The sequence below is a fragment of the Vanacampus margaritifer genome, chromosome 11, assembly GCF_051991255.1.
Source record: "Vanacampus margaritifer isolate UIUO_Vmar chromosome 11, RoL_Vmar_1.0, whole genome shotgun sequence".
NCBI classification, from domain to species: domain Eukaryota; kingdom Metazoa; phylum Chordata; class Actinopteri; order Syngnathiformes; family Syngnathidae; genus Vanacampus; species Vanacampus margaritifer.
Window position 1 is genome coordinate 22,847,058 of NC_135442.1, and position 72,089 is coordinate 22,919,146.

The window sequence follows — 72,089 nt, forward strand, 5'->3', positions numbered from 1 at the left end:
GATGGGGTGGGTGTGGGAGGAAATCATTTTATATATATATATATATATATATATATATATATATATATATATATATATATATATATATATGTCTGTGTATACATTGCTGCTCAAAGGTTTGTGAAAAAAATATTAAAATAACCTTATTAAATGTTATTTGCTGCATTGGGGACACATGTGCATGCTTCAACAATCAGAAGAAAAGTCAGTTGACAAGGCTTCATGGAAGGCTTGCTAGGTAGAAGCCTCTGCTCACAAAAAAGATCAAAGCTGCCCTTCTCAACTTTGCAAGAGAGTACCTGGACAAACGTGAAGCTTTTTGGAAGTCCCTTTTGTGGACAGATGAGTCCAAAATTGAACTTTGTTTGGTCACAACTAAAACAGTCATTTTTGGTGAAAAGTAGACACTGCATACCAGCAAAATAACCTTCACCCTACAATGAAGCGTGGCAAAAATCTCCCAAAGTAGATGTAAAAGACTGATAAAGTCACTAAAGAAAGTGTTTGGATGAAGTTCTCATTGCAAAAGATGGTGCAATGTCCGATTAAGTGAGAGGTTCACATACCAGGAAATCTGAGTTTTTCTTAAATCAACAACTTTTGCTCAAAAATGAATGACAATATTATCATTCTTTTTGTTCAAGTCCATTATTTTTAATGTCAACATTGTAGATTGGGGTATGACTAAACACTTATTAAGGTTATTTTAATATTTTCCACAAAAAATCCATGCCTGCAGGGTTCACAAACTTTTGAGCAGCACTGTATATAAAGTGATGTTCGATACCACTTTTTTTAGACCAATATTTTTAAATTAACGTCATCGATGCCGTTAACGTTGTCGGAGCTATGGTGCTAGATATAGAACAGTGCCCTCTCACCCGCTAATTATAGCACTTATACACACTACATTATATTTGTAATGTGGCTTTTTCATTTCCCTTTGTGTTTTATGTATACTAATTCCTATACGGAGCAGCCTTCCAAAATAAAAGCATGGATTTCAAAAATATATAATTAAACATCACACACTAAACAGCTTGAGGAATTCTTAACATGGTAGATATTACAAAATTACTTGAAGCCCTATTGTATTGAATTTAATTCTTTGCACACAAAAAAAAAGTTGTACAACCACGTATTTTGATTGGGACTTTTTTTTTCTGGCCACCAGATTATTTGTTTCATCTTATTTATAGATTTTTTTGGGAGATTATTCATTTTATTGTGTGCTCTATGCAAAATGACTTTTATGAGCAAATTGAAAAAATATAATTGCCATTAATTTCATTGAGTTTTGAGGAATTTTGCTGAATTCTGTAATATGGCATTTCAAAAATATATCTGTCATTGTTTTTGGGGACATTTTATGTATTACAATTACTAATGGTATTGGCACTTGGTATCGGTGAGTTCTGAAGATTTGAGTATCGGTCTAAAAAAATAAATCAAACATCCCTAACAGATACTGTAGTTGTGGATTTTTCTTTAGTTCACAGAATTCAAGAAAAACTTTGTGACTGTGACAGATACTGTTGTTGGTTTCTCTAAGTGTTAAGCTCCTGCAGTTGGCCACAGCCTTCAGAAACTTCCTCAGCTTTTTAAACATATTTGTGAGCAGAAGGGAACTATTAGGCCTGAGGTTTAGAGACATAGACATGAAAAGGTGGGAATGCATTCATTTAAACTTTGCAATCTTTATATCGTCTAGCTGTTGCGATGTACTGACCTTTTGTGGCCAATTTACACCTACCAGATAATGCATGCAATCAATGTAAATTGCAAAACATACTTAAATTAAACCCCATGGATCAGAAATCATCTTAAATTACACACATTACATAACTTACACGCATGCACGCACGCACACAAATTAATATCCGGCCTGAGGCTTGTCATGCTTTTGGCATGCTTCCCTGTGGTGGGCAATGTGAGGGTTTAGAGGGATTGTATGGTGTTGACTTTGCCGTGAACCAGCAAAATCTCGGCACTAACTACTAGTCTGCCTCATTTCCAATGGGCCTCCAATCACGGTGAAAATCTGGGCTGTAGATATATCACTTCTTGTCTCCTCCATTCCCTCTTCTAGTCTACCTCTTTTGCTGTTTTTGCTGCACCCTCTATCTGGAAAAGCGGTCCCTAAATATTTCGAATTTCAAACATCTTACAATCACACAACATTATATATATATATATATATATATATATATATATATACATACAGTATATAACAATTACATTGCTCATTTTTAAGAAGAAGGAGCAGAACAGAAGCACAAGAGAAAAAAATAATGGCTTGGCGGGAAGTTGTTTAGTTTAATCAGTTTATCACACCGCCAGCTCCTCATTAATTGGACAGCAAGACAAGCTAGTATGAGATCATGCCGCCACTGTCCAACAAAGCCTTTCCCTCCTATTAAAAATAAATCTCCTTTACATTCTTGAATACTAAATTTGTGGTAAACATGTAAAGACAGGAATGCCCAGTGAGGCTGTCATGTGGGATGTGAGTGGTTGAGAGAGGATGGACCCAAATGCATGGAAATAAGGCAGTGAGACAGGAATCAAGTGCAATATGTGGAACTTTAATAAAGCACAGAAAGGGTGAACAGACAACCATGACTTGATGGGTGTGGACAGAATGTAACTGGATTGGACGTTGCGACTGGACAGGACGTCGTGACTGGACAGGACATGACTGGACTGGCCGTTGCAACTGAACAGGACATGACTGGATTGGTCGCCATGATTGGACAGGATGTGGCTAGACTGGAACTAGAGTGACATGACAGGACCAGACTTGCCTTAACTCGGCTTGACTAGCTGTGGTGTGGCTATCCCAAAAGCTTGGTCTCAGTCGACCAAGTCTGCTTCAAGCTCACGGAAGAAGCGGGACCGCTTGACCCCCCGGGACACAAGCTTAAAAGCCAGCGCGCAAAGGAACTTCCCGCTCTTCTTTGCTCTTCTCCCTCTTTGCTCTTCTTGCACCATGAACTTATCCTGACCATCACGAGAGACGTGGTCGCTGAACATGCTGAGAGCAACCACGTGATTTCCTTCTTTAAGCCCAGGACTTGAGCCACGCCGCGCGCCCCAAAGCACGCATCACGCAAGGACTCGCAACCACACTGCGCGTCTGTTCCTGCCGAGAGCCGACCCACATACCTTCCGCTCTCTGAATCACGCAGCGCCCCGCCGACCCGGTTCCACAACGGCTGTTAGGCACCTAGCGGCTGCGCCAGCGACCCATTTCTGCTCCAGCCGTGCGCCCGAGACGCCCCGCAGCACCCAAACCAACTGACTGCGGCCTCTCAACTGCGCAAGCACATAATCACCAACCGGGAATTGTGCCAGCCAAGGACCTGCCGCGGCCTCCATGCCGCGCGCGCACCTCGTCACCAACCAGAGACATGCAGCGGCCTCTCAGTGCGTTATCACCATCAGCCAGAGACTCCAGAAAAGCATTCCAGCTGCACGTGCGCCGACCGCCCAGATCGCCTCTAATGGAGTTTTCTTCAACTGAGGAACGAAGTTCGCCGAGTCCCTCTCTCTCCTGTGCACCTGAACCAGTTTGTAAGTGCGCCTTCATTGCAATCTGACCATATATACCACTGACACAAAAGCTTTGATTCAAATAAAAAAGGATTGACAGGTCAAAACGCTTCCATCTCTATTCCCATCTACCTTTTTCATTACCTTTTTTATCTTAGTTAGTTAGGTTGCATGTTTTCATTTTATCTTTGATCCACATTTTTATTCCGTTTCATTAATAGGTTAGGCTGTGACTGATATATGTGTGTGTTTACTAAATAAATTTGTTGTCTAGGAATTTCATTTCTGCCTAATCATTTGTGTTTTCTGAGTGGATAAGTAATTCTCTTATTAAAGCAAAGAACTCCATGATTAATTAATGTAGCAACTGCAGATTAGGAATACTTGATAATAAGATTTTTAGCATTTATTTTGCTCCTACAAACAAGCAAAGTCATTTTGGTGCCCCCAAAGGTTGCTGAGGAAATTACAACTCCCCTCAGTACCGTCTAAATTTCTCGTTTGCCATTACGGCAACCCAAATAATCACTACAATGAATAATATTAGGAATTGCAAAAGACAAGGTTAGATGTTATTTTAAGACAAAATCACCCTAAAAGCAATACACATTATGCTCAAATAACTCTTAAAGTGAAAAGGACGTGTGACAAAATCACTCTAAATGCAAATTTAAGAATCGGTACAAGCAAAAATAATATGATTCAATGGTTGCTTTGGTAAAAACGTGATGAAACGGGCTTGTAAAAATGTGATATTTTCATGAATTTCACAAGTCTACTACGGGCGTGTGTGACGCATGCGATCAGATCAATAATTTGGATTTTATGGACATTAAGTGGCAAGCTTGAGTGCACACCCATGAAGAGCAAGAAATAAATAATAAAATCCAAAATACCGTGGTGATTGCTTTGATATTTTTGATATTTTTTGTTTCTACCTTATTCCATTTTTCAGTAATCAACAATATAAAATGGTTAGTTTCACCCAAATGCTCTGTTTTGAAAGAAAATACGGAGAAATCAAGCTTTTTGTGAAATGATATTATTTCATGCATTCTCGTGAATTTGACACCTTTTTTTTCCCATAAATGATGCCACAAACACCTAAACAGTGCTTTACTTCTGTAAAACACTACCACCATCAATGAAAAAGTGTTTTTTGATAGCAAAATACGTTTATTTACATTCAACAGTGTAACAATTTGATAAAACAATTTGGCAAACTATTTACAAATGTGTGGATGTTTCAAATACAGTTTTTCTTTTTGTAACACTCCCCTGCGTGCAAGTGGACGCAGCAGGATTTGCACAACAGATGAGTTTCACTGCGATGGCTCCTTCGCGTGCAGACGATACACTTTCTTGCCGGCCTTTTTTTCCGGGAAATAGCAAGTATATACTGCAGTGTGTGTTTGGCCATGTTGCCATCAAGTCTACTTTCAGGATCATGATACGGTGACGTTACGGTGGTGTTACGTCTGGCTTCCTCATGTCCTTCAGTTCTTATACCGGGTGGTTGATCCATCTTATCCGCTCCATTCATGGTGGCATCGTAGTCCATAACCAGATGTTTTCTCCATGATCAGACTGTACCCACTCCTCCGATGAATATGCATTGGACTCAGGGCACTCTTCGTCGTCCGATTGAACGTCCGCCTGAGCGTGCTCGGTTGTGCTCCACGTTTTCCGGCGTTAGCATCTCTAGCCAGTGAGGCTTTATGACGTGCTCATAGCCGCCGCTTCCAACTTCGGCGTCAACCTCGGAGTCACCATCATCATCATCGTCGTCATCAATGTGCTCTTTAGCATTGGTCAATGCTTTTCGTCTTTGAAAAAAATGCTCAAGCGTGAGCTGCTTGCAACCGGTCGCCATTTTCGCTTCCTCAGCCATTCTCCCCTCAACACTCTAGCTCTGCCTCACGTCTTCTACTGACGCCTACCCAATCTTGTCCAAAGAGAGTCATCGCTGCCATCTAGTGCCCAAAAATAGTCATTATACTAACTAGATCTGCTTGATACTTGCAGCACAGCTGGCCAAGGCTTTTCTCCACCTGTTTAAAAAAACAAAAACAAACAAAAAAACAAAAACAAAAAAAAAACAACAACCAAAAAAAAAACATAGTGAACGTCTTTTAACGTCTTTGGCAGTCCTCCGTAGGATTTTACTAAACGTTATTTAACGTTTTTGGCAGTCAAAGAGTTAATATGAATATATTGTATAATTTTAAGTGAGAATGTTTATTTATATAAACCTTTGCAAACATGTTATTAGTAAATGTGCACTTATCACTGTGAAATATCACCCCCCCAAAGTCAGTATTTATGTGTGCGTGTGTGGGATTGGGGGTGGGTGGATGCATGGGGAAATTGAATGAGTAATCGATGGAATAATTGAAAGGTTAATTGATTGCAAAAAGATTTGTTTGTGACAGTAACGTGTGATGTGTGTTTGTATTTGCATACGTGTCATCATCCCAGTAAGTCAGTTTTCTAGTCTAGTTTGTTTGTGGCATCGATCAAACAAACTAAAGTTGTTTCAACGGAAAAAGGCTTGGAACAGCCTCGGGTTTCAGGCATTGACACAGCACATAATCCTCAGAGGTTATTTTAGTTAGAGAAAAAAAAACAAAAAAAAACTCAACTAAAATTTAAAAAACAATTTCCTTAATGAAATAAAATTTAATAAAAACAAAAATGCTTTTAAAAAAACAAAAACTAACTGAAACTACATTTTATGTTTAAACAATTAACTAAAATTAAATATAATTATGGTGAAAATGTCCTTCGTTTTAGTCTTTAGTAATTAATTTAATACATGAGCCTTTGTGGATTATTTTAAATGTGATCTTAAGTATTTTAATTTCTATATCAACCGGAATAAATATGTTTGAAAGTGTGTCACAGAAGTGATGTCATCTAGCAGCAGTCAATAGAAAAGCACATTCAGATGACATCACTCCTAGCCGACAAATTTGCCTGCTTGACTTTTGGCTCTAATGGCTCGGCTCGCCTGCTTTTTCATTTAACTCAGCCAAAATGCAACGCTGGGTAAGAAATGTGTTACTTTTTTCATTTTACCATGGTGTTTATTAACTCTTTTACTGAATTAGATTTAATGTGACAAAGGCTTTGATCATTTACGTCATCCTTGAAAACGTTCTATTTTCTAAGATCCGCCATGTTTCACTGCAATTGCATACACCGGCAGAACATAGTAAGTGGCTGTTTTTTTTTATTTTTACACCCATTCACAAGACGTTGCACTGCCCATTGAGAAGCACCCCCCCCCCCCCCCCACACACACACACACACACACTCACACTCCACAATAAACGTCATTTAACGTTTTTGGCGCCATTCATTTGGAGTTTAGCAAACGTCATTTAACGGTTTTGGCGGTAAAAGAGGTAAATATTACGCATAAGTAATACGGATTTAAAAATAATGGAAACTAATACAAAATTAAAACAAGTTTTCATTAGTTTTAGTTTAAAAAAATGCTCACAGAACAACCTTGAAAACTAATTAAAACTAACTAAAGAAAATAAAAACTAACTAAAAGAAAAATTCAAAAACTATAATAACCCTGCCTGCAGACGAGTGTGATACATGTGTTATTTTCTGATAATAAATGTGGTCCTTCCTCCCACCGCTTGAATCCACTTCTGTTTTTGTTCCGTGTCGCTGGGAAATTAATGAAATGAAAGGTATGGCTACTTTAAAGTTCAAACCACAGGAAAAACAGCCCGGTACGATACAGTGGCTTTTATTTTAAACCTGCGCCATTTTTACAGTCGCCATGCACCACACCGGAAGTTGCGATCCACAGCGATGACGTATTTCCAGCCAAAAAAATGCAGAACTGTGAAAAAGGTCTTGTGTTATACTGTACTGTTTTGCTTAAGTTGAAATGTAGTGACACAAGCAGGGCTCTAAATTAACACCCACCAGCCCGCAAATGCGGGTTAAAATTCATTTTGGAGGGTTACCATAAAAATTTATAAGCCAATTTGGCTGGTAATTCATGAGGCATTCGCGTCAGTCACATGTACCACACTACGACATGTTTTGTTATTGGTCATCTGCACCCCAACAGTGACTCCTATATAACCAATGAATACTGTCGCAATGCTACATAATGGCGTTTAAAAGAACACACGACTAATAACTCATTTTCCAGTATTCGATTAGGCATTGTGTATAAAGAATAAAAGTGCATATATCTCTGGCATCTTATTCTATGAGCTTTGTTTTTTAACTGATTGAGTATCAAAATAAGAATATACCGTGGGAAATGCCATTATCCTGATTGTGTGATCGTGATGACTTATCCGGTGCGTAAACGACAGCCGCCTTCGTTCATTTTGAATGTTTCATGCCATTCCGTGTGGGGTGGTGGTGGTTGGCCTCTCCTAATGTGGACTAAACCGCATTTAGCACACGTACGGCAGAGTAAAAGTCACCCGGATGTTTACCGCCCATTTTAGGGACCATCCACAATTTACACTTCCAGAATGAACAATGTCAATGCTGACTTGACTGGTAATGGGCTCTTTGCACAAATCCACTACTTCCTGAACTCAATACCACTCCTTCATTTCCCGCCTTTCATGAGTAGACAAACTGATTAATCCAGGTGTGACTGATTTTAGTTACCATGATTACAATGGCAAGACACACCTGGATTCATCTTCTTTTCCTTTCGGCTTTTCCCTTCAGTGAATCAGTTGGCTCCCTCTAACCCTGTCCTCTGCATCCTCTGCTCTCACACCAACTTCCTTCATGTCCTCTTTAACTACATCCATAAACCTCCTCTTTGGTCTTCATCTAGAGTCTAGATTCTAGACCTTACCTGGCATTTGGAAACTCAGCATCCTTCTGCCAATATACTCACTATCTCTCTTCTGGACATGTCCAAACCATCTCAGTTTTGCCTCTCTGACTTTATCTCCAAAACCTCTAACATGTGCTGTCCCTCTGATGTACTCATTCCTGATTCTATCCATCCTGGTCACTCCCAAAGAGAACCTCAGCATCTTCATCTCTGCCACCTTCAGCTCTGCCTGGATTAATCAGTTTGTCCAATCATGAAAGACAGGAAACAAAGGAGTGGTGCTTAGTTCAGGAAGTAGTCGAGCTGTGCAAAGAGCCCTTTTGAGCCTCTGTAACACGCAACTTGCAGACAATCCCTAACTTCTATTCGCTACGGGCCGGCTGAATATGTCCCCCTTATAGAACCACACTTTTATCTTCACTTTCGGCTTGACACAAATCTTTGGCGAGTCCCCCGTGACTGTACTGCTTTTGAAGAAGTGCTTCTTTGCTTTCGGGCGTAATTCCACCTTTGATGTCTGCAGTGGGATGCAATAATTCCTTGTGAGTCTCTTCATAGTCATTGGCAGCCATGTTATTCTATGCGTGTTTATAGCACGTGATCGTCACGATGATCATGTGACTGCCCAAACATGGCCGATACCGTACTTAATGCAAAAGTATTCATAAAAAGAACTATAAATTCATAATCGCTTAACATCAATTGACATTTTTTTCAGGGAAGCGTTGAAATTAACCATTTCACAGAATATTTGGTTAGTTTTTAATAAATCTTAATAAATTAAGGCCGGGAGTGCGCAAACGCGTTTCTACCATTAGAGCCGGGAGAGCTCCAGCGCTCTTCTCCCTTTAAAGCCGGGAGAGTGGATAAGTCATTTTGTTTTGTTTTGACCAATTCTTGGTCTCTTAGAAGAAATGAAATGCATCAGAGAGGGTGACGTGGGCCTCTTTGCGGGGGTTATCAAATAAATTACGCGATTGACTTTGAATCAGTGTAACCAGTCGGCAGTGGCATGTTGTTAAGAAATATGTTGGGGGTTTTTTCACAAGAGCTTTATTTTTGAGAACCTACTGTAACCGTTTTAAAGTGTGAAACAAGCCAACCTCACAACAAACAGTTGCCTACGGTGAGAGGCGCAGGTCTGGTGCGGGCATACTTATTACCCCCCAGCTTGGCGCCTGTACGTTGGGGTTTACCCCAGTGGACGAGAGGGTAGCCTCCCCCGTCTTCTGACTGTTGTTTGCGCATATGCACCAAACAGCAGCTCAGAGTTTTCACCCTTTTTGGAGTCCCTGGAGTGTGTGCTGGAGAGCGCTTCCCCTGGGGACTCCCTCGTTCTGCTGGGAGACGCTCACGTGGACAGTGAGACCTGGAGGGATGTGATTGGTTGGAACGGCCCCCCCGATCAGAACCTGAGTGGTGTTCTCTTATTGAACTTCTGTGCTCGTCACGGATTGTCCATAATGAACACCATGTTCAAACATATGGGTGTCTGTATGTGCACTTGGCACCAGGACACCCTGTCAACTGATCACCACCAGGTGGTGTGTTGGCTCCAGCGGCGGGGGAAGAAGCCAGTCAGGCCTGGTAAACCCAAACGTATTGTGAGGGTTTGCTGGGAACGTCTGGCAGAATCACCTGTCAGAAAAAGTTTCAACAACCACCTTCGGCAGAACTCCCTTGTTCCGGGGGAGGTGGGCTACATTGAGTCTGAGTGGGCCTCCATTGTTGAGGCGGCTGATCAGAGCTGTGGCCGTAAGGTGGTCGGTGCCTGTCGTGGCGGCAATCCTCGAACCCGCTGGTGGACACCAGAGGTAAGGGATGCTGCAGAAGGAGTCCTATCGGGTCTTTTTGGCCTGTGGGACTCCAGAGGCAGCTGACACGTACCGGCTAGCCAAACGGAATGCAGCTTCGGTGGTCACTGAGGCAAAAACTCGGACATGGGAGGAGTTCTATGAGGCCATGGAAAACGACTTAGAGGAAATTCTGGTCCACCATACAGCGTCTCAGGAGGAAAGCAGTGCACCATTAACACTGTGTATTGTGGAGATGGGGTGCTGCTGACCTCAACTCGAGACGTGAATCGGTGGGGGGAAGACCTCCTCAATTCCACCGACACACCTTCCTTGGGGAAAGCAGAGTCTGGAGACTCTGAGGTGGGCTCTTCTATCTCTGGGGTCGAAGTCACTGGGGTAGTTCTAAAGCTCCTCGGTGGCAGGGCCCCAGGGGTAGATGAGATCCGCCCGGAGTTCCTAAAGGCTCTGAATGTTGTTGTCAGTAAGGTGGGGGCTTTAGGACCCAGATGCGGGAAGGCAGAGGTGCAGTCCAAAAAGAGGTTTTAATTTCCAATCAAAAAGCTAACTTCAAAGAACAAAATATGAAGCTAAACATGACAAAACAACTTAGGCAAAACTAACAACATGACATGGATCCTGATAAGGCAAAAAGGTCAGCGTGACGTGGCGAAAGACTTACAACAGTGGCAACAATGAACCGACACAGACAGGGGGAAGACAACCGACTAAATACACCAACACTAATGACATAACAAGACACACCTGGCTGAGGGCACTGATTGGATGACACATGAGGGTAATGGGGAAAGGTGGACACAATCAGGGATCAGGGTTGACAAAGACACCAAACAAGGAAGGGCAAGTGACCTGAAACGAGAGGAGTCAGACTTTTCACAATAAAACAGGAAATAACAAGACAAGGGGAAAACACAAGCTAAACATGACAGGGAGTAAACAAGACTGAAAATAAACATGACAGAACCCCTCCATCGAGGGACGGCTTCCAGACGTCCCTTAAAAAGTTCAAAAACAGGGCGGGCGGAGGGGGCGCGGAGGCGGGAACCTGACACATCCCTCAAGACTAGTCCGGGGACGTCCCGACGCCAGACGAGGGGAGGCCGGCGGCGCCGATCCGGAGGGCGCCCCGGACGCCACACCGGAACAGGACAGCCGTGAGGCGCAAGGACTTGAGGCTGCCGACGAGGCGCGAGGACCTGAGGCTGCCGGGGAGGCGGCCGACGAGGCGCGAGGACCTGAGGCTGCCGGGGAGGCGGCCGACGAGGCGCGAGGACCTGAGGCTGCCGGGGAGGCGGCCGACGAGGCGCGAGGACCTGAGGCTGCCGTGGAGGCGGCCGACGAGGCGCGAGGACCTGAGGCTGCCGTGGAGGCGGCCGACGAGGCGCGAGGACCTGGGGCTGCCGTGGAGGCGGCCGACGAGGCGCGAAGACCTGGGGCTGCCGTGGAGGCGGCCGACGAGGCACGAAGACTTGAGGCTGCCGCGGAGTCCGGGGCCTGTCGCAGAGCCGGCACGGAGTTCGGGGCCTGTCGCGGAGCCGGCACTGGGACCAGAAGCTGCTGTGGAGCTGATACGGGAACTTTGAGCTGACGCGGAGCCGGTACTGGGGCCGGAAGCTGCTGTGGAGCTGATCCGGAATCCTGGGGCTGCCGCAAAGCCGGGACGGAAACCTGGGGCTGCCGCAAAGCCGGGACGGAAACCTGGGGCTGCCGCAAAGCCGGGACGGAAACCTGGGCCTGACGCGGAGCTGATCCGGGATCTTGGGGCTGACGTGAAAACGGCACGGGAACCTGGAGCTGACGTGAAAACGGCACGGGAACCTGGAGCTGACGCGAAAACGGCACGGGAACCTGGAGCTGACGCGGAACTGGCACGGGAACCTGGAGCTGCCGCGGCCGACGTGGCTCGGGAACCTGAGGCTCCGACGGCCGACGTGGTTCGGGGACTTTGGACATCGGCTGACGTGGTTCGGGGACTTTGGACATCGGCTGACGTGGTTCGGGGACTTTGGACATCGGCTGACGTGGTTCGAGGACTTGGGGCTGCCGCGGAGCCGGCACGGAGTCCGGGAGCTGCCGCGGAGCCGGCACGGAGTCCGGGAGCTGCCGCGGAGCCGGCACGGAGTCCGGGAGCTGCCGCGGAGCCGGCACGGAGTCCGGGAGCTGCCGCGGAGCCGGCACGGAGTCCTGGGGCTGCCGCGGAGCCGGCACGGGAACCTGGGGCTGCGGCGGCCGACGTGGCTCAGGGATCTGAGGCTCTGGCGGCAGACGTGGTTCGGGGACTGAGAACAGCGGCAGACGTGGTTCGGGAACTGGGAACAGCGGTGGCAGACGTGGCACGATAGGGACTTGGGGCGGACGTGGCTGACGTGGCACGATAGGGACTTGAGGCTGCGACGGTAGACCTGGCAGGATAGGGACTTGAGGCTGCGACGGTAGACCTGGCAGGATAGGGACTTGAAGCTGCGGCGGCAGTCCTGGCAGGAAAAGGGACATGAGGCTGCGGCGGCAGACCTGGCAGAGAGGCTTGAAGCTGTGGCGGCAGACCTGGCAGAGAGGCTTGAAGCTGTGGCGGCAGACCTGGCAGAGGACTTGAGGCAGCGGCGGCAGGCGTGGTAGGACAGGGACTTGAGGCTGCGGCTGAGCCGACACGGGGACCTGGGGCTGCGGCGGAGCCGACACAGGGACCTGGGGCTGCGGCGGCAGACGTGGTAGGACAGGGACTTGAGGCTGCGGCTGAGCCGACACGGGGACCTGGAGCTGCGGCGGCAGACGTGGCTCGGGGAGTTGCGGCTGGCGACTCCGAGCGCCACCATCTGAAGCCCAACGACGACCAACTCCCTCAATCAAAGATGACAGCAGGTCCATTTGGGCGGCCATGGCGTGCTGGAGCTCCTCCTGGCGCGACAGGCGCGCCTCCTGATTCCCCATCATGGCTTTCAGCGTTCCCGCTGGGTCCTTCTCTGCTCGGTTCATTCTGTCAGAAAGATGGGGGCTTTAGGACCCAGATGCGGGAAGGCAGAGCAAGGAGGCAGAGGTGCAGTCCAAAAAGAGGTTGTAATTTCCAATCAAAAAGCTAACTTCAAAGAACAAAATAAACTGAACTAACAAAACACGAAGCTAAACATGACAAAACAACTTAGGCAAAACTAACAACATGACATGGATCCTGATAAGGCAAAAAGGTCAGCGTGACGTGGCGAAAGACTTACGACAGTGGCAACAATGAACCGACACAGACAGGGGGAAGACAACCGACTAAATACACCAACACTAATGACATAACAAGACACACCTGGCTGAGGGCACTGATTGGATGACACATGAGGGTAATGGGGAAAGGTGGACACAATCAGGGATCAGGGTTGACAAAGACACCAAACAAGGAAGGGCAAGTGACCTGAAACGAGAGGAGTCAGACTTTTCACAATAAAACAGGAAATAACAAGACAAGGGGAAAACACAAGGAAAACAGAAGCTAAACATGACAGGGAGTAAACAAGACTGAAAATAAACATGACAGTTGTGGGGCTGTCGTGGTTGACACGCCTCGACAACATTGTGTGGACAGTGCCCCTAGATTGACAGACCGGGGTGGTGATCCCCCTTTTTAAGAAGGGGGACCGGAGGGTGTGTTTCAACTATAAAGGGATCACACTCCTCAGCCTCCCTGGTAAGGTCTATTCAGGGGTGCTGGAGAGGAGGGTCCACCGGGAAGTCGAATCTCGTATTCAGGAGGAGCAGTGTGTTTTTTGTCTCTGCCGTGGAACAGTGGACTAGTTCTACACCTTTGGCAGGATCCTCGAGGGTGCATGGGAATTCGCTCAACCAGTCTACATGTGTTTTGTGGATTTGGAGAAGGCGTTTGACCGTGTCCCTCGGGGAGTCCTGTGGGGGGTGCTTCGGGAGTACGGGGTACCGAGCCCCCTGATACGGGCTGTTTTGTCCCAGTACTACCGTTGTCAGAGTTTGGGCCGCATTGCCGGCAGTAGTTTCCCAGTGGGGGTTGGACTCCGCAAAGGCTGCCCTTTGCCACCGATTCTGTTCACAACTTTTATGGACAGAATTTCTAGGCGCAGCTGAAGCGTTAAGGGGGTCCAGTTTGGAGGCCTCAGTATTGCATCTCTGCTTTTTGCAGATGATGTGGTGCTGTTGGCTTCATCAGGCCACAATCTCCAACTCTCACTGTAGCGGTTCGCAGCTGATTGTGAAGAGGTTGGGATGAGGATCAGCACCTCCAAATTCGAGACCATGGTCTTCAGTCAGAAAAGGGTGGCGTGCTCTCTCCGGGTTGGGGATGAGATCCTGCCCCAAGTGGAGTAGTTCAAGTATCTTGGGGTCTTGTTCACGATTGAGGGCAGGATGGAGCGGGAGATCGACAGGCGGATCGGTGCAACATCTGCAGTGATGCGCACTCTGTATCGGTCTGTTGTGGTGAAGAAGAAGCTGAGCCAAAAGGCAAAGCTTTCGATTTACCGGTCGATCTATCTTCCCACCCTCATCTATGGCCACGAGCTTTGGGTCTTGACCGAAAGAACAAGATCCCGGATACAAGCGGCCGAAATGAGTTTCCTCAACAGGGTGTTCGGGCTTTGTCTTACAGATAGGGTGAGAAGCGCGGTCATCCAGGAGGGACTCAGGGTCGAGCCACAACTCCGCGTTGAGAGGAGCCAGTTGAGGTGGCTCGAGCATCTGGTTCAGATGCGTCCTTGACGCCTCCCTTGAGAGGTGTTCTGGGCATATCCCACCGGCGGGAAGCCCCGGGGACGACCCAGGACATGCTGGAGAGACTATTTCTCCCAGCTGACCTGGGAACGCCTTTGGATCCCGTCAGAAAAGCTGGTCGAAGTGGCTGGAGAGAGGGAAGTCTGGTCCCTCCTAAAGCTGCTGCCCCCGCAACCCGACCCCAGATAAGCGGTAGCAAATGGATGGATGGACTTTGAAGTCACCCATAGGTTTTAGCGACATATTTTGCCAGGTGCTTTAGGCCTTAATGGGTTAATATGCCCACTGGCTGCATGAATGCAAATATTTCGCGCTATAGGCTGGAGTGCAACCTGCATGGTGGCAATGAGCCAATGAGCAGCAATCCATCAGTAAATGAAGAAGAAGATGCAACCAGCGCGGGAGACGAAGAGTAGTGTGAGGGAGGTTTGGGGAAAAACAGCAGGGCTAAAGTACAGTATAATGTAATATGTAAGTAAAACTAAAATAAATGTAGCGGTGATTGAATTTGTGACAGATGAGTTTAGGCAAGAAGAGAAAGAATGGGGAGATAATATCGGCGACAAAGCGTGCAAAAGAGGAAAAGAAAATGTTACGTTAAATGGCTGACATGTCATGAATGGCTTGTGTTTGATGACTAAAGTAACCCCATGATTTGTCACTATTGCCGCATGAACGCGTAAGAAAAAAACTTAATGAAGAGTATTGTGGTGGGGAGTAATAATTATAAAGTAGAAACATTAAAGGACCATGAGAGTACCCAAAGTCATCAGGAGAGCCAAAGGATTAAAAATGTCAAAACAGGTCGAATTGAGGAGAGAAGCCTCAAGATTATACACAAGACTTTTTTTTTTATAAAAAAATATCTATGTAAACAGTCAATCAGAGTGAGTACATAATAAAAGGAGCCAAGAGGAAAACAAAGAGGATAAATAAAAAAATTTAAAAAGTTTCACTTGTCTTTCTTTTTTTCTGGAGAGCTCAGTATTGTTCATTCGGTAATTTTACCGATTTGACATGTCATCATCATTGCGCTCCTTTTTTTAATTTTTTTTATTTTTATATATATATATATTTTTTGTATTTTTATTTTTTTTTGTATGTGGGTGAATATGTGTGAGTGCGTGCGTGCATTCATTAGTTCACCTAAAACCTATAAAAAAATATAAAAAAATTCCATACCGTTTCCCTAAACTGAACACTTCCAGCCAGAGTCGTGAGGCCATCAGGAAACCCGAGAAAGGACCAAAGAAAAGAAAGGAAAGTGAAATCCAGCACCGACCAGACGCCACCCACTAGGCCACCAACCAGAGTCCTTCAGCAACCCCAGAGACATCTAAATTTCAACAAATCAGGGAGACCTCAAGAGACCAAAGGAGAGACTGAGGAAAGGAAGGAAGGACAGACGAAGCGGAGTGAGATCCACAGACACCAGCCTCCACCGATTCAATGACCTGAGGAAGATTGTGTCTGAGTTTCGATAGATGCTGGTGTGGTGGATCTGGCATGCATGAAAATCTCCACCAAAGAGGGGAGCCGTCGACCCCCGCCAGGACAGAGCAAGCGCAACACCTCAGGGCCCCCCAGGCCGCGGCAGCGCCAAAGGACGACCCCCGGGCCCCGCAGGGGCCACCGGCCGGAGAGCAAACCCAGGAGCAGGAGCGCCCCCCCACCCCAACGCAGCCCGCGCCCCCGGCCCAACGCAGCAGGACGGGGCACTGCAGGCCCGCCAGGAACCCCACCGGCCCACAGCCCCGCTCCCCCCACCCCCCATCCACCCCCACCATCCATCCCAACCCAGCCCCGGCCGCCCCCAAACCCCCAGACACCCCTCCCCCAAACAATCCGCCCCGACCCCACCCCTACCAACCGGCAGACCCCCAGATCCCGGGATCCCCCGCACCCAGGCACCGGCGCCGTAGAGGGGCCAGGCAGCGGAGCGGAGAGGGCATCCGCGTCCACCCCCACCGCGTGGAAGCACGGAACACCGGGGGCAGAAGGGGAGATGGCGGCACCGGAGGACGGGTGGCACCCCCGAACCCCAGGCCCAGCGGGGAAAGGCCCCGGTCGTCACTCCAGCGTTCTTAGTGAGAGTTAACCCTGTTACTGAGTTCGCCAGCTCGCCGACTGGCGAACTCTACCCCTAAACCTTGAATGTGACCCCACCCAGTGTATATACAAGTGTGTGTGTGTGGTGCATTAAAATTGGGAGCAGGTGAACCGGAGCAGAGGGAAATGATATCCCCTCTGCTCCGATCCACCCGCCTCCCAGGCATGTCAGTGAGTGTATGTGGTGAAAAAAATAAAAATAAATGGTGGGGGAGGGGGGGACGGTTACGGACAGGGGACCGCACCACTGCTCTATACTGCGGTCTGCCCCAACCAATGACCGGCCCCGGTCGTCACTCCAGCGTTCTTAGTGAGAGTTAACCCTGTTACTGAGTTCGCCAGCTCGCCGACTGGCGAACTCTACCCCTAAACCTTGAATGTGACCCCACCCAGTGTATATACAAGTGTGTGTGTGTGGTGCATTAAAATTGGGAGCAGGTGAACCGGAGCAGAGGGAAATGATATCCCCCTCTGCTCCGATCCACCCGCCTCCCAGGCATGTCAGTGAGTGTATGTGGTGCCTAAAAAAAAAAAAAATCGGGGGGTGGGGGGGGTTACGGACAGGGGACCGCACCACTGCTCTATACTGCGGTCTGCTCCAACCAATGAGAAGACAAGTGTATTGTGCAAAACTAGTGCAGTGAGTTAAGAGGAGCGACCAGCGGGGCACCCCCCCCCCCCAACCGGGCGGGGGCGGGAGGCGCACTTGTCTTTCTTTTAACAACTTGAGGTATGTGTGTGAGTGACGTGTGTAGCGCAATGACATAAAACTCAGTTTATGATGGTCACACGCAAACGCGGATCCGGAGAAATCCGCAAATCTCTCCTTTGGCCGGAAACTCATTTGCTTCAAAAAATGTATAAATCTGTTCTATTTTAGAGATTACCATGCTCCCAAAGACATATTTATGCGTTCTTTATGGGTTATTTTTATGCAATAGCATACAGAAGGCTTTGATGCAGCCTCTGAACTGAAGAAAATGCATAAAGCAATGATAGTTGTTACAAAAACAGACAGCAGGTGGCAGCAGAGTATAAGAAATCAGCCAGGGCAAGCCAGGAAACAAGCTGTTTCCCCCACTGTTTGAAACAGATTTGTGAATAATGATGAAACTTGGCTATATTCTAATGCTAATTGCTGAAAAACGGAAACAGATAGAAATATACTTTTCTCTGATGAAAGAAGAAATTCTAATCTTTCTTTTGGTAGGTTCTATGTTTTTATAGCAATATAACTTAATACTCTGTGAGCCTTGCAAAATAATTAAAAATCCAGTAAAACAGCCAGGAGCGAAGGTGGTTGCTTCAGTGAAAATGGCTGGGAGAACCACATTTATTTTGAAAGGCTCAAATGATCTCATATCTGACTATAATATACAGGCCTAGCTCACTGACTATCCAGGCACGGCTCCAGGATTTTTTTTCTCTCGGGGGGATGTTTTATATATTTGATAAATAATATCAGATAAAATACTGGAGGGCTAAACTGGGCCTACACTACGCCCTAGTCTCGCTGTTGCACCATCCCGTGGATATGCTTTTTTTATTGCTGTATCTCACCTTAAATTCAGGTTGACACTTGAGAATTTTAAAGTACTCTGTCACCAAAGTGAACTGCAGCTTTTGTAAATCAAATCTCAAAGACAGGGCTGGCCGAAGCTCTCCTGTGCTTACTTACTAATCAGCCAGATGTTCCTAAAATAGAAATCAAACATATCGTTTTCCAAGGGATAATGACCCACTTCCTTAAATTTGCCAGTTCAAGTTATTTCATTTTATATTCACAATTTTATTGCAGTACTTATGAAATTCTCAAGTTGTCAACATCATCTACAGTAATTTTGGACTCATTTTGACACATTTACCTCTCAAAAAGTATTGGAATGGTCTGCCACATTTCTCTTTTTTACTGTTGACAGGAAACATTTGGGATTGACATGATATGATTAATATGATATAGGAGGATTTACAGGTATTCACATAGAGATCAGATAGACATTTGGAAAACAGCATTATATCGAAAAAACAAATAAAACAAAAAAAACGTGGATGTACTTTGTGGTGCTTGTGAGGCTTTCATCACGTTTAATTTGGCAGACTTCTGACTTAATTTTGTCACTTCCTCCATGATGTTCGTGTATGAGGATTAGTGAGCCTCTCCCAAAAGAAATAATGCAAGTTCAAGCCATGACATTACTTCCATTGAGTTTCATAGGCTTGTATGTTGGGGATCATGAGCACATTCTTCCTCAAGGTTTCAGCCTTTCCATTGCTTTGGTAAAGGTTAATCCTTGTTTTATCAGTCAGTAAATAAATAAATAAATGTTCTTTTCTATACTTTTTGTCATGGTTTGTGTTGGGTTTAGTTAGATTTTTGTTTGATTTTGTCTTCAAGTCTCTTTAGTTAGTCGTGATTTGTTGTTTTCCTTGTGCGTCTCCATTGTCTCGTCAAGCAATGCCATGTCTGTGTTTGCATGCCCTTTCTCGTGTGTCAACCAATCAGTGCCCTTAGCCACTTGTGTCTTGTTATGTCAATCAGTGCCCGTTTCTCAATATGCATTCTTGTCCGTACTTGCGCCCTGTGATCTCATTAAACGTCATCAGTCGTGGCCCTATTACTGCAAGTACGCAAAAAAAACATAAGGGTAGAGCAAAGAACGGACGGAATACCCGGTGTCTGTACCAGATGTGATTGGGCTGCCAGATAATATAGGGGTCGCCTTGAACGAACACATCACGCTACAGGATTGGCTGGAAATTACCCGGTTGACGTCAAACATTGGAAAGAAAATATTAAAGATGTCATTTAAATAACAAAATGTATGAACTGAAATTATAAAAAATGTAAACAAACCTAAGAATATTAAAGCAATATATATTGACTAAATAATAAAAGAGATTGAATAAATGATAAATACACAAATTAATTGCCTGAGATGAGACAAATATTGTCACTTGAGATTGCAGTCCATTGTCTGATGCACACAGTTGTCACGTCTTGTTGTTACCCCTCGTCTTGCCATCCTCTTGTTTAGTTTTGTTTTGTTTTGGATTATTGGACTTTGTTGTTTTCTTGTTTGCCGCCTGTTCCTGGTTCTCCTCCCCATTTTGATTTACTTAAACATTTTTGGACTCAATTTCTCTGCCTCCTCGCTCTGCCTCCCTGCACTTGGGTCCTCAACCACCACCACATTCCACCTTGGCCATTATACTGTATACTTATTGCTAATGAGTGGTTTGCTTATTCCAGTGAAGCATCTGTTCTTTAGTTCACGTCCAGATTCCAAAATTGTTTTGTTGTCAACGGCTGTTGTTTGTCATAGTCTGCCGTGCCGACATCTGGTACTAGTACACCAGTGATTTATTTATCTATTTATTCCTTCTGCAAGGCATCCACATGACATCAACTGATTTTCCATGTTTTCTTAGCTTTATAGGTAGCTCTCTGGTTTTTATGTGGGTTAAACCTTGAAGTTTTGAAGCTTTTAATGACATTTAGTGCAACTATTGGAATAAGCAATTTATTAGAAGTTAGAACACACCTGTGTCACAACACCAGTTTGGACCCAAATGCACCACTCAGCACAACAAAAAAGTAGAGCCTGACCGATTATAATCGGCCGAGTAGTGGCCTTCAAACATTGGCCACAACGAATGGCCCATTATTTTCCCCTTAAAACGTGATCATCGAAGGAAACTGAAGTTTCTGACGCTGGGAAAGTACCCTGAATGCACCATTTTGCTTGCATAGCATTAGCAACTAGCAAGTGTGTAGCATATGTTAAACTGGTTACTAACTGGGAGTGTTTTTCCTTCAAATAACGAATATCCACACACAAATGCTGTGGAGAACACATACCCACAGGTGAGATAACACTACGCAAAGGCACAAATTCTTCCCAATGTGTGTAAAACCAGTTATTTTAATAGAATTCAATCACAACTTTCTTCTGTACTCCTTGCAGTAGCAGGGGAGAACAGGTGGACTGGAGTCAAACCAGTAAGTGTACCATTTTGTTTCCTGAAATGTTAAGTGAGAGTATAAATCGTAATGCTGGTTATGGCGGTAATCGTGTGTTATCCACATCTTTTCAAAATGTATACAGCACTTCTCATACAAAAAAAATGCAACACAAAGTGCCTAACAGACAGAGAGCGGATACAGACTATTTTGCATGTCAAGATGTGTTGAAAAGGTGACAGTTATGTTCCTGATCTATTTAGCCAGCTATTCTCTTGCTTCCTGAGTCTTTCAATAATAATACCCCTCCTCTCAGAAGTCTTTGTATGGGCTCCACATCAATGCACACTTCTTGTCACACTTGCAGCAGTAGACACATTTACTGCTCATAAATTTGTGTTATCTCGTAACCTAGATGGATGTGCATATATGGTTTCACTCTCCAACTAACATCAAAGAAACAGCATGTCAAAACATTTGGAAAATTTTTAATTTAATTATCTATGTAATGCTGACCAAACAGGAAAGATGGTTGGTGGACATGTTAAGTATAATGAAAAATGAGGTGAGTCCTGTTAGTGGATTTAATCTTTATAATGACAAAAGTCTAATAGGATGTAACAACTACTTGATTTTTTGATTTTACAGAACAAAATAGGATATTTACTATTAGAGGGATTGTACAGTTCTCTGTTGTGCCTGCCCACTACACAGCCATCAAGTGTGGAATTAAAATAGCCAAGGGAATCTTTATTTATATACCTGTTTCTGAAAATATATATGTTAGTGAACCGTTCTGCACTTCCACCAGTGGCGGCTGGTGGAGTTTCATCCGGGGTGGGCATCCAAAACTGTTGCTCCTCTCTGTTAACGAAAGAAAAAGTGCTGCTCAAAAATGTGTCAGATGTTTTGTACAAAATATTTAAATAACCTTATTAAATGTTTTGTCATACCCAAATCTACAATGCTGACATTGAAAATAATGGACTTGAACAAAATAAATGATAATATTATCATTCATTCTTGAACAAAAGTTGTTGATTCAAGAAAAACTCAGATTTTATGGGTGCAAAAATATGTTAACCTCTCACTTACTTGGACATTGCACCTCCTTTTCATCCAAACACTTTATTTAGTGATTTTATCAGTCTTTCACATCTACTTTGGGGGATTTTTGCCACTATTCCTTGCAAAATGCAGTCAATTGAGAGAGGTTGGATGGGCGTCTAGCATAAACTGTCCGCTTAAGGTCCCGCCACAGTATTTTGAAATAATTTAAGTCAGGATTTTAACTGGGCAGATCCAGAACATGAATCTTGTTGTTCTTCAGACATTCCTTGGTTGTACTGCTGAAATGCTTTGGATTATTGTCATGTTGCATGATTCATCGTCTACCAGGCTGTAATTTCACAAAGGACGGATTCAGGTTATGATCCAGTATTTTACAATGTTCCTCTGAATTCATGATTCCCTGGACTATGTGGAGTTGTCCAGGTACTGAGGATGAAAAGTCAGCCCAGAACTTAACATTCTCACCACCCTGCTGTAGGGAGAAGGTTCTTTTGCTGGTATGTAGCGTTGACTTTTCACCAAACTTGACTGTTTTAGTTGTGACCAAACAATTTTCGACTCATCTGTCCACAGAAGGGACTTCCTTAGGTCTCCTGAGATTTTCCTTCCTCTCAGCATCACTGACCTGTATGGGTTTACCTGGGAAAGACTAAAGTGACGTGGTTTTGTCTCTGTTTCAGTCTTTGATGCACAATTTCTTTGCTAAACCTCTCATTTCATTGGTCCGTTTCAGCAGTTAGTTTAGCTACCAATTCGTCCTACCTGACCCTACTTACTGCTTGTTTTAAGCAATGCAGCTCAGGGTTCACTTACTTTTGCACCTACATGAATTGACCAAAAACTCTTTTTAATGAAGTTTTGATTACACAATTGATGAAAAGAAAAGAACAATGCATTGAATTGATAAACCTACACTGCTATTTCATATAAAATGTAATGGTTCTGTAACAATTATGGTCCAATGACCTTCATTTTTTTTCTCTTGGAAATGTGCGTTCAGTCAACCTTGGTTGGGTGAGCCTTGTCTGGTTCTCCCCCTTTTGGGCCTAAACCAGAGACAATCCAAAAGAGATTACCCTCTTTTGAAGTCAACCACAGGCCATCTCACCAGGATGTGAATGTTTGTTTGTCACCAGCCAGAACCACAAGTTTATGGCATCAAAGTATTTTATCGGCCCCGAGTCCAATGCATATTCATCGGAGGAGTGGGTACAGTCTGCTACTTGCTATTCCTCGGAAAAAAAGGCCGTCAAGAAAGTGTAACGTCTGCATGCGAAAGGAGCCATCGCAAGTGAAACTAATCTGTTGTGCAAATCCTGCTGCATCTCCTTGCACGCATGGGAGCGTTACGAAAAGAAAAACTGTATTTTAAACATCCACATAATTGTAAATAGTACCACAGTTGGACACATTTGTAAATAGTTTGCGAAATTGTTTTGTCAAATTGTTACACTGTTGAATGGAAATAAACGTATTTTGCAACCAAAAAACACTTTTTCATTGTTGGTGATGGCGTTTTACAGAAGTAAAGCACTATTTAGGTGTTTGTAACATCGTTTCACAAAAAGCTATTTTTCTCCGCTTTTTGTTTCAAAAAGCATTTCGGTGAAACTAACCATTTTCTATTGTTGATTACTGAAGAACGGAATAAGGTAGAAACAAACTTTTTTTTTCTGATGAAAGATGAGAGTTCAATCTTTCATTTGGTAGTATGTGTGTTTCCATAGTCCAAACACAACATTTTCTGTGGACCTTGAAAGATCAGTTAAAATGCTTAAATCGGCTGGCACTGGCGACATCCCGTTTCTGAAAACGTCTAGCAGTGAAAGATTTAAAAGTCTCTGACTTGGGTTTAGCCAAAAGAGGGACGGCGCCCGCACCCCCTTGTGACTTTAAAACAGCTGGCGCAAACCTTGTTCAGCGCTCTTCTGGCCCTCTTGTTCCTGCTTCACGTTTTTTCCCTTTTTGACCTCGTCTGGCACAGAACTGAAAAAAGGACTCTCCGGTGCCATGCCACGTTTTTAACCATGTGGACTCTCTGTTCCCTGAACAACTAAGTGTCTCAGACTTGATGATAGCACCAAACGCGCCGCCAGGCTCCAAACCCCGGCGCCCACCACCTACCAGAAGGACTTTCTGCTCTTCCTTTTTCACTTTTTTTTCTCTTTTTGTGTTCCGTCCCACCTCGGTGGCACAAAGTCGCCGGCACATTTTTCTGTGACCCTGTGTGTCACCCAGCGACCACAGTTTGGACTCTGGCAGCGCGCACTCCCCGTGCGTCAACCTGTACCTGCTCCATCCTCCAAGCGTCCTGTCGCAGCGTGAGCTCGTTCAATGGATGGTCTCCCTTGGGACGCAGGTAGGCAGCGGACCTCCTCACGTGCCGAGAGTACAACTCCGGCTTAAGCCCCCCTCGACCTCGCCTGAAAACGCCATCTACCTTGAGACGAGCTGCACCGCCCCTCATCTGCCGGGAGCCCCGAGCTACGTCGCATCTCATCTAACATATTTATTTTCTTATTTTCTTACCCTTTGGGAGCAACTTTTTTTTTTCATCAATCGACCTTCCCGCCGCTAGCTCGATTCAACTCACTCCAGTAAGTTGCACGCCTCATAGCCAATTTGGCATATCGCTGGTGCAACTTCCATTTCAAATATTTCACAGATTTGGCAAGTCAAACCTTTCCTTTCTTCTTCGTTAAATTGTTCCTTTCCGATTTTTATTCGCTTAATTTTTATTCCTTTTCTTTTCACCGTATGATAGCTAGGTAGCCAGTGTTTTGATTCTGTATTTGTCACCGTAGTAAATAAATGCATGTTTTTCTAAAAAAAATTTTTATTCAGTCCGAGTGGATTAGTAATTATTTTATTGATACAAAGAACAACAAAAATGTAATGTGGTGGCTTCAGATTATGAATAAATAAATGAGGATTTCGATTTTATTTGTTGTGTTTCTCCAAAGGTGAAAGTAAACAGAACGTGGTGTCCCAATAGGGGATTGAGGGATTTATGACCTCAAGCGCCGATCAAATTGCTAATTTGTCCAAAAAGACACCATGAATTATTGCTATATTTCAGATTGAACAACAAAATCAGGTTGAAACAATTGGAAAGTCCAAATTGCTCAAGAGGTTCACAAACCTTCGAGCAGCACTGTATATACAGTTAGGCCCAAAAACATTTGGGCAGTGACACAAGTTTTGTTATTTTAGCTGTTGATGAACACATATTCACGATACAATCATATAATCAATATAGTCTTAAAGTGCAGACTATAATTTGAGTATTCACATCCAAATTGGAGCAAGGATATGGAATTACAGCTTTCTAATAATAAAGCTGTCTCTTTTTCAAGGGACCAAAAGTAATTGGACAATTGACTCAGAAGGCTGAAGAAAAAAACAAGGTTGAATGGGCTTTTCCCTCATTAACCTATCACAGATTGTGCAGTTAAAAGGTCTGGAGTTGATTCCAGGTGTGTCGTTTGCATTTGGAAGCTGTTCCTGTGAACACACAACATGTGGCTAATGGAGCTCTCAAATAGGGGTGAAACAGACCATCCTGAGGCTGAAAAAAATAAGAAATCCATCAGAGATTTAGCAGAAATGTTAGGAGTGGCCAAATCAACAGTTTGGTACACTGTGAGAAAAAAGAGTGCACTGATGCGCTTGGGAACTCAAAGAGGTCTGGACGTCCACCAAAGACAACAGTGGTGGATGATTGCAGAATCCTTTCCTTGGTGAAGAAAAATCCCTTCACAACATCCAATCAAGTGAAGAACACTCTCCAGGAAGTAGGTGTATCAGTATCCAAGTCTATCATCAAGAGAATACTTAATTAGAGTAAATACAGAGGATTCACCACAAGTTGCAAACCATTAGACAGCCTCAAAAATAGAAAGGCCAGAATTTACTTTGCAAAAAAACACCTGACGAAGGCCAATCTAGTTCTGGAACGGCATTCTTTGGACAGATGAGACTAAGATCAACCTGTACCAGAATGATGGTAAGCAGAAAGTTTGGAGAAGAATTGGGACAGCTCATGATCCAGAGCACACCACACCTTCTGTAAAACATGGTGGTGGTAGTGTGATGGCATGGGCATGCATGGCTTTCAATGGCACTTGGAGTCTTGTTTTTATTAATGATGTGGCAAAAGACAGAAGCAGCCGGATGAATTCTGAAGTGTATAGGGATATACTGTTTGCTCAGATTCAGCCAAATGCAGCAAAGTTGATTAGATGGCACTTCGCAGTACAAACAAACAACAATCCCAAAATACTGCAAAACCAACCCAACCCAAAGTTTTTAAAGCAAAGAAGTGGAATATTCTGCAATGGCTGAGTCAATCACCAGATCTCAACCCAATTGAGCATGCCTTTCACTTGCTCAAGACAAAACTTAAGGCAGAAAGACCCTCAAACAAACAACAGCTGAAGACAGCTGCAGTCAAGGCCTGGCAAAGCATCACAAAGGAGGAAACCATTACTCAATATATGATGAAGAAAATGGGACTCTCAGACATTTGTCTCCAGTGTTTACAAAACATTACAGACACTTATTTTCATGCTTTATGGTTATGCACTCTGGTTATGTATTTCTGGACTAAAGTCTTAGAAAAACTTTCCGCTATCTTGGACTGTAGGATACCTTTATCTCCAAACTTGTGTTTGCTAAGTGACCTAACAACAACTTACTTACCACATAAACAATTTCAATCTACACTTGTAGCCCTTACTATCGGGAAAAAAAACAATTCTTGTTAACTGGAAAAATAAACAAACTCTGAATATCGACCAATGGTCTAACCTCCTCATAAATCACATTTTAATGGAAAAAATATCTGCCTCAAATAAAAACCAAATATCAAAAATTATAGAAACATGGTCTACGTATATAGAATATTTTAACCTAAATCTGGTTACTTAATTCTGCCTGTTAGCGAGAGCCACCACATTGCGATAACTTACATTGATGTTTCTGTATTTGGCAATTTGTAACTAATGGTTGTGTTTTTATAGTCAGGAACCCAGTTACTAACAACAAGATTGAGCAGACTACATCAAACGACACCTTAATCACCAACTCCTCAAGATTCACCTGCCTGCAATGGGCACTAAGGATTAATATTCGGATTGACTGCATGCCAGTGGGTTAATTCTATAGGTGCTGTCCCCCCCTGGCTGGGGGTGGGCGACTCTGCCCCTCTGTTGGCTGCTGGGTGGCGGCTGCGTCTTGGCTGTTCCCTGGGTCTCTTGGGGGGTGCTGCGTTGCGGTGCTCTGCCTGGTGTCCGGGTCGGTGCCGCTCCGGCGCGGTCCGTCGCTCCGGGCCTGGCGACGCGGTTCAGGGCCTGTGGGCCCCCGGGGGCCCCGTGGTTCCCTCTCCCCTCCCCCTTCCTCCCACTTGCTGCCTCTCCCTCCTCACCTCTCCGCGCCCGTCCTCCGCCTCCCTGTCCCTTCTCCCTTGTCACCCTTCCTCCTCCTCTCCCCCTCTCTCTGCGGCCCTGCCGCTGCCCTTTTCCTTCTTGTCATCCCCCCCAATTTTGCTCCCAATTTTAATGCACCACACACACACACACTTGTATATTACACTGGGTTGGGTCACATTCAAGGTGTAGGGGTAGAGCTTGCCAGTCGGTGAGCTGGCGAACTCAGTAACAGGGTTAGCTTTCACTAAGAACGCTGGAGTGACGACCAGGGCCTTTCCCCCCTGGGCCTGGGGTTCGGGGTGCCGCCCGTCCCCTGGTGCCCCCATCTCTCCTTCTGCCCCCAGTGTTCCGTCCCTCCACGAGGTGGGGTGGGCGCGGGTGCCCTTTCTGCTCCGCTGTCTGGCCCCTCTCCGATGCCTGGGTACGGGTGGTCCCCAGGGATTGGGGATCGGGCGGTTGGTGGGGGGGGGGGCTTGGTTGAGGTGGTGGCTGGGTGGTTGTCTGGGGGTATGGGGGCCTTGGTTGGGATGGATGGCGGGGGTTGATGGGGGGGGGGGGGGGGCTGCAGTGCCCCGTCCTGCTGCGTTGGGTTGGGGGCGCGGGCCGTGTTGGGGTGGGGGACGCTCCTGCTCCTGGGTTTGCTCCCCTGCGGGGCCCGGGGGTTGTCCTTTGGCGCTGCCGTGGCCTGGGGGGCCCTGAGGTGTTGCGCTTGCTCTGTCCTGGCAGGGGTCGACGGCTCCCCTCTTTGGTGGAGATTTTCATGCATGCCAGATCCACCACACCAGCATCTATCGAAACTCAGACACAATCTGCTTCTTCCTCAGGTTGTTGAATCGGTAGAGCCTGGTGCCTGTGGATCTCACTCTGCTTCGTCTGTCCTTCCTTCCTTTTCCTCAGTCTCTCCTTTGGTCCCCCTGATTTGTTGGAATTTAGATTTTTCTGGGGTTGGTGAAGGACTCTGGTTGGTGGCCCGGTGGGTGGTGTCTGGTCGGTGCTGGATTTCACTTTCCTTTCTTTTCTTTGGCCCTTCCTCGGGTCTACTGACGGCCTTACGACTCTGGCTGGAAGTGTTCAGTTTAGGTGAACGGTATGGGATTTTTTAATAGGTTTTAGGTGAACTAATAAATCACACTCACACGCACGCACACGCACGCACACACTCACCCACATACAATATATATATATTTTTTTTAAATAAAAAATTAAAATGAAAAAAAGAGAGCAATGATGATGACATGTCAAATCGGTAAAATTACCGAATGAACAATACTGAGCTCTCCAGGAAAAAAAAAATAACTAAAAAAAAACAGGAAACCCAGCGTTTAGTGATGTCGATGGGTTATAGACTTCAGGCAGTCATTGCCTGCAAAGGATTCTCAACAAAATATTGAAAAGTATCATTTTACTTTACGTTATGTTTTAATTCAATTACTTTTGAGCGTTTTTTTTTTTTCCTTCTGGAGCTCAGTATTGTTCATTCGGTAATTTTACCGATTTGACATGTCATCATCATTGCTCTCCTTTTTTTAATTAAAAAAAAAACAATTGTATTATTTTTTTTGTATGTGGGTTGATTATGTGTATGTGCGTGTGTGCGTGCTTGCGAGTGTGTGTGTATTCATTAGTTCAGCTAAAACCTATTTAAAAAATCCCATACCGTTCACCTAAGCCGAACACTTCCAGCCAGAGTCGTGAGGCCGTCAGGAGACCCGAGGAAAGACCAAAGAAAAGAAAGGAAAGTGAAATCCAGCACCGACCAGACACCACCCACCAGGCCACCAACCAGAGTCCTTCACCAACCCGAGACATCTAAATTTCAACAAATCAGGGAGACCTCAAGAGACCAAAGGAGAGACTGAGGAAAGGAAGGAAGGACAGACGAAGCAGAGTGAGATCCACAGACACCAGCCTCCACCGATTCAATGACCTGAGGAAGATTGTGTCTGAGTTTCGATAGATGCTGGTGTGGTGGATCTGGCATGCATGAAAATCTCCACCAAAGAGGGGAGCCGTCGACCCCCGCCAGGACAGCGCAAGCGCAACACCTCAGGGCCCCCCAGGCCGCGGCAGCAACAAAGGACAACCCCCGGGCCCCGCAGGGGCCACCGGCCGGAGAGCAAACCCAGGAGCAGGAGCGCCCCCCACCCCAACGTGGCCCGCGCCCCCAACCCAACGCAGCAGGACGGGGCACTGCAGGCCCGCCAGGAACCCCCCCGCCCCCCATCCACCCCAACCCAGCCCCAGCCGCCCCCAAACCCCCAGACGCACCCCACCCAGCCACCAACCAAGCCGCCCCGACCCCACCCACACCAACCGGCAGCCCCCGACCCCCAGATCCCGGGGATCCCCCGCACCCAGGCACCGGCGCCGAAGAGGGACCGGGCAGCGGAGTGGAGAGGGCATCCGCCCCCACGCCACCCCCCACCGCGTGGAGGGACGGAACACCAGAGGCAGAAGGGGAGATGGGGGCACCGGGGGACGGGCGGCCCTGTTTTTTTTTTTTATAACAAAAGTGCATGTTTTTGTTGTATTGAACATACTTTACTTATTTGTATAAAGTGTAAAAGCAGTTTTTTTTTTTTTAAATATCATGAACATAATGTATTTTAATAATCCACCAAATGTGTTCAAATTTCGGGTCTCTGTCATTTCATCTGCTGGAAATTTAGGAAGGTAAAATCGAACTAGCAGTTTAGCTGTGTCTCAATAAAACGTGTTGGCCATCGTTCAACCATACACTGCATACAAGATACTGAGGCATACTGTTTATACATATATACACACACACACACACACACACACACACACACACACGCTGCAAGTTTAGATTTTCTTTTCTACATTCCCCGTAGCCAGCAGTTTTATGCATGTCACGTGAATAATAAAAGGACTGTTGGCCGAACCATTTCTTCATTTCACCAATCATGCATTCTAAGATAGGAAGGAATGTGTTTATTCTAAAGGCATCTTTACTGTCAATTTGGGCTCTCTGTCAAAGGGTGGATGTGACGGACAGTATAATTTACTCTACTTGCTGTGTGTTTAGCTCTTCTCACTTTCATCACATTAGAAATGTTGCAATTATGACATGCTTCAATTACTGTATTCCACAGCTCATCTTTCCTTTTTACTATAATACTATGGTCTGTTTTAGGTGACTGGAGCATATCTGATCATTTGGGACCAAATCAGGAGCCTAAGCCTCCACAAAGTTTTATTTTGGGGCCCCATCATTGCAAATAATGGTGATTATTTCATATTTCATACTCCTATAAACTTATTTCATGTTCTACTCTTTCATTATGAATACTAACCTTGCCAGGAAGCTGAAATCTAGTGGTATTTGTGCACAAATACCAAGAGAATACATCCTGTACTGCTCCCGCCAATACGTTCGCAACCAACCTTTTTTTTAGGTTGGACCATTCAGGCATCGAAACCAAGAAGCTCCGACGCACTGCAATTAATTCAGTTTTTGTTTTTCCAAGACAAAACTAAACACGACATTGCAGTAATTGGTCAAAACGTGCACAGAATGCCACATCGTCCAATCAGCTCAAAGTATTGTACAGCAAGTCCCTCTTTCCCGAACGGATCTGTCGAGTGAAGTTCCAGATTGATAATGTGAATCTTGTGTGAATCACAATTATCAATCTGGCCATTGCCAGGTTCCTTGTAAAGTTATATGTGAGACAACTGCTAAGTAGACATCTGGTTTGCAAACTTGCAGGCAATTCTTTTAAGTACAGTGTTCCCTCGTTTTCCTCTGGTTAGTTTCCGAACAATACCCACAATAATATTAAATCCGCGAAGTAGTTAGCTTTATGTTTTACATTAGAGGTGAGACGATACGGGTAACTCACAATTCAATACTGTGACAATATGTGCCCCACAATAACGCTAATATCCTGATACACGAGATCTACGATATTCCATATATTGTCAAAAATTTCCTCAATGCTATATCGCGATATTCAGTATGTGAGTGACAGTGAAAACTTGCTGACTGTTCTTCTTCGCCAATAGTGTCTCGACACCAGTTCTTCACCACTGCTTCTGCCTACTTTACCGCCATTTAGGGGATTAGCGCCCACACAAACAGGACAGGAGAGATTAAGTACTGACAGTGTCAACAAAGAATCACAAAAGTCACGATTCGAATTGGATCACGGATTTGAGTCACATATCGAATCATTTTTTGGATCAGAAAACAAAACAAGATAAATCGTTTTATTTTTCATATAAAAAAATGTTTGCTCTCTAAATAATAATAAGATTTTCCCATTAAATAATAAGAATTTAAAAAATCAACTCAAAATGTCTAATTTGGTCGTTAAGGATTTAGGAAAACAACTTAAAGTGCAATAAGAGGCATTCTTATTTTATACCTGGTCCATGTATAAACTAAGGTATTAATGGGTTTAAGTTGTTTTCCTAAAATCTAAACATGAATATTTGACATTTTGAGTTGAATGTTTTTGTTTATTGGAAAATATGTTTTATGAAATAAATGAAGACAAAGTTCTATTATCTTTTTTTCGTTCTATTATCTTTGACAAAGTGCAATTTAAGGAACAATCCCTTTCTTTAAACATGGAGAGTGAATTACAAAGTAGCCTAGGCCCAGCATATTGGAAAAGCAAATAATAAGTAAAGAAAGCAAGCTGTCACTCATTACTGCCAGCCCTTTTTTTGCACTTCAGGGCCACCGTACCAGACAGGCACTAATGCTAACACTAGCTACTAGCCACTAACGTCGGAGACAAACAAATGTCATTCCTTGACATGCAGCACACCCGTCGCCATGGGCCAAATGGGTCCGTGCCCGCTCCCCAAGATGAGTGTGCCCCTCTATTTGAGGCATGGATCTCTAAAAATAAACTTTTTTATTATTATATTTTTTATAGAACCTAATTTTGTGTTTTAAAATACTAATGTTGAGTTGTTTATCACTAAGACATAAAATATGAAGAATCAGTGGTGTGATATTGTTTGATTGATGGCCAGTCTTATCTGCAACAGCCAACCATGGCCTTACTTTAAATAATGTTATATGTACGCTGGCTTATTATACGCGACAAATATGTCAATGTTGGCGTGCGAGAGTCATGTACATTTTTCAAAGTGAATTTTTTGGGTTTGGTATTGTGTACTGTGGCAAGACCCCAACCTACACTTCCTCCTTCTCGTCTCTTTGTTTTTGGGTCTGGTGGCCCTGTTATCCTCTTGATTGTACTGAGCTGACAGCAAGCCTCAATAAAGCCTGGGCTTCCAGGACCCCCAGGCAATAACATGGTGCATCGAGGCAGTGGTTAAGGCAAAGGGAATCCAACCAACTATGGAAGATTGACATATTGTTTTGAAAATACCATCCATCCATCTTTTTTCCCTCGCAAAACACTGGGAAGTATGCATGGTTACATTATCACACACATTATTCAAATTTTTTGACATACTATTGTCGTGGGTTTTATAAGCTGGAAGCCCAAATAATGTAAAAATAAACAAATAAATACTTGAAATTATATATATATATATATAAAATAGTGATTTTTATCTTATTTTTTTAGCCCATAATGCCCACCCCTAGTGCGTGGTGGAGTTTTGTTCTGGTGGGGCATTACTCGGCTCCCTGTTAGCACGCATGCAGACATAATAATAATAATTTTATTATTATTATTATTATAAGGCGGCACGTTGACTGACTGGTTAGCACATCCGCCTCCCAGTGCAAAGTCTAGGCTTTGGCCTTTCTGGTTGGAGTTTGAATGTTCTCCCCGTGCTTGCATGGGTTTTTTCCGGGTACTCCGGTTTTCTCCCACATTCCAAAGACATTTGTCGCAGGTTAATTGAACAGTCCAAATTGTCCATAGGTGTAATTGTGAGTGTGGATGGTTGTTCATCTATGTATGCCCTGCGATTGGCTGGCAACCAGTTCAGGGTGTACCCCGCCTACTGCCCGAAGCCAGCTGGGATAGGCTCCAGCGCCCCCCGCGACCCTTGTGAGGACTAGTGGTTATATATATATATATATATATATATATATATATATATATATATATATATATATATATATATATATATATATTAAAAATGTATTTGTACCCTTTTCATTTGCCCTTGATGACACATTTATAAAGTATTTAAAAGAATCACACAAGAGCAATTGTCTGATGGAGCCACTAGGCTAAAACATACAAAACGTAAACATACAAACGAGGAAAAACATTTCACTAAATCTCAATATCAGAGAGTGTACTTTAAAAAAGTTTTTTATGACCTTACTTAGGGCGTTATTCACACTGTGAGCCCTCTCTTTTATGAGTGGAGAATGGCGAACGCCCCCAGATGTATCAGGAATGAGGTAAGACGTTGCACACGGGGGAGTTGGAAGGTCAAAAAGGTTGGGCTTGTTTTCGAAGCAGTCATTGCCAGCTTCGACCTTCCACAAAGTGTGATGGTCTTGACTCACTGCCACTTCCTGCTCAAGAGTTCAATATCCCTGTTCTATTCCAGAAAATATTCAAGCTGAGCACTGTTACAGATGGTGCTGGTGAAATGTCGATATATAATGAAAGTGTTTGAAAGTAGCAGCACTCTAGGCACACCGTGGTATACTGTAACTTAGAGACATGAATCATACATCGAAATATCTGCAACGCTAGCCAGAACTGTATAATGTAATTATTTGTACCCACATCAGTAGTAAGCCAAGTTCATTCCTCGACCATATTCATTTGAATTAATGCTATAATTAAGTACAGACAGTTCTTCAACCATTTTTCCATACAGTTGAACCTTATTACGTCACTTTACTTCATCTCATGTTGAGTCATGGCCAGAACTCACACAATTACAGCAATATATTACAGAGTGCATTAACCTCCTTTCTGAGCAGAGATCATATTTCCTTTTTTTTGGGGGGGGGGCAGCTCAGTACCGTCCATCCATCCATCCATTTTCTTAACCGCAGGGCACACAGAGACAAACAACCATACCCGATTCAACGTCATCATCATTAATCTTTCTCTTTTTCTTTTTTGGGTATGTGCGTGAGTATGTGCAGGTGCGGGTGTGTGTGTGCGCGCGTGAGTGTGTACTCATTAATTCACCTAAAACCTATTAAAAATCCCATACCGTTTACCTATACCGAATACTTCAGAAACCAGCTAGAGTCGTGAGGTTGTCAGGAGACCCGAGGAAGGATCAAAGAAAAGAAATGAAAGTGAAATCCAGTACCGACTAGACATCACCTACTACCCACCGGGTTACCAACCAGAATCTTTCACTAACCCTAGAAACATCTGAATTCCAACAAATTAGGGAGACCTCAAGAGACCACAGGAAAGACAGGAAAGGAAGGAAGGATAGATGAAGTTGTGGGGTGAATTAAAATTGGAAGGGAGTTGTAGGGTGAAGACGGTGTCTCCACTCTATCCCACCCTCCCAAAGTACGTGTTATGTACCCTATTTGTCTATTAACAAAGTGTATTGTCCAAAACTAGTGCAGTGAGTTAAGAGGAGCAACCAGCGGGGCCTTTCCCTACCAGGCGACGACAAGAAGGGCAAAGGGCGGTGGCAGGGCAGCAGAGAGGGGGGGGGGGGGGCTGGAGGGACAAGGAGGCGGAGAATGGGTGGGGAGAAGCGAGGAGGGAGAAGCGGCAAGGGGGAGGAAGGGGGAGGGGAGAGGGAACCACGGGGCGACCCGGAGGCCCACCCGCCCGAACCGCGTCGCTGTGCACGGAGCGACGTACTTAACGCAGCACCCCCCAAGAGACTCAGGGAACGGCCAAGACACAGTCGCCACCCACCAGCCAACAGAGGGGCAGAGCAGCACCTATAGAGCACCTATAAAGTTAACCCACTGGCATGCAGTGATTCCGAATATTAACCCTTAATACCCACTGGAAGTGAATCTTGAGGAGTTGGTGACTGTAAGGTGTCATTTGATGTAGTCTGCTAGCTCCTGCTGGCAGCAACTGGGTTCCTGACTATAAAAACACAACCATTAGTTACAAATTGCCAAACACAGAAACAGCAATATAAGTTATCGCAATGTGGTGACTCTCGCTAATAGGCAGAATTAAGTAACCAAATTTAGATTAAAAGATTCTATATACGTGGACCATGTTTCTATAAATTTTGATATTTGGTTTTTATTCGAGGCAGATATTTTTTTCCATTAAAATGTGATTTATGAGGAGGTTAGGCCATTGGTCGATATTCAGAGTTTGTTTATTTTTCCAGTTAACAAGAATTGTTTTTTTTTTAGCGATAGTAACAGGTGTAGATTGAAATTGTTCACATGGTAAGTCAGTTGTTGTTAGGTCACCTAGCAAACACAAGCTTGGAGATAAAGCTCTCGTTTGAATATTTGCTACTACTACCAAGATCAGCACCCGCGGCGGCTCCACCAGGGCCCGCGCCCGAGGCTTACGTGCGCACCGCGGCGGCCTTCCTACTCGTCGCGGCGTAGCCCTCGTTCTACTCATTGCCGGATCCTACAGTCCAAGCTAGCGGAAAGTTTTTCTAAGACTTAAGTCTAGAAATACATAACCGGAGTGCATAACCATAAAGCATGAAAATAAGTGTCTGTAGTGTTTTGTAAACACTGGAGACAAATGTCGGAGTCTGAGAGTCCCATTTTCTTCATCATATATTAAGTAATGTATGTTCTATGAATAATTTTATATTGGATAAGTTTTAAATGTGTGTGTTATGTCATTTTAAATACGTTTTCACAAACTTGAATCCAAAAGTCAGATTCCGGAGCTATAGACAAGTCTGTCTCCAATTTCGAGATGGGTAAATACATTTTATCAGTATATGAAAGTAACTTCTATATTTTTGAGAGTTTTTTTGTTGTCGGAGAAAGCTTGGTAATATCTTTAGCTAAAACAGGCGGTTGGAGTGTACCCCGAAGTGTTGTAATTTGTTTGTTTATCATACTTTTAACTTGCAGATAATGTAAAAAAAATCATTTTTTTATTTTGTTTTTTTGGAGCAAGGATGTATATGATATAAACATATTATCTGAGAAAATATTGTGGACATGTGTAATTTCTTTCTGCTCCCACACACCTAAATAAAACGATTGGTTGTTAAGTTGAAAGTCGGGGTTATGCCATATAGGAGAAAGCCCGCAGGGCTCCAATTGGGCTTTTGTAATTTCTAGTGCCTTCCAACAGGCGGTCCGGGTGGCGGAAATCATTGGGTTTTTAAAACAATTGTGTCACTGAATTGATGTTGTAATAAAGAGTCAATCTAAAAGTCTGAGGTTGTTGCAATCCTTCTGTTCTAGTTCCAACCAACAGTTAGTATCTCTGTTAGGTTGTACCTATAGACTGATATATTGTAGCTGGTTAGCTATATAGTAGTGCATAAAATGTGGTGCCTCTTGACCTCCTTTGGATTTACTTTTCTGAAGACTAGATAGACTCATCTTTGCTTCTTTTTATTTCAGTAAAATTTTGTAACGACCGAGTCCAACAATTGGAACCAGTTAGACCAGAGGTGGGCAATCTCGGTCCTCGAGGGCCGTAGTCCTGCAGGTTTTGGAGGTTTCTCACTTCCAACGCAAGCTGATTCCAATCAACAGGCTCATTATCAGACTTATGCAGAGCTTGCTGATGAGCTGATCATATATCAGCTGTGTTGGAGAAAGGCAACCTGCAAAACCTGCAGGACTCTGGCCCTCGATGCCCACCTCTGAGTTAGACGTAGGTTTAAATAGAATCATTGGGGGGGGAAATTATTTATTTTGGGTAAAACCTTAATTTTAATGGTGGCTATTCGTCCTATTGGTGCTATCCAGAAGTGGAGTAAAGTTTAAATTAATTAAATCAGTTAATTTAGGTGATTTTTATGCCTAAGTATTTTAAATTGCCTATAGGAAATGAGTAGTGGGGGTCCTGGCTTGCAGGTTCCATGAATTTACTGTAATAGGTAGTAGTGTCGATTTTGTCCAGTTAATAGAATAATCTGATGAATGTGAAAATGTAGTTATTAAGTTAAATACTTCCCCTAACGAAATAGCAGGTTTTTCTAAATAAAGTAAAATATCATCGACATACAGATTAATTTTGTGTTGTGTACCCCTGAGTGAATTCCTTGAATCCTTCTTTCCTGGCGTATAGCTAATGCAAGCGGCTCAATATTGTAAATAATAAAGGGGACAGTGGGCATCCCTGTTTTGTGCCTCTCTGTAGAGTAAAACTCTGAGATATAATCCCATTAGTAATAACTGTACATTTAGGAGAATCATATAATGCTGACACCCAGTGAATAATTGACTTCCATCCATCCATTTTCTTGACCGCTTTTCCTCACAAGGGTCGCGGGGGTGCTGGAGCCTATCCCAGCTGGCTTCGGGCAGTAGGCAGGGTACACCCTTAACTGGTTGCCAGCCAATCACAGGGCACACAGAGACAAACAACCATACTCACAATCACACCTAGGGACAATTTGGAGTGTTCAATTAACCTGCCATGCATGTCTTTGGAATGTGGGAGGAAACCGGAGTACCCGGTGAAAACCCACGCAAGCACGGGGAGAACATGCAAACTCCACCCAGGAAGGCCGAAGCCCGGACTCGATCTCACGTCCTCAGCACTGGGAGGCGGACGTGCTAACCAGTCAGCCGACGTGCTAACAAGTCAGCCACCGTGCTGCCCATGAATAATTGACTTCCCAAAGCCAAATGTATTTAAAACAGCAAAGAGGAAGGACCAGTTAACTTTATCGAAGGCTTTCTCTGCATCCAACGATATAATAACTGCCTTTTTATCATGCCGCTGTGACATGCTAATAAGGTTAAAGAGCCTCCTAATATTATTAGTAGAGTGACGACCTTTAATAAAGTCTGTTTGGTCGCTATGAATGATTGTCGAGATTACTGTTTCTAGTGTAGATGTGAAAGCCTTAGCGATAATTTTAATATCAGTGTTAATTAGTGAAATCGGACTGTAACTTGATGGAAGGTTTTTTTTGGACGTATGTAACCGTTAGTTTTAATTTGTGTTACTACTCTTAAGAATAATGGAGCAAGCATTAACCAAAAGTGCTTAAAAAATATAGCCGGATAACCATCAGGTGCTCTTCCAACTAGGCATACTATCTAGAGCACTGTACAGCTCGTTTATAGTAAGTGGTGCATCTAACATATCCTTTTATTCAGTAGTTAACTGAGGTATATTTAAGCTACTGAGGAATGCTTCAGTATGCTCAGGGTTAGGCTTGTTAGTTTCTGAGTATAGGTTGCGATAATAGTTATAAAAAAATGTGATTAATTTCTTCTGGTGATTGTGTGCATTCACCGGCTGTCCCTTTAATAGCCGTTATAAGAGATTTTTCCCAATTGCGTTGAAGTTGAAGAGATCATATTTCCAATGTCTCCTGACAACTCTAGTTTTTTTCATTAAAACAAAATAAAGAGTTGTCGTGTAAACAACATGAACTGGATTCAATACGGCAGTCAAATTTTCCCTAATAGCTTGGGCTGGGTTAAAGTTCCAATTAATTTCACAGATCACACGTTGTACAACTCCCAATAGTTCTAAATGACAATAATTGATAACTAATATGGACCTTGGATGACCTTCTATAGAAGAAATGTGTTTGTTAGTCCCACAAACAAACATATTATTATTGTGGGAATACTTGAAGCATTCCCACATATGCTATTGTGATTTTTATTCTCCTCACTTTTTTGCCGAGAAACAACTCCCACATAATACTTCCGAGTTACACCGTTCAAATTTTAGCTTGCTTCAAAAATCCACGCCTTCCGGGGTCATCTATCGTCTGATTCTACTTAATTACATTATTCACACAATTTAACATTAAATATCTACTTTTCCCCATGAATTTTTAATGGGAGTGACATTGGACTTTTTTCTAAGTCCCACTTTCCACGCCCACTGCGATACACACAACTGATCATCATTACCAGCTCTCTAATACTGCTCAGTCGTGCACTTGGTAGAATACATTGTCCAGTAACCAAAAAGGTCACAGGTTCAAATCCACCTCTAAGTGTACATTGCAAAAGTGCATTTCTAGGTGGCACTATATATATATATATATTTGCATTTTTCGATTGCATATTATTAGTTCCAGTTTTCCGTCTAAATGAATGGAGGGTATTGCATACCTAGGTGAAATTCTGCGAGAACAGAATTAATTGCAGCTTCCATGCATTTGTCCATGTTAGGTTTGTTTCCTACGCCCTTGATGCTTCTTGTTTTCGTCACAGCCGCATATCCCGCCCCCCAAACATAATATTGCTTTATTATGATTGGTCCGAAGCACTGGTGAAAGATCGCTTTTACAAGATGGATTTTCGGGGGTTTGTGAACTTACAAATCCCACAAGAATTCATCTTGCAGACAAGGTTACCGAACTCCTCCTATGCCCGAATTTTTGCCTTAGCGACTGCAGAATCTGTGTTCCGCTTGCAGCCGGTGCTCATCAGCTGCCTTCAGAGTACCGAGGTAGGCCGATAGGACTCCTTCTTCAGCTTGACAGCGTCCCTGACCACTGCTGTCCACTAACGGGTTCAGGTGATTTCCGTCACGGCAGACACAGACCCATTGTCCCCCACATCTTTCGGGAAGTGGGTGCTGTTCTGCCAAAGGTGGGAGTTGAAACTCCTTTTGACAGAAGATTCTGCTAGACATTCCCAACAGACCCTCACAATGTGTTTGGGTCTGCCAGGTTGGACCAGCATCTTCCTCACCGATAAAGCCAAAACACCATCAGGTGACCACCAGGTAACAGCTCTGCCCCTCTCTTTGCCCGAGTATTGAAGACAAAGTCGATCATCGAACTGTGGCCTAGGGTGTCCTGCTGCCAAGTGCACGTATTGACATACTTACGTTTTAATAAAGGCTCAGGTAACAACCAATCATGGCTCACCTGTTTCTGGGTTTGATCATGTTATATTTGCAAGCTCAGCCCTTAGGCACTGTGAAATCATTTTCAGTCGACAGCAAGTGGTAAAATGGCGGCCACCTGAGATGGATACAAATAGGTGGATTTTATGCTGAATTCATATTCCACAAACATAAAATATTCCTTACAATACTGTGTAGACTAGTGGGGCCGCCTAGAACATGTTACTGTAAAGAATTTTTTTTACTTGACTTCCGCTTTAACATGTCTGTAAGCCACTGTTCACCTTGGCTCACTTGACAATAGGATTTGCCAATTATATGGCTTTGTGTTACCACAATGGGTTGTTTGTCTTGTGGTCAAGTATTAGCCACGAGTCTGAAGAAAGACAGCAGATACCTATAAACACATTAAAGGGAATAACTTCATTTTCACTCATGTCGGCAGAACTATATCTCCAGACTGCTGAATTTAGTAAATGCAGGGAACACGTGGCCAAACCCAAACACAATATCAATTCCTCCATTGCGAGAATGCAGGGTGTTAACTTAATCCTTTCAAGCAAAGTAGTACATTGTAAATTTTGACACTTATTGTAAAAATGTTAGCTATATAAAATACTATAGTAGTGTTAAAGTCCAATTATGTACAACATATTGATTAAATAATCAGTCATGATGCTGCAAAATGTGTGTGTGTGGTGTTTTTTGTCCCAGCAGCTCGTGTACAATAATTGATGTGCACATCATGCAATTATTTTGCTCAACTATATCAACAGTAACAGGTCCAGCTCTAATAACACTGCCCAGTCTGCACCCCCCCCCCCCCCCCCCCCACACACACACACACACACGCACACACATCCACTCCTCCTCTCTGAATGGGGGGGGGGGGTTGCTCTTGATGCTCTTGATTAGAAACATCAGCCAGGAATGTCCACACAACACAAATAACCATCTGCCACAGAAAAGAAATATCAAACAAAAATGCTGTGCATGTACAAGAAAAGATCAGAAGGAATGAAAATAAATAGCATAGCGGTTTGAAGCTCCCTATGGCCTCTTTTTCTCAACACAGCTCATGACCTTGCTTTGCCTACTGCTTCACATTCACACTTTCTATTCATCGATTGCTTGTAATTAGCCCAGTGAGACCCATTTTTGTTAAATGAGTGGCACTAATTGTGTCTCTGTATTATTTTTGTCCACCTATATGGAAAGGAGTATTTAGTCAAATAGAAAACAGCTGTTCCATTTTACTCCCCCAACCCACCCTTTTGACTGTCACAGCTAGTTCAGACTTGCTTCTGTTCCTCTCAGTTTGTGTATTTTTGCCTGGTGGTGTTGGCAGCTGTGGGTGGCATGATAATGAATATCACAGAGGAAAGAATGCACACATTATATCACAGTTGGTTGTTGTTATTACCCTGAACTTTTACACAACCATAAGTGATTATATAACATGCTTGTTTGCATTAGTGTTTTATTCAGAAATTAACCTATATGCACGTCTGTGTTTTTCCCCAATTGCAAAAGAACTGTTCCTTCTAGTACCATTACCATATAGTGTTAACTCAATCCAGCCGTAATCATTTAAAACAAGTATAATAGGAAGATTTTTACTGAGGGGCGGGCAGGTTCTTATGTTCCAGCTTTAGATTGTTTTTTTGTGACTACATTGTAAGCACGTTCATGTTCTCTGGAGAAGCCCAATATATCACATGATATAGCATATCTCATATCATTGAACTAATTTATGTGTTTAATGAAATCATATTAGTTTATTTTTGTCATTTTATTTTTACACATTTTCACTATTGTTTCTGTTGACTGCTATCTGTCATGTCTGGGAAGATTTGGCTTTGGTTGAGGGCCCTGTTGAGGGTTCCCGCCCTTATGCGGGTTGACCAATCCGGGCCCTCAGCCACTTGTGCCTGGCCCCAGGTGTGACTAGTTACCTAATTAGTGTGGGTGTATTTAATTCCCGGGTGGTGATCAGTCGGCGTGGGATCATTGCCGCTGGTCACGGTCACCGCCGGAGTTTTCTTTCTTTCTTTCTTTCTTTCTTTCTTTCTTTCTTTCTTTCTTTCTTTCTTTCTTTCTTTCTTTCTTTCTTTCTTTCTTTCTTTCTTTCTTTCTTTCTTTCTCTGTCTGTTTGTTTGTTTTCTTAGTTTTGTATCTTTCAGTTCTTTGTTTATTTAATACTAACCAGTACCCTGGTTAGTGCTTTTGTAAAATAAAGTAGGTCAGTTCAACCCGCACTCCTGCCGTGGTTCTCCTGCCTCCCTGCATTTTGGGTCCTTCACCTCACACGCCGACAGACACCACACCGCTCCGCGATAGCACCGTAACACTATCATCCCCTATTACCTTACTGAAGTCACCTTGGAATTAACATTTATATCTTCTTCCATATATCGCGAAGCAGCAAACTTGGCAGCAAGGCCGAGACTTGCCTTATAGGGTGGCATGGTAGTAGATTTTTTTGTTGCGGACCGTAGTAAAAAGAAATACATTTTAAAAATCCTGTCCTGTTCCGCTCCCGGTGAAAACGACTCCCTCATCCATCCTGCTCCCGTTCAGAATGAACCACCAATGCCTTGGGGGTCATATAGTTCTTTTGGCTAACGTTTGTGTGTAAATTTATGGAAAGAAAAATACAAATGTTTACTTATACTAAAAAATATTATTGTTAAATTAAATTAAATAATTAGCCACTGTTCACAGTGTCGGTGTCTGTTTGATTATTGACGTGAATGCTAACAAGAAACATCACACGGCGAGTTGCCTAGTTGCCTCTCTTTGGAATCACCTCCCACTAAATGTTAGGCAAGCCCCCCTCTGTCCATTTTTAGAACTCGTCTTGAAAAAACACATTTTTATTCTTTCTCTTTTGACTCTTGGCATTGTATTACTGTTAAGCCGTAGCATGTGCGTAACTTTCCCACCAATGTCAAAGTCAAGCCCTCGATAAACTCTCTTTTTCTTGCGCTCAACCACATTGTTAAAAGTTAGCGACGGTCCTTAGGTGTGTTAACTTTAACAGCAAGTTCACAGCTAGTTAAAGTTAACAGAGTATAAATCTATAAATCTACTTAACCAGTGGTTAAAGATATAACCGAGTTTTGAACAACTGGGACCAGAAAGCTAGGCGGTGAGGAAGATGGTGCGGAATCCAAAATCAAAACAGTCATGGTGCAAGTGAAAGTCTGTGCTTGCACTGTTTACACTCCTTTTTTATTAAGCAACACATTTTCTTTTTATGTTTCTTTATTCCTGCTAAAAACAAACCACGAAGTATTGTGACTGGTTGTCCATGTTTGTTTACTCTGTAGTCAAGTTTAATCTTGAGAGGTTTTTCGAGATTTCCCGTCTAATCAGGAAACATTCATGAATTAAATTGGTTTGTGTGTGATGTCATGATTGTGCCGTGTGGCTGCACACCACACAGGGTATGTTCAAAACTGTTACTCCCGTGATTTTTATTTTTTTTTTCTTATCACGTGTGAGGTCTCAATTGCAGGGCACACTCAGACGAACAACCATTCTCAATAAAAATTACAACTTGGCAGTGTTCAATTGCTAACATGCATGTTTTTGGAATGTGGGAAGAAACCGGAGTAACCAGAAAACAAAACATGTAGGCACGGGAAGAACATGCAAACTCCACCCAGGAAAGGCGGAGCCTGGATTTGAACTCACAACCTCTGCACTCAGAGGTAGATGTGATAACCAGTCAACCCTCTTGCTAAATGAAATACCTCATATTTAAATTCATGTCTGTCTTAGACACTAGTAATCTTTACGCTTTCTCCACCATTACTGTCTATCGTTCTGTTATGATTGGATCAGATGAGCAGGCGTTCAGTGTGACAAGCATGGTTTTTAGATGTAGGAGTTATCTGCTGTCATTTAAAGGATTCCATGCACTGGCCTCACGGTTTCCTTTTTGACATCCTGATACTGAGACAGAACTTCCTCAGTGAGTCTTATCAGTGACATACAACCACATCACTGGAACAGACCCGCTGACCGACACAGCAAAGCCTTTTGTTTTTTTGGCGCAGCTGGTCTCACCCTGGCATTTAGCATGATAGGTTAGTGGTAGTGATAGTGAATGAAATGGCTCTTAGTGCTGACTCTTTGAAGTGAAGGATGAGGGTCGGCTCCTGATTGGGAGCTGCTCTCGTCGCTCACTTAAAAGAACCCACGCGTGTGAGCTGCTCTATGGAGCAATTTGCCCCAAAACATCTATACAATAGCCTTTTTGTTTGACCATATATGAGTCAAACATCTTCTAATTATCACTTTAACGACTTAGCCGTTCACAATGGGTACTCCTGCAAGCCTCTGTCCATTTAAATTTGAATATCCCGTCATGTGTCTGCGAATGTGACATCATGCGTGCATTGTCTACATAAAGAAGGAAGTGTGCTGTTGTCATTTTTCAACCACACCTGTCAGTAGCGATTCAAAATGAAATTTCCTGTAATGGGCAGCTTTAATATATCGTAATTTTATATGAATAACACAAATTTTCTCGCTGAAATTGGCTCCACAATTGCATAATTTTGGAGCGTCCAAAATGGATTTGTCTCCGAACAGATGGGCAAGGTACAAGGAAACAGACGTAAATAAAAACAACCATGTCTTACTTGATGTGCTTTGTATAAAAGTGGGTTCCCCTGACAGGCAAAAGTGTTTTCCAAAGCAAGTCTTTTTCGCCACAATGCCACTTACACAGCGCTTTTGCCTCAGACATTAAATGTTCTCCCCACCGTCTCCCAGAGACAGTCCTCCAATAAATACGACCACATAGGTCGTTTTGATAAGGTGCCAGATTATGACCAAGTGTTACATCTTTTAGTTTAGCGACCTCTATCAGCCATGTTAAGTAGCGCAAAAATCCCAAACTGAGACTTGAACCCAGTCCCTCTAGTCTTAAGGCGAGTGTTTATCTGACTTAGTTATTTGTCCAGCAATTGTTTTCTTAGTGTTGACTACTGTTAGATATTATAACATTTTTAATACTTCATTTTATTTTATTAACCATTATTAACATTCCAATTCTGAAATATTAACCTTGTTGAATTGTTTTGTGTCCTGTGCAGAGCAGATGGTGTTGATTTCGGTATATTCTGACCTTAAACTGGGTCATACTATTTAGTCTAAAAAAGTTTCTTCTCAGCGCTTTGTACACGCACATTTCGGTCTTGAAAACAAAATTTGCTTTCTACTACTACTTTCTTCATCAGTCACGGCCACCGTAAATTTGGTTCAACTTGTTTGTGAGATTTTGTTATGGGGAAAAATAGAACCTTCAACTATATAACATATTCAGTCCCGAACACACACCCAAATCTGACCTTGTTTACGCCACTGCTCACGGAAAAGTACCAGAGAGTATGTTTAGTCTATAAATGAAAAGGAGGAGGTCTTTTAACTATAAGAAGCTATTGTACACGTAGAAGAGTACATTTGACGCTCTGAAATCCCACGTTGTTTAAGTGATGATTAGAGGCAGTTATTTGTCCAGAGATTCTCTGATCGATTAAAAATCATTTTTGCAAAGGTGTATTTTTCTTACATTAAATCTATCTTCATTTTTGGAACACGCAAAGAGGACAAAATTCAATTATTCCTCTTCACTACAGGTACATGTTTTCGGTCTACAATCTCACTGTGCCTTTTCCTAATCTCAACCATTAGTGTACCATGTAAAGACGTAACGTGTACTGTACAACCTTATTAAAAGCCTCATCCTAACCACAACCATTGGTCCGTGACGGCGAATTGACATACAGTTCAACACTAAAAATGAACAATAAAATCATTACTGGACTATTAGCTCAGTAAGATAGACGTTAGTTTTTTGACCAGATCCGGGTTCGAGTCTCAGTTTTGTATTTTTTCGTTATTTAACATGGCCGATAGAGGTCGCTAAATTACAATATGTAATACATGGTTGTATTTTGGTGCATGGTAAAACGAACAATATGGTCATTATTGTTGGAGGACTCGTTGGTCTCCCAACTTCCCAAATTGAGGTCAGCAGTGACTCCTCCCCACAGTACACAGTGTTGATGATGACATTTTAACGGCAGATGGTGGACCAGAATTTCCTCAAAAACTTCTGGGAGTTGTTCTTCATTGCCTCACCGAACTCCTCACATGGCACCTGCTTCCGAAAACCCACATGTCAAAAAGGCCTATCCTTCAACTTAATGTCCTTTTTCACTGCTTGTGTCCACCAATGGGTAAGGGGTTTGCCGCCACGATAGGTAACAGCAACCAATGAAGTGAGACTACATAGAAATCTTGCTAGCAGGTTGAACATTGCAAAATCCAACACCATTTTTGTGAGCAGACTTTGCAGTGGATATTAATAACACTTTCTTTTGGCACAAGAGTAGCAATAGTGAATTCACTATTTACAGAAAACTAATATTGTTAAACACTATTTGAGGAGCAGCGGCATCCATGGTAAACAGCAGGCCGGAATGTAACACACCTTTCAACCTCCAGGACTAAGCAGCCCTAGAAGAAGGAAGAAGAAAGTAAAAAAATTAACAAAGTTATCCTACGTGACATATTTAAGATCATTTAAAATAAATTAATGTGCTGTTGGACAGTTTAAACAATGTTCATATATTTGTAGTATCACTTGTTTCTCCTGTGTGTTGCAGCCAGCCTGTTTTTAGGCTTGTCATGATGCATTTTCCAGAATGGCCCAAAGTTATTTATTTTTTAAAGTTTTGTCTTAAGAAGTCATCCCGCAAAGAAATATTATTTCACTTAAAGCATTAAAAAATCATTTGGGGGGTTTTCACTAAGCAGGAAGGGTTTGAAATATGTAACTGGCTAAATAATGTACAGTAATCAGCGCAAAAGAGTACACCCCCTTAGAAAAGTAACATTTTAAACATTATCTCAATGAACATAAAAACAAATGGAAAAGTGTTTTCTTTAGGTAACATCCATTTATAGTCAACTGTCTGCTTGACGCCTGTGCAATGAATAATGAGACTCACCTGTAGATGCTTGTAATCTAAAATTTGGGCTTTTTGAGCTTTGCTCCAGAGACGTTCTTCACCCTTATTTGAGTCAAACTGAAAATGTTGTTCTGTAACTCATATTATTAACCTAACTTTCAAGTTTTTGTTGTTGTTTTTTTCTAGAGAGAGCTCAGTATTGTTCATTCGTTAATCTTTCCGATTCAACATGTCATCATCCTTGCTCTCTCTCTCTCGCTCTCTCTTTTTCTTTTTTTATATGTGTGTGTGTGTGCATATGTGCGTACTTTAATGTTATAAGTCAAACAGATGTTATATAAATTTAGTCTTGTCATCATTTTGGAAATTGTTTTTGTGTTCATTGACATATTGTTCAAAGTGTTATTTTTCAAAGGGGGTGTACTCACTTGCTGAGCACTGTACAATAAGTGGAGTAGAGAGTGCAGTATTTGCCTCAGATACACAGCGGAGCAGACAAAATTCTCAAATTTCATCTATTACCACTTGACAATACCACTGAATAAGAAGCCTTATACTGTGTTGTGCGTGTTTGTTTCAGAATGATGTGCTGTGAGCGTTACAAAATTATGTCATGCAATTTTAAGGAAAAGTACTGTATTAGGATTTATAAGTCTGCCTTTAAAATGATACTGGTATCAGTATCTGTGACTACTCAACAGTTGAGTATCGGTATCGGTCTAAAAAAAAAGCGGTATTGAACATCCCTACTTAAAATATATATATCTGTCTTTTCAAGGGCCCCATGCCTACCTTTTGATTTGGATTTCCAGGCTAAGTTGCAGTGACAAGACTTTGCACTGAAGCTTGGCAAAGGGCAGTTGTTCCAACGGTGGTGTTCTTGTCTGCCAGGAATTGTCAGATGAACAGGTGCATTGTCATGGTGAAGCAGCCATACGTTGTCCTGCCAGGACTCTTGCATTTTCTCTTGCACTGAAAGCTGCCAGTTCCGGTACTTTTCTGACACACCACGTACAGTGGTACGTGGTACGGTAATGGATCATTTATCATCACTGACAAGAATGTTCTAGGGGGATGAAGGATGTGTATAAAATAAATTATTCAGCTTCAAACTCCTAGCCATACATAACTTGGTGATTAAAAATAGTTAAGGGGGAATTATATAAAACAATAATGATGATGATAATAATAATACCAGAGGAGACAATAGATAAGTGTCATTGCTCATCAATTTTTGACTGAATTTTTTTGGGTGTAAAAGCTAAAATGGAGATTCTGTAATTTCATTATAAAGGTGTTGTTGCAACTTGCAGGAAGCAAAGGTAAAAAAAATAAAAATAAAACTACGACACCTCATCAAAGCAACCACTTAATTATAGAATATGCTTGTCACAGAGATCTGGGATCTTATTGACTTAGATAGTAGATTGGGTCCATTCATTATGACTAACACTCGGCTGTAATCCCCCTTCATTCACTGTATTAACTTGCTCAATTAATTGTTGCTTCTTTTTTATATTCACATCCCTACATTATTTATTGTACAGGAGAGACTTAATAATTTCTGAGGCAGCAGAAAGCAACATCCACTTTTGATTGAGTCTAAGATGCAATATAATCATCAGTTGTGGCTGAGACAACAATCTTTTCTCATATTTCGACTGCTGTGTCAGTTCTATTACCCACCTTGGTGCTGAAACTCACAAATGGACAACTGCAAAATCTGAGTAACTGAGAAGGGTACAGTCCGCCTTCATGAATCAATAATGTAAAGTGCAAGAAGAAAATAGTTGTATCAAATTAGATGAATGCGAAGAAAAGTATGGTAGTACTGTACACTATGTTCAGTTGCCATAACTGTAATATTGTATATTCCCCCCCCCCCCCTTAAAGGTCCATGTCCAACATAGAGTTTTTGCAGATTAGCGACCTCTCTGGCGAAAAGCTCACTTAGCGCTATTTTGCCGTGAACCGCGCGAAAACTATACAAGTTTCAATTCTGTGTCGGCAAAATAGCGCTAGCAGGAAAATGTCCACCCCCTTTTCTCTAACGTTTGTATTTATCTTTAGCCATCTGTTACTTAATTAATGAGCGAGCTTGAGCATTTTCACGTATTGACAATTTCGAGGTGACGTCATCTCCTCTCATTGAAAAGCATTGGACTTTGGATTGTTGTAGTTTGATTTGTGAGGATTGTTTTGATTTTAAAATATGAGATGTTTATATTATTGTTTATAACAATCATTTTAGAATCTTTACTTTTTCTTTGGGTACAGAGGCTCTTGATTTAAAAAAGAAAAACATGCCAAGGCGAAGGTGTTTGAATCCAAAAAAAGAAGCAATGCTTTATGTCGATACCGGAAGAGACAAACATGGACTTGATGTGAAATACATCAGTGAATTCAAAGGTAAGATACATCTCACAATAACAGTTAACTAAAAAGTGAATCTTCCACCTGACATCATTATTATTTTTGTCATTACTGGGGAGAGGGGTCTTTGTTTGTGCTTCTTTTGAAAAAGGACACTTCCTGCTAGAATATCGTGGTGCACTTATAAGCAAACAAGAATGTGAGAGCAGACAGAGATTGTACCATGACAAAATGAAGGCATTCATGTTTGAGTTTCGCTTTGACGGAAGAACTTGGTGGTGCGTATTAAGTCCATGCTCCGTTATCCATAATTTGTTTAGACTCATTAGCTTTGAGTCAAAACCCGAATGGGATCTTAAATCAGGAAAATCAACACTACCAAGTTCTAACTATATAATATTGATAATTGGTTTTCTATTTGATGTGTTGATGCAGCAACAGAGGATGGGTCACAAGGAAGACTGGTCAATGATGACCACATCAACCCAAATGCCACAATGAAGTATTTAAATGTGCAAGGAAAGCCCCATCTGTGTTTATTTGCGACACAGGACATTGACTCAGGAGAGGAGATTACATATAATTATGGTGACTCTGACTGGCCATGGAGAAGCAAGGTAATCATATCAGAATGTGATGAGTGGTTCGTGATCTGAAAATCAGTATTGACTGAATTAAACTCATGATGTTTGTCAATTTAAACCTCAGGAATCTGGCCAGCAAAACACATCCACATCCAAGCTCACCATGGAGGAAACTACATCTACAGCGCCCACAGATGCTCTGAAATCTTTTCAAGAGGTAAATCATGTACACTCTCTTCGTGCTCTTTTACATTCCATACACTATTTACAGGTTAGGGTTGTCACGATACTAAAATTTCAAACTCGATATCGATACCCAGGAAAATACTTAAGAAGATACTCAATACCATTCAATACCATACCAAAAGATATACTTTTAAAATGCATAGAAAAATACTTTATTAACATAACCGCAAATAAATAATCAGTTACAATATATAATACAATTATTAATAATCCTAAAATAACAAAAATAAATAAGACAATCACTTTTTCACATGCAAAAAAATAATTTAAACAAATGAAAGAATATGCCATATTAAAAAATGACACTTTATTCTATGAATGACTGTCTGAGCCTGTCGTATCACTGGTCTGAATTTTCTTTGCGGTTGGAAGTTGTTGTTTTTTAAAGACAAGCATGTCAATGTGCTCCTGTGCCCTTCTTGGCTTGCAAATGAGCCCTGAAGTTACTAAAAAATTAGGCACAACTTGAAGCAGCAATGCACGAGCACACTAAGCTAACCGTGAGGCCGCGGCTAATGGCTAATAATAAAACAACAGTCACTTACTGAACACAAGTCTAACCGTGGTAGCCAGCTAACGGCTAATAACAAAACAAAAAGGCATCTGTCTTTTTCTTGTCCACCAAAACTGGCACGTTTAGCCCTCCTGCCACCACACTGGCCATACTAAGCAGCTGTAAAACGTAGCTGAACAAGCAAGGTTGCAGTGTGGGCTCTCCTGGGTGCCGAAGCAGCGATGCTAGTGGAGTGTGCGCGGCTGACGCTGCAGGAACGCTGCCGTGTATTGATAGTATTGATATCATGACAATGTGATATCGTATGCGGATACGACGTGTTTGAAAAGTATCGATACTTTTGACAACCCTATTAAAAGTACACAACGTGATTGTTAAATGTATTTTAACGCCATCTTTAACTCTTAAAAAACAGACAAAGCTTACCACTCATACATGTCTGTGTTTAATGTTTCCTTCCTGTCTCTTTTGCAGCGTTCTGCCGCAGAGAAGTCTGCCCAACCCTCCGGAGTTGAACACATTGAACAGGTACATGCGGTTGTTTAATAGATTTCAACGTCATCTGGCAGTTAAAAACTGTATACATATTTCTGCAACTACAATAATTGTTTGTAGTGCTCGATCAAGTAACCAGTAATATTTTAGTGTACAGAAAAACTTATTGAAGGCTTGATAATATTTTGAATAGACCGAGTGTGTGTGTGTGTGTGTGTGTGTTATCACCTAGATTTATTGTGTATTTGACTGACACATTTCTTGATAGTATTTTAAAGTCACAACCTCATCCATAGGTTTGAATGTGTGTGTGGTGCGTGTGTGTGTGTATGTGTGTGTTGTGTCCAAGTATGGCTTGACACTGACATACACTGACTTTCGCCGAGAAAGCATTTCCTGTCGAAGTTGAGTCGCACTCACCTACTTGTGTGTGTGTGTTCACATAATTATATGGTTTAGAGGGACATTTAACCTCTTTGTATCTTTAAGCCTTACAGTCACCCACTGTCACCTTTCTGTGGAGTTGAATCACTATACATACAGTATATACTTGGTAGGCTGTTGTTTTTTAAATGACCTAGCATAAACTCTGTGTTTCTTGATCCTGCATCACTCTGAATCAGCAACGTAATGTAAAACGTTGTCTCAATGAATGTATGTCTATGTTTAATGTTTCCTTTCTGTCTCTTTTGCAGTATTCTGACACAGAGAGGCCAGCCCAACCCCAAGAGGTTGAAGATATTGAACAGGTATATGTGGTTGTTAAATGGATGTCAACGCCATCTGGCAATTAAAAACTGTCAAAGTTTGCCGCTCAACATATTATGTTCACATAATCTCATGGTTTAGAGGAACATTTAACCTCATTGTATCTTTAAGTCTCACAGTCACCCAATGGTCACCTTTCTGTGGAGTTGAATCACTATACATACAGTATGTCAATACTGGTAGGCTGTTGTTTTTTAAATGACCTAACATAAACTCTGTGTTTCTTGATCCTGCATCACTCTGAATCAGCAACGTAATGTAAAGCGTTGTCTCAATGAATATGTCTATGTTTAATGTTTCCTTCTTGTCTCTTTTGCAGCATTCTGGCACAGAGAGGTCACCCCAACCCTCAGAGGTTGAAGATATTGAACAGGTACATGTGGTTGTTAAATGGATATCAATGCCATCTTTATAAAATTAAAAACGGTCAAAGTTTACCGCTCATGCATATTTCTGCAACTTGAAACAAATTTGTAATCAGTCTGATGGCACCTGTGTGTATTGTCTATTTTTCTCTTTCAGTGCATGATGGAGACAAGGCACTCCTCAATGAGTTTAAGCCAGTGTGACCTGAGTTCAGCATTTGAGCCACAGACCAGTTCTCAAAAGGTAAATGACTTTATCTCTAATGAATGTCATTTAGCATCCAACTACAGTAATTGTTTGCAGTGCTCTATCAAGTTACCAGTAATATTTTGGTGTACAGAGAAACTTATTGAAGGCTTGATAATATTTTGAATAGACCGAATGTGTGTGTGTGTGTGTGTGTGTGTTAAGACCTGGATTTATTGTGTATTGGACTGACACATTTCGTGATAGTATTTAAAGGGTTTAAGTCACAACCTCATCCATAGGTTTGAATGTGTGTGTGTGTTGTGTGTCCAAGTATGGCATAGACTGACACTGGCATACACTGACTTTTGCCGAGAAAGCATTTGCTGTAGAAGTTGAGTCACACTCACCTACTTGTGTGTGTGTGTGTTCACATAATTTCATGGTTTAGAGGGACATTTAACCTCATTGTATCTTTAAGTCTCACAGTCAACCAATATCACCTATCTGTGAAGTTGATTCACTATACATACAGTATATCAATATACTTGGTAGGCTGCTGTTTTTTTAATGACCTAACATAAACTCTGTGTTTTTTGATCCTGCATCACTCTGGTATCAGCAACGTAATGTAAAGCGTTGTCTCAATGAAGGTATGTCTATGTTAAATGTTTCCTTCCTGTCTCCTTTGCAGCATTGTGACACAGAGAGGTCAGCCCAACCCTCAGAGGTTGATGATATTGAATAGGTATATGTGGTTGTTAAATGGTTTTCAACGCCATCTGGCAATTAAAAATTGTCAAAGTTTACCGCTCATGCATATTTCTGCAACTTGAAACTAATTTGTAATTAAACTGTCTGATGAGACCTGTGTGTAATGTCTCTGTATTTTTCTCTTTCAGTGCATGATGGAGACAAGGCACTCCTCAATGAGTTTGAGCCAGGGTGACCTAAGTCCAACACGTAGTGAGCCACACAACAATTCTCAAAAGGAAAATTACTTTATCACGTGTCATCCAACTACAATAATTGTTTGCAGTGCTCAATCAAGTCACCAGTAATATTTTAGTGTACAGAGAAACTTATTGAAGGCTTGATAATATTTTGAATAGACTGAGTGTGTGTGTGTGTGTGTGTGTGTGTGTGTGTGTTATCACCTAGATTCATTGTGTATTGGACTGACACATTTCGTGATAGTATTTTAAAGTTTCAAGTCACAACCTCATCCATAGGTTTGAATGTGTGTGTGTTGTGTCCAAGTATGGCATAGACTGACACTGGTATACACTGATATTCGCCGAGAAAGCATTTACTGTAGAAGTTGAGTCACACTCACCTACTTACGTGTGTGTGTTCACATAATTATATGGTTTAGAGGGACATTTAACCTCTTTGTATCTTTAAGCCTTACAGTCACCCACTGTCACCTTTCTGTGGAGTTGAATCACTATACATACAGTATATACTTGGTAGGCTGTTTTTTAAATGACCTAGCATAAACTCTGTGTTTCTTGATCCTGCATCACTCTGAATCAGCAACGTAATGTAAAACGTTGTCTCAATGAATGTATGTCTATGTTTAATGTTTCCTTTCTGTCTCTTTTGCAGTATTCTGACACAGAGAGGCCAGCCCAACCACAAGAGGTTGAAGATATTGAACAGGTATATGTGGTTGTTAAATGGATGTCAACGCCATCTGGCAATTAAAAACTGTCAAAGTTTGCCGCTCATGCATATTTCTGCAACTTCAGTGAATTTGTAATCAAACAGTCTGATTACACCTGTGTGTATTGTCTCTGTATTTTTGTTTTTGTTTCAGTGCATGATGGAGACAAGTGACTCCACATTGACCTTGTGCCAGGGTGACCTGAGTCCAGCATTTGAGCCACAGACCAGTTCTCCATAGCTAAATTACTTTATCTCTGAGTCTCATTTAAAGTCCATTTACAGTTAACGTTCAACAATTGTTTCCTGTGCATGTCAAGTCATCAGCAATATTTTTGTGCTCTGAGAAACTTTATAGGATGCTTGATAATTGAAGTCAGAGTTTGCACATATTTGCTCATCTAAAATTTTTTTTTTGCAAGCAATCCCAAATGCTTTTTAAATATTTTGCCAACACTTTCTAAATAAATACCCCCCAGGACTGTTGTAAACACCTTCTTGAGGTCTTATCACTGTCTGCCTTTGACAAGTGTGTTCTATGAGACCTATATGTTCTTTGAGATGGACTGGATATTAGACTCGGATGAGGAGCATAACTCTGGAAGCGAATATGTCCCTGATTCAGATGATGATTCAGATTCAAGCATGACTTTGGTGCCGAAATGACCTATCGTTCATTTGGCCCAGTCCCTGTACAATAAACATGGTCAAGATCCCACAAAGTACGAACATATTCGACAAAAGCTCATAGAAGTGGGACAACTGCTGGTATGTCTGCGAGCAAACTTCTCTGTACACAGCCTGGAGGAAGCCATAAAGCCCTCAAACTTTCAAACAGTTGTTCAAGCAGTGAAGCAAGTTGCTGGATTTGATGAAGAAAGCCTCTCCTACCGTACACCAAGCCTGGCTTTGAAATTGGGGCACACACTAAACAAAATCTGCGACATCATTCATTGTCGTGCATTAATGGCAGAAGATGCAGCACTGGTGAAGGCAACTGAAACATTTAGGAAACTATATACCTCCAAGTGGGGTGAGTGGATTTCCCACAAAGCTGAGCACACTGAGCAGTGCCAAGTATAATAAGCCAACAACACTGACCTTTACAGAGGATGTCCAGGTACTTCACCAGTACCTTCAGAAGACTGCTGACAGTGCTGTTAGTAACTTGATGGAGGAAGCAACACCGAAAAACTATGCTGAGCTTGAGAAACTTTCTTTAGCACAAATAATTGTGTTTAATCTGAGACGCGCTGGAGAAGTGATAGGGTGTCTGGGGGTTTGGGGGCGGCTGGGGCTGGGTTGGGGTGGATGGCGGGGGTGGATGGGGTGTCGTGGGGGAGCGGGGGCTGTGGGCCGGTGGGGTTCATGGCGGGCCTGCAGTGCCCCGTCCTGCTGCATTGGGTTGGGGGCGCGGGCCGCGTTGGGGTGGGGGGCGCTCCTGCGCCTGGATTTGCTCTCCGACCCAGTAGCCCCTGCGGGGCCCAGGTGTCTTTCTTTAGCGCTGCCACGGCCTGGGGGGCCCTGAGGTGTTGCGCTTGCTGTGTCCTGGCGGGGGTCGACGGCTTCCCTCTTTGGTGGAGATTTTCATGCACGCCAGATCCACCACACCAGCATCTATCGAAACTCAGACACAATCTTCCTCAGGTCATTGAATCGGTGGAGGCTGGTGTCTGTGGATCTCACTCCGCTTCGTCTGTCCTTGCTTCCTTTCCTCAGTCTCTCCTTTGGTCTCTTGAGGTCTCCCTGATTTGACTGGAAGTGTTCGGTTTAGGGAAACGGTATGGGATTTTTTTTTTTTATATGTTTTAGGTGAACTAATGAATGCACGCACGCACGCACATACACATATTCGCCCACATACCAAAAAAAAAATAAAAAATATATATATATAAAAAAAAAAATTTAAAAAAGGGAGAGCAATGATGATGACATGTCAAATCGGTAAAATTACCGAATGAACAATACTGAGCTCTCCAGAAAAAAAGAAAAAAAAGAGCTCCTCAGATCTACACTGAGAAAACATGTCGCCACACTCACACAGATCCCGAATTTGAGAAAAAAATGAACTTGACCAGGTTGCAGATTTCCTGGGGCATGATATCAGAGTCCATAGGGATTTCTATAGGTTGCTGGTCCCAACCACGCAGTTGGCCAATATCTCAAAACTCCTCTTATCCATAGAAAAAGGAGAGCTTTCTGGTCTGCAGGGCAAATCTCTGGATGAAATTGAAATTGAAGGTGAGTGTTCAGAATGTCAGATGATGTCCTGTTTAGTAGGGGTGGGAATGTATGGGTACCTCAAAATTCGATTTGCTTCCGATGCATCACTAGTAAATTTGCTTACATTTCATAGCTAATGTAAACCACTGGTACATTTTTTTTTCAGAACTCAAGGAAGAGCAAAGATTTATATTTCACACTGACTTTTATTAAAGTGGCAAGGCAACCTGGTTTACAATAGTGTGTCAACACACATTTCAAAAAGTGCCAATGGCAGCATTTGCTGTAACAAATGTTATACTTCTCCCAGTGCAATATGCAGAAGACAACAGTGGCTTTTTATTTTTATTTTTTTATAAATACTGGTACCTCTGAATGAAACCAGAATCTTTTTAATACGACGATTGATGCATAAAAAAACAATTATCGTTCTCACCCCTACCTACTAGGAGTGGCATCCTTTCCATCTTGCATCTGTTACAGCTTACAGCTGTACTTCAGACCAGTTTTTCTGCAGCAAATGCAACGTATTTATCTAAATAGTATCACATTACCTGCTTAAAACTTGTACACAGTACGACATAATGTTGGTGTTTAATCAGTCAACAAGTTCACCTATGCTGAAATGTGAGGAAATGTTTGCCTCTGAAATTTATTACTAGAAAACTTTTTTTTTTTAATGTGCTGTATGCCTTCCTAACTCCCTGTAGGATAGTTTGGAGTAATGTTAGATAATCATCAGTGTTGATACAAAATTCTTCAGTATTTGGTGGAGGAGTTTAAGAGATTGTGTGCACATTATTAAATTGGTAGAACAATTCTAAAACTTGAGGCCTTGGGGTCTGATGCCACACTTTTCTTATGACTATCTTTTTCTAGATAACTTATCATTCAGTGAGAGTGAAAATAATAATGGCAGTGACTCAGAGGGCAGAGGCACAGAGGTCGGAGGACCACTTTGTGAAGATGGCAAAGACCTGGATCCAGCCTCAGACTCTACGACCTTTGAGCAGGAACAGAACTCTGGTGGCCAAGGTAGGTTCTCTGTCTACTTTACAATTTTTCTCTCAGCAGATGGGGCAACAAAGGTCGCCGGCACAGTATCTGTTGATGAGACATCTTTCACACGTCGTTTTTGTTTTCACCAGATGAACTGTCAGATGTGACATCTACAGTAGGAGACACAGTCCCTTCAACTGGTGGTAAGACAAGCTTTAGGGTCTTTGGAATATGTTATGAAAATATGCAATGATGTAAGGCCTCCAGAGCAATGAAATGAGCTAAAAAAAACAAAATAAAGTCACGTAACTGCTTAACTCTTTTACTGCCAAAAACGTTAAATGACGTTTAGTAAAAACCTACGGAGGAGCGCCAAAGACATTAAAAGACGTTCACCAAGGTTTTTTTTTGGGGGGGGGGGGGGGAACGGGTGGAGGAAAGCCTTGGCCAGCTGTGCTGAAAGTATCAAGCAGATCTAGTCAGTATAATGCCTATTTTTGGCCCCTAGATGGCAGCGATGACTCTCTTTGGACAAGATTGGGTAGATGTCAGTAGAAGACGTGAGGCGGAGCTAGAGTGTTGAGGGGACAATGGCTGAGGAAGCCATAATGGCGACCGGTTGCAAGCAGCTCACGCTTGAGCATTTTTTTCAAAGACGAAAAGCATCGACCAATGCTAAAGAGCACATTGATGATGATGATGGTGACTCAAGGGTTGACGCCGAAGTTGGAAGCGTTGACGCGGCGGCTATGATCACGTCATAAAGCCTCACCGGCTAGCGATGCTAACGCCGGAAAACAACCGAGCACGCTCAGGCGGACGCTCAGGCGGACACTCAATCGGACGACAAAGAGTGCCCCGAGTCCAATGCATATTCATCGGAGGAGTGGGTACAGTCTAATCAGGGAGAAGACACTGGTTATGGACTACGATGCCACCATCAATGGAGCGGATAAGATGGATCAACCACCCGGTATAGGAACTGAAGGACATGAGGAAGCCAGACGTAACACCACCGTAACGTCACAGTATCATGATCCTGAGAGTAGACTTGATGGCAACATGGCCAAACACACACTGCAGTATATACTTGCTATTCCCCGGAAAAAAAGGCCGGCAAGAAAGTGTATCGTCTGCACGCGACGGAGCCATCGCTGTGAAACTCATCTTTTGTGCAAATCCTGCTGCATCCACTTACACGCAGGGGAGTGTTACAAAAAGAAAAACTGTATTTGAAACATCCACACAATTGTAAATAGTACCACGGTTGCACACATTTGTAAATACTGTAGTTTGCCAAATTGTTTTGTCAAATTGTTACACTGTTGAATGTAAATAAACGTATTTTGCTATCAAAAAACACTTTTTCATTGTTGGTGGTGGTAGTGTTTTACAGAAGTAAAGCACTGTTTAGATGTTTGTGGCATCATTCATGGAAAAAAAAGGTCTCAAATTCACCAGAGTGCATGAAATAATATCGTTTCACAAAAAGCTTGATTTCTCAGTTTTTTGTTTCAAAACAGAGCATTTGGGTGAAACTAACCATTTTCTATTGTTGATTACTGAAAAACGGAATAAGGTAGAAACAAACTTTTTTTTGTCTGATGAAAGATGAGAGTCCAATCTTTCATTTGGTAGTATGTGTGTTTCCATAGTCCAAACACAAAATTTTCTGTGGACCTTGAAAGATCAGTCAAAATGCTTAAATCGGCTGGCACTGACGGCATCCCTTTTCTGAAAACGTCTGGCAGTCAAAGAGTTAAGACTAGATGCAGTCGGTAATGGTCTTTTCTTTTGTCATCCTGCAGCCACACAATAGCCTGCATTAGTCCATAAATAATGGCTGTGGAGAGTGCTATCTACTTCCTGTTTTTGTGTTGCAGCCACTGTAATTGACAAATAATCTCTGACATTAGTTAGACTTACCTTCTGATTGTTCAAGAATCTGTAAATTTATATATATGTATTTTTATTTTTTTTTGTTTACTTACAGTCCTCTCAGGAAAAGACGATGCTGATCAAGAAAGTGAGGCAAGGAGACAGCCAAAGAAAATCGCCGAAGTCGCTGCAGTGATGCGACATTTTGGAAGCCACATAAAATAAGGAAAACTTGCCTCCTAAGTTGAATGCAGCCAGTGTAAGCGGGCAGAAGACCCTGTGCTGTCACAATGGACTGTACAGAATATTAGAGACTTTGTGAGAAACCGAATAACCACAGCCAAAAGGCAGGCCCAGAAGAGACGGTTAACCCATTTGCTGGTATCTCACTGAGCAACGAATGCTTGCGAACATTGAGAATTTGGGGGTTTGGTCGGGTTTCATAAAAGATTGCAGAAATGTTCAGTTTTCACTTGTCAGTTTTTCCTGTCGCAAAGTTTTTTTTGAACATGTTCAGACAGTTTTTCACTTTCTGCAAGCATCTTCTGAAAACTTTTATGAACCCTGACAAAAAAAACAAATTTGCTATTTTCCCAAGCATTCATCACTAAGTGAGATACCAGCATAAGAGTTTAATTTAAAACTAAATTCAGGGAACTTTTTATTTATGTATTTAATTATATTTTCACTTAATGCTTCAGACACTAAGAACTCCCTGCACTTTTCATCTTAGAAATTAAAACTGAGGAGATATGAAGTATATGCCACAAAGGAGTTGGAACTTCCGATTTCTGTAAGTCACACACATACGCTGTTTCGGGTTACTGTGTTACTGGGTGGAAGTGCGAGTATGGGGCACGGCCTATATGGCGCTACAATAACCGGTATCAGCATAGGTGTGTGACTTACGGAAGTCGGAAGTTGCGCTTCCCCCGAGGCATTTACTTGCCTCATTTTCAATTTATTTTAACACAAGCTAATGACCCTGGAAGCACCCAGCACTTTTTGTTAGCAAATACACAGATTTGTTTTGAAATTAAATGTTTAAAATTAAACTAAAAGCCTTTAACAAATTTGAAAGTTATAAACATGCTTAATAGTATTTCAACATTTTGACGCCATTTTTTTCTTTTGCTACAAATGAATATCAGCTCCAAATGTGGTTATTGGCCTCTTGGACTACAAATAATCAGTATCGTGTCGGCACTGTCTATCTCTACTACTATAAACACTATATTGGAATGTTAAACTACAAGGCTCTGGACTTTCAGTAGGTTAAAAATGGCACACCAACACGTAGTGCGTGGTGGCTCGGAACACCTTGATTAGAAAGGACTTTGTAGAAAACAGTGTCTAGACCAGTCATACTTGTTAATAAAACATCTGTGTTTACTTTAATTTAGATTGTGTTTGTATGTTTTTACTTTTGTGATATTACAGCTTGATAAGTGTGGGGTTGCTAATTTCTGAGGTTTAAAGGAGCCTGTGTCATTGTGAGGTAATTGCCTTTTTAAAGTCTCAATAATGTTGATGCTCATTACTGTCTTGTATTTTTGTATAAGTCATGAAGAAACACTTACAGGGGTGAATTCATCATCCATCTATATCCAAATGCTCTCTTTTGGTTCTGTTCACCTAATGCATAGTGGTGTCAGGTGGTGTATATATGTTAATTGGGGGGGCACTATTTAAAGTCACCTTAATCCTGTTTTGTCCTTGTAAACCACAATTCAAGTGTCGTCCAAAACCACCATTCTGTCAGGTCTGATATCTCAGGTTGTAAACCTCTTTTTTACGCTCTGAAGTGTGCTAAATTTTTACTCCCATCATTCTAAACCCTTTTAAAAGGTGTGTCAACCTAAACCACCTACCGGGCCTGTTTCTGATTTTTTTCAGTCTATACCATATAAACAGGTGTGTGTGTGTGTGTGTGTGTGTGTGTGTGTGTGTGTGTAAGCAAGTCTTTTCATGAATACCCTCCAGGACAGCCTCTGAAATGTACACAGTGTGGCAACAATATCGCGTGCATGAAGAGTGCATGCAGTGCAGTGGCTGGCGACTGGCCGCGGCTCCAGGCTGTGCCATTCATCGGCGGACAGAGAGGTATGTAATGCACAAATGGGGCGGTGCTGCTCAGCGGAGTTCTTGCAGATAGAGGAACTACAGTATCGTAATGTATGATGTGGCACGCACTTAAATATTTACTTGCACGCAAAATACAGCCTTTATAAACATCAGTCAGCCTTTGCTTGTATCTGCGAATATTCGTAACTCGGATAATCGTAACTAGAGGTGTGTGTGTGTGTATGTATATATATATATATATATATATATATATATATATATATAAGTGTTTTCAAGCTATTACAATTTTTTTATCTAATTGATTGAATTGAATGAATTAATCCAATTAATCTATTTTAATCTCATATCTGATAAAGGTCCCCAAATAAAGTATTTGAATTCCAGGACATTACAAAATTGTAGTGCATGACTAATCAATTGAATACACCAAGAAGGGAAGAGTCCTTCATAAATGCTTCGTAAATTAAATTCAAAAGAAAACGTTTAAGCACATCAACAAACCAATCAGGCTATACATTATTTAAAAAAATTATCTAAACGTCAATTTTGTTAAAAACTTTTTTTGAACAAACTTTAATCTAAACTTCCACAAACTGCGGTCGGTGTATGGATGCCATGAGATGAACTTATGATGATAAATAGCTGTGGTGGTTTTTCAGCTAAAATAACAAACTGGTAATCAGGAAAAGTTTGAGGTTATAAAGAGGAATAAATTTATTTGTCCTCTTTTGCGTGTTCCAAAAATATAAAGACAGATTTCTTGTAAGAAAAAACACCTTTGCAAAAATGATTTATTAAAAACAGAGATCTCCGGACATTGGGGCCGACCCTGAAACATCACGTAGGAGGTGGAATTTTCAGAGTGCCCATTGTGCCCCCTCCTTTGCGGAAGAGGCTTCTTATAGTATCGAGCTTGGAAAGTGAAACGCCTTTTTAAAACACGTTATACAACAGATTTGCAGCTGTGCCGGTCTCCAGACAAAATATACTCTCAAGAGTGGCCGTGAATGATGATACGAACAGAATGTGTTTTTGCACACTGAGAAGGAATTTTAGACCAAACAATTTACCAGCTTAGGTTAAGGTCAAATTATACTGAGTTCAACACTATTTCACCTACTTTACACATCTATAAGACATTTCAACATGGTTAATATATGAAATAAAGAATTAAAATGTTAATAATGTCTAACAGTCCGCCCTTTGGGCTTATTTAAATAAAGCCCAATAACTAAACATTTAAACATTTTACACAAAGATTCCAACGGGATCTTCATCATCGCAATGGCAGGTGCAACAGTAGAATAAGAGAAAAATAAAAACATTCTTTTTTAGCAGGAGAGGAGGTCAGTCATATGTCAAAACAATGTGATTCATCAAAAGATTTTTTTCAGTAAAATAAGCATATCATATATGAAGACGATGTGTTGTGATTATGTTCAAAATTGTGGTGGGGATCTCAGAAAATAGAAAATTGGCATGACAGTCAGTATGAGAAAGAGTGTCATTATGTACGCAATTGAAGACTTGTTGTCATTTGGGCTAGGGAAGTTTTGTTGACGTTTGTCAGTTCCGTTTTCGTTCTTGCGTTTGTTAGTTTTTTTTTCAAACAGAGTCCTTCAGCTCTGCGATTGGCTGGCAACCCGTTCAGGGTGTACCCCGCCTACTGCCCGAAGCCAGTTGGGATAGGCTCCAGTACCCTCACAATCCTTGTAAGGACAAGCGGTCAAGGGAATGGATGGTTGGGTCCTTCAGCTCTTTTAGAACCCACATCAACTGCCAGAGATGCAGGGATTGATCACCGGGGCCAAGGTGTGACTCATTCTTTGTGGAACGTCCGGAAAAGGGACACATTCCTCCTTCCATTCCTCCCCCTTTTTGAAAGAGCATCTGGTAGTTTTTATTAGTTTGGAGTTAGTAAATGTTAGTGAAGTTCTGTAGGCCCGTCCTGTGGAAAAATTCTGTTTGTTGTGACATTCAATTAGAATCCAGCCTTTGGCTGAATTTAGCGACCTAAGCACATTCATTAATGCAACAATGAAACTCTTATAGCCAATTCAAATCTGACGAGGCCAATTTTGTTTACAGAATGTAATGATTATTGGAATGTTTTATCATAATATTTACTGTTATAGATATGGCATGAATGTGCTTCCAGCCATTAAATAAATGCAACTTTTGCCAACAAATAAATCAAAAAATAACATCTGACCCCAGGGCCCCAGGGAGAGATAGAAATGGAACATATTCACCTATTTTCGCCGTCTCTGCCAAAACTTACTCTCCTCCATGGTCAAAAGTCCAATCACCAATTGTCCTCCTGTAAATTTCATTCATTCTCACGAACTATCTATAATTATCACATTAAGACTAATTTTTAATTTTATATTTATTTAATTCAACATGGACTGTTTGTGTCCTTCGCGACGGTATACCCAGACCGACCAATAATTCCCCCATCTGAAAAAGATCGCTTTAGAGAATTTTTCAGACTAATATATAAAAGTTCTGCAGTAAATAAATTTTGCTTGCTTTTTTGTTTAAAAAGATGGGAAAATTTTACATTTAACCAGTAAATTTGACAATGCGTCCCAAGCAACTATTCAAATTTCAAAAGAAAATTTGGAAAATATTAAAAGACTAAATTCAATAAGCGTAAAATATAATAATTAAGATTGAAATACATTTTATCTTATCTTTATTCACATTAGCTGTTTTCAATTTCTGAAACCACACGAAATTTACCGGTATTATCTTTTGTACTATAGAAATATTGTAGCTTAAGCCAATGAATTTTACAAAGAACCTCAGTTTTCAGCCAATCCATCAATTATTATTAATACATAAAGTTGCCCTTAGTTTTAATATTTTACCATTAAACTTGCTAGTCCCCCTTGTTGATGTCGGTCCACAAAACTGACTGTTTTAAAATAGACAGAGATAAACAAATCAGATCAACTCAAAATAAGCATCAAAAGTTTTTAAAATATAATAAATCTGTGTGTATAGAGTGTTGCCAATCAGTTCGTTCTATTTACGTAATGTTTTACTGTAAATGCTATCACCTTATGTCTGTCAAAAATATAGAGTGCAGTGTAAACAGTCAGTATCACATTATATGGTCTGGTATCACTAACTCAAGGAAACATTGTTGGTGGGGGCGGAGTCACCAGTGTAGTGGAGCAGTTTTTTCACAGGACAGTTCGGGGACGCAGGAATGCTTTAAGGAAGTTTCTGCGGAGCATTGTGTGCATTGGAGCAGTTTTTTCATTTAAGACTTTTGCATGTGAGTTCAGGGCGCAGTCACCGTGGAAACCCTCCACCAGGCGGCGCCAGGAACCTCCGCTGTCCACCAGGTGGTGGCAGGCCCAGCAGGTGGAGCCAGGTATATTTTTTGTGATGATGGCCGCATCACGCCCCTCCGCTGGTGGTAGCAGCTGCGGCTTCTTTGTCATCTGCACGTTTTGTTCTGATGACACCCGTGTCCCGCCAGCATCGGTCCAGTTGACCTTGTTTTTGAAATAATGACCCCGAAATCTCTGACCTTTCTTACATTAAATCATTTTTGCAAAGGTGTATTTTTCTTACATTAAATCTATCTTCATTTTTGGAACACACAAAAAGGACAATTTAGTCTCATTCCTCTTCAAATGGTGAACCCGACGTACAATGACGGTTTATAGCGGTGCGTTCACAGACGAATGGAACTCCCGGCCACATTAATCAAGGTTAGTGGACACTTTATCCACATTTTAGGAGTTCTGTCTGCCTGAGAGCGCTGCGGCTGGTAAATTCGTCTTGCAAAATTATATTGAGGATGGAATTTGTGTAAGAAAAATAGTGATAAATTTTGAAGTCGTTTGGTTGGACGCGAAGTCCCAGATTTCGGATTTTACCACGGTGTTTGAAGTACACGTACATGGTGACGTAAGCATTGTATACGGAAATGCCGTCACGTTGTTGGGAAATGCGCTCATATGAAATAAAGATGAAATGGAGCTGCGCTAAATGAAAAATAGGCATAAAACTAAATGTCGGGAGATTCTTGGATGGAATTAGGGAAAGATTCTAGATTGAAGCAGCGGAGAGATCGCCCGCTGGTAGTAAAATCGAAAATAAAAAAGTTCCTTGAATAAAATGAAAAATAGGCATAAAACTAAATGTCGGGAGATTCTTGGATGGAATTAGGAAGATTATGATTGACACAACGGCTAGATCGCCCGCTGTGAAGATGTCGATAATAGATCCTTGAATAATGGATTGTTTCTCAGCGCAGATGAGGATTCTACACAATTGAATTAAACAATTGTGAACAGACAGGCTGAAATGGCCGTACAATTTTAATTGACAAAGATGATACGCTATTAAAATGCCGAGAGACTGCTTCATGATTGATTAAAAGCAGTATTTATTATTTTAGGAAAGATAACAGAAATATGAATGCGCAGATGAGGATATATTACCAGAGATTGGTACGTAACGTTACGAGGGGTTTCTGCACAATTGAATCGAATAATTGTGAACAGACAGGCTATATTAGTCGAGAGACTGCTTCGTAATTGACTTAAAGCAGTATTTAGTATTTTAGGAGGAGATATTCGTTTGTTTGTATGCCGTCTTGTCGGTGAAGAAAATCTGACGTCACGGTAAAATCTTAAAGTGACCCGATGAGATATGGTGTTGACTAATTCTGTTATAAATGAGACGTCACTTCATTTTTAAATATTAATACGACTTAACTACAATATAATATAATATAATAAGCTAATAACATACGGGAGTCAATAAATAAGAAGAGAAATGTACGCTTTATTCGAGCGCGTAATATAATTGTTTGACCCGAATAAGCTTCCGTTAAACTACGGGATGACGCTTTGAAAAAGTTGAGAGCGCATGCGCCGTTATAAGATGGAGAATTATCTATGAAATAAAGACGAAAAATAAAAACAATTGCACGATTGCGGTGGAATAAATCTTATGGCTCCGTTATAAGCTACGGTAAGTTAATTTTATTGATGGAGGACGTTGAGGTTTGCGCCGCCGGGCGTTCGATGTCAAATACGAGATATAGAACTTTTACGAGTGGAATAAGAACGACATATGATCGTGTATTTTTGGATAAGATGATGAATAATGCTAGAATACTAGCTTTAGGTATTTTGGTGAAGTTATAACCATTTATATAACTTTACGGTGCGCTTTTGTTCTTAATGACTAAATGATTTTTGCTAGCCGTAATTAAAACTTCTGGGTTAAATTATCATCTGTTAAATAATGATATAAAATGTAATTAATATTGAACAACGGGACTTGATTATATTGTGAAAAAGGTTGGTTTATTCTAATAATAATTGAAAACTACAATGGTTAATAAACGCTAAACGGGATAAATTAATTAGGCGGTAACATTACTAATAAAATTTCTAACGCTAAAACCGCAAGCGTCTGCGTTAAATAATTGAACGACATTACATAAATTGTTGCCGTAACTGATTTTATAAGCCCCTTATATAAATTTCTTAAGCACTAATGTTGAATACTTAATCTGGCTTCACGAGTGCAAATACGTCATATTTAAAATTATGTTTGATATAAAACAAACGAATATTAATACGCAAATAACATAGAGAAGTATAGTGTTAAAATATTGTAAAATTTCGATGCATATCTTATGCTTATTGAACATAAATAACTTTGACTGATTGTAGTTGCTATGACTCTGGCTGACCGCCAGGTGTCACCCTTTTATAAATTAATGACGCGACTCAGTTGGAGATTGTAGTTGCTATGACTCATTTTGACCGCCAGGTGTCACCCTTTTTCAAATTAAAATGCCAAGAGCAAATCAACTAATGTAAAGAGATATATATGACATATTTCAGCCATATTTTTTCTTATTCTAATAATAATAATAATAACTAAAAACGAATAATTTGAATAGGGAGCTAATGTGGAATATTTTGTTATAAGTTGATTGTTTTCCCCTTATGATTTTTCTCGTACGCGAGAACATTATTTAACCTTTGAATTCGACATTTGAAGTCTCATTTCAGAATTGGAGTACGATACCTTGGAAGATTGGACCGTTCCATGGGGGTCATCTGGGAGGATAACATTTTTGACATAATTTGAGGTGCTATGTAATTAAAATAATTTCTACCTTGATGTTCGACCAAAGGCTGACTTTACGGGCTGCGGCCTCCATTGAGAAATATTAAATGAAAACTACACACTTATTAATAGACTCGGTATTATATTTGTAAATTGTTAGAGTTATCCTAAATATTATTTATGAAGATATGCAAAACATATTAAATTAAATATTGTAAACCATAACACATATTGACATATAATTAGCAATTATTTAAAATTGTAAACTTTCATTGTTTTAATTATTTTTAATTTATTATTATTTTTTTTATTTTTTAAATTTAGAAAAAAAAAATTCCTTCTCCAATTTTTTTTATTTTTTGAAATAAAGGAAGTTTTTTGTTTTAATATTTACTGACATGTTATAACCTAAATACTGTTGGGGCAGATTTTAATGTTTTCAGTCGAGTGAGGGTCATTGGTCGGGGTCATTATTTCAAAACAAAGTAAACTGGACCAATACGAGCGGGACACAGATCTCTTCAAAACAAAACCCCCACCAACAAAGACCACCACCAGAGGGGCGTGATGCAGCCATCATCACAAAATATACCTGACTCCACCTACTCGGCCTACCACAACCTGATGGAGAGCAGAAGTTCCTGGCGCCACCTGATGCCACAATAACTGTGCCGTCATATACAAATGTGATAAAACAAAACTGCTCCACTATCCAATGCACACAATGCTCTGCACAAGCTTCCTTAAAGCATTCCTGCATCCCGAACTGTCCTGTGAAAAACTGCTCCACTATGATGGTGACTCCGCCCCCACCAACAATGTTTCCTTGAGATAGTGATACCAGACCATATGATGTGATACTGACTGTTTACACTGCACTCTATATTTTTGACAGATATAAGGTAATAACATTTACAGTAAAACATTACGTAAATAGAACGAACTGATTGACAACACTCTATACACACAGATTTATTATATTTTAAAACTTTTGATGTCTATTTTGATTTGATCTGATTTGTTTATCTCTGTCTATTTTAAAAAAGTCAGCTTTTTGGACAAACATCAACAAGGGGGGGACTAGCAAGCTTAATGGTAACATTATAACTAAGGGCAACTTTATGTATTAATAATATTTGATGGATTGGCTGAAAACAGATTCTTTGTAAAATTCATTGGCTTAAGCTACAATATTTTATAGTACAAAAGATGATACAGGTAAACTTCGTGTGGTTTCAGAAATTGAAAACAGCTAATGTGAATAAAGATAAGATAAAATTTATTTCAATCTTAATTATATTTTACGCTTATTGAATTTAGTCTTTTAATATTTTCCAGATTTTCTTTTGAAATTTGAATAGTTGCTTGGGGCGCATTGTCGAATTTACTGGTTAAATGTAAAATTTTCCCCTCTTTTTAAACAAAAAGCAAGCAAAATTTATTTACTGCAGAACTTGTATATTATTAGAGTCTGAAAAATTCTCTAAGTCGATTTTTTCAGATGGGGGAATTATTGGTCGGTCTGTGTATATCGTTGCGAAGGACACAAACAGTGAGAGATTCTTGGATGGAATTAGGGAAAGATTCTAGATTGAAGCAGCGGAGAGATCGCCCGCTGGTAGTAAAATCGAAAATAAAAAAGTTCCTTGAATAAAATGAAAAATAGGCATAAAACTAAATGTCGGGAGATTCTTGGATGGAATTAGGAAGATTATGATTGACACAACGGCTAGATCGCCCGCTGTGAAGATGTCGATAATAGATCCTTGAATAATGGATTGTTTCTCAGCGCAGATGAGGATTCTACACAATTGAATTAAACAATTGTGAACAGACAGGCTGAAATGGCCGTACAATTTTAATTGACAAAGATGATACGCTATTAAAATGCCGAGAGACTGCTTCATGATTGATTAAAAGCAGTATTTATTATTTTAGGAAAGATAACAGAAATATGAATGCGCAGATGAGGATATATTACCAGAGATTGGTACGTAACGTTACGAGGGGTTTCTGCACAATTGAATCGAATAATTGTGAACAGACAGGCTATATTAGTCGAGAGACTGCTTCGTAATTGACTTAAAGCAGTATTTAGTATTTTAGGAGGAGATATTCGTTTGTTTGTATGCCGTCTTGTCGGTGAAGAAAATCTGACGTCACGGTAAAATCTTAAAGTGACCCGATGAGATATGGTGTTGACTAATTCTGTTATAAATGAGACGTCACTTCATTTTTAAATATTAATACGACTTAACTACAATATAATATAATATAATAAGCTAATAACATACGGGAGTCAATAAATAAGAAGAGAAATGTACGCTTTATTCGAGCGCGTAATGTAATTGTTTGACCCGAATAAGCTTCCGTTAAACTACGGGATGACGCTTTGAAAAAGTTGAGAGCGCATGCGCCGTTATAAGATGGAGAATTATCTATGAAATAAAGACGAAAAATAAAAACAATTGCACGATTGCGGTGGAATAAATCTTATGGCTCCGTTATAAGCTACGGTAAGTTAATTTTATTGATGGAGGACGTTGAGGTTTGCGCCGCCGGGCGTTCGATGTCAAATACGAGATATAGAACTTTTACGAGTGGAATAAGAACGACATATGATCGTGTATTTTTGGATAAGATGATGAATAATGCTAGAATACTAGCTTTAGGTATTTTGGTGAAGTTATAACCATTTATATAACTTTACGGTGCGCTTTTGTTCTTAATGACTAAATGATTTTTGCTAGCCGTAATTAAAACTTCTGGGTTAAATTATCATCTGTTAAATAATGATATAAAATGTAATTAATATTGAACAACGGGACTTGATTATATTGTGAAAAAGGTTGGTTTATTCTAATAATAATTGAAAACTACAATGGTTAATAAACGCTAAACGGGATAAATTAATTAGGCGGTAACATTACTAATAAAATTTCTAACGCTAAAACCGCAAGCGTCTGCGTTAAATAATTGAACGACATTACATAAATTGTTGCCGTAACTGATTTTATAAGCCCCTTATATAAATTTCTTAAGCACTAATGTTGAATACTTAATCTGGCTTCACGAGTGCAAATACGTCATATTTAAAATTATGTTTGATATAAAACAAACGAATATTAATACGCAAATAACATAGAGAAGTATAGTGTTAAAATATTGTAAAATTTCGATGCATATCTTATGCTTATTGAACATAAATAACTTTGACTGATTGTAGTTGCTATGACTCTGGCTGACCGCCAGGTGTCACCCTTTTATAAATTAATGACGCGACTCAGTTGGAGATTGTAGTTGCTATGACTCATTTTGACCGCCAGGTGTCACCCTTTTTCAAATTAAAATGCCAAGAGCAAATCAACTAATGTAAAGAGATATATATGACATATTTCAGCCATATTTTTTCTTATTCTAATAATAATAATAATAACTAAAAACGAATAATTTGAATAGGGAGCTAATGTGGAATATTTTGTTATAAGTTGATTGTTTTCCCCTTATGATTTTTCTCGTACGCGAGAACATTATTTAACCTTTGAATTCGACATTTGAAGTCTCATTTCAGAATTGGAGTACGATACCTTGGAAGATTGGACCGTTCCATGGGGGTCATCTGGGAGGATAACATTTTTGACATAATTTGAGGTGCTATGTAATTAAAATAATTTCTACCTTGATGTTCGACCAAAGGCTGACTTTACGGGCTGCGGCCTCCATTGAGAAATATTAAATGAAAACTACACACTTATTAATAGACTCGGTATTATATTTGTAAATTGTTAGAGTTATCCTAAATATTATTTATGAAGATATGCAAAACATATTAAATTAAATATTGTAAACCATAACACATATTGACATATAATTAGCAATTATTTAAAATTGTAAACTTTCATTGTTTTAATTATTTTTAATTTATTATTATTTTTTTTATTTTTTAAATTTAGAAAAAAAAAATTTCTTCTCCAATTTTTTTTATTTTTTGAAATAAAGGAAGTTTTTTGTTTTAATATTTACTGACATGTTATAACCTAAATACTGTTGGGGCAGATTTTAATGTTTTCAGTCGAGTGAGGGTCATTGGTCGGGGTCATTATTTCAAAACAAAGTAAACTGGACCAATACGAGCGGGACACAGATCTCTTCAAAACAAAACCCCCACCAACAAAGACCACCACCAGAGGGGCGTGATGCAGCCATCATCACAAAATATACC

At 41.5% G+C, this 72,089-nt stretch overlaps 1 protein-coding gene across 1 annotated transcript; it reads left to right on the forward strand.

The window, feature by feature from the left end:
* Positions 1-20,794: 20,794 nt before the first annotated feature.
* On the forward strand, positions 20,795-53,654 carry LOC144060471 (uncharacterized). The gene is made up of 10 exons (XM_077580067.1): positions 20,795-20,896; positions 20,997-21,031; positions 49,652-49,783; positions 49,899-50,025; positions 50,183-50,364; positions 50,456-50,548; positions 51,566-51,619; positions 52,282-52,335; positions 52,674-52,727; positions 53,601-53,654. Exons 5-10 carry the CDS (start codon positions 50,245-50,247, stop codon positions 53,652-53,654), a joined length of 429 nt encoding a protein of 142 aa, XP_077436193.1. The 5' UTR covers positions 20,795-20,896; positions 20,997-21,031; positions 49,652-49,783; positions 49,899-50,025; positions 50,183-50,244.
* The last annotated feature ends 18,435 nt before the right edge of the window (positions 53,655-72,089 follow it).

What these genes read in the sequence shown, in the direction of transcription:
- LOC144060471 (XM_077580067.1), top strand. Translation starts at nt 50,245, where the DNA reads ATGAAGTATTTAAATGTGCAAGGAAAGCCCCATCTGTGTTTATTTGCG. An exon ending in ACTGGCCATGGAGAAGCAAG is followed by an intron (nt 50,365 to 50,455) that starts GTAATCATATCA and finishes TTTAAACCTCAG; the next exon opens with GAATCTGGCCAGCAAAACAC. An exon ending in CTCTGAAATCTTTTCAAGAG is followed by an intron (nt 50,549 to 51,565) that starts GTAAATCATGTA and finishes TCTCTTTTGCAG; the next exon opens with CGTTCTGCCGCAGAGAAGTC.